We start from the raw sequence: 72,089 nt of genomic DNA, 5'->3' as shown, positions 1-72,089 counted from the left end.
ATGGCCGTGGAGATGGTCACGAGGAGAATGTTGAACTTCCTCCTCCTCCTTCTATGGTCAAACTTATGGCCATGTATGAAGCCAACCGTGCAGACAACATAAGGCTCCTTGAAAGGATTGAGCGGAACACATCTCAGCGTCATGAGGAACAAGTGGGGATCCGAAGCTTCATCCGCCTCACCCCACCAGTGTTCGGCTATTCCACCGAGCCACTTGATGCCGACTACCGGCTCCGCACCATCGAGCGCAAGCTTGAGGTTGCCCACGCCGCTCAGCGCATTGGGTGAACTTTGCCACCTACCATCTTGAAGGAGCTCGTCTGGTTCATGGTGGGAAAATTTCCGTTGATGCAGCCTGCCGGTCATGTCGTAACTTGGATAGAGTTCAAAGCTGCCTTCCGTGCATATCATATTCCAGAGGGTCTGATGGATGAGAAAAGAGAAGAGTTTCTGAAGCTGACGCAGGGCAGTGGTTCTATCTGTGACTACCAGGGTCACTTCTATCGTCTTGCATGCTATGCTCCTAAAGAAACTTCCACTGATGCCAAGAAGCAAGCCTTGTTCCGCAAGGGACTGGATCCTGAACTTCGTCGAGATCTTCATCTCTCGGACTTCCCAACCTCGCCAAGATCTTGTCAACAAGGCTATGAAGGCAGAAAGAGGAAAGGTGGACTATGAGGAAAGTCGCAAGCGCCCTCGAGATAATTCTCAGTCCTCTGGATTAGGCAATCAGCGCCGTCGTCTTTTCATTCCATACAGTGCTGTGCCTCGTGCTCCTTATGCACCAAAGTCTTCTGGTTATGCTCCTCGTCCACAAGCTCCAAGTGCTCCTCCACACAATGCTGGTGGAACCAACTATCGTCCCGCTATGGGTACTCCAGGCAGTGGTGCGTGCTTCACTTGTGGTCAACCTGGTCACTACATGAAAGAGTGCCCCCACAATACTTCTGTTCGTGGTGCTCCACCACCCAAGAAGTTTACCAAGCCTCAAGTTGCTGGTCAGGGTCGTCTGACCCATGTCACTGCTCGAAGAAGCCGAGCGGATCCAAGCGTCATAATGGGTACGCTTCGAATCAACTCCATTATAGCTACAGTTCTGTTTGATTCTGGAGCATCGCATTCATTCATATCCCAAGAGTTTGCTCAATTGCATGAGATTCCTTTTGAAGTTATGTCTACCCCTCTTATGGTTCATTCCCCTGGTTCTAGTTGGTATACCGCTATGGTCAGTCGAGGGAATAAAATCGAGATTGGATATCTTCTTTTTCCGATTCCCCTCATTTCCCTCAATTCAACCGACATCGATATCATCTTGGGCATGGATTGGCTAGCTAAATATCAAGCTGTCATTGATTGTGCAGCCAAGTCTCTTACTCTGACCGATCTTTCCGAAGCTCCATTCTCGTATTGGTCTCCGTCCGCAACACCTCCATCGACAGTACATATTCCCGATGCTGAGTTGTATGCCCTTGACGTCTTACCTCCGCTTGAAATTTCGATGTTCCGGTGGTTTGTGACTTCCCCGATGTCTTTCCGGAAGAATTACTCGGCATGCCACCTGATCGAAGCGTGGAGTTTGTCATCGAGCCGGTTCCCGGAATCGCTCCTCGTTTCTCGACGTCCTTATCGTATGCCTCGAGAAGAGTTGGTTGAACTCGAAGAAGCAGCTTGGAAGAGTTAGAAGGGAAAAGATACATCCAACCTAGTACTTCTTCTTGGGGATGTCCCGCACTCTTTGTCAAGAAGAGGGATACCAATGTTCCGCGTCCGGTTGTTGATTACCGGCCGCTTAACGCAAGTAACCATCAAGAACAAGTATCCTCTACCTCGAATCAATGATCTTTTTGATCAATTGAGTGGTGCCACGATCTTTTCCAAGATGGATTTGAGATCGAGGCTACCATCAAATCAAAATCCGAACGGAGGACATTCCAAAAACGGTGTTCATGACTCGTTATGGTCTTTACGAGTACACCGTCATGTCCTTTGGCCTCACTAATGCTCCAGCCACTTTTATGCGGCTCATGAACTCTGTGTTTCTGGAGTATCTTGACAAATTCGTCATTATCTACATTGATGATATTCTGGTCTACTCCAAAACCGAAGAAGAACACACTGAACACTTGCGTTTGGTGCGGACAAAGCTTCGTGAACATCGTCTCTGTAGCACCCTACCTTTTTAATAAAGGCAAGATACTCGTGTATAGTGCTATTCCTGGATCACTGATAGCACACACATTACAAAATATAGTAATCATTGCAATAGTATCAAATTACTACATCGTTGATCCAGAGGGTACAATAAAACCTTACAAATTGCATAGCCACATGGACTAGCTCAGAATAAACACAACGGAAATAAATCAGCAATGAGCCTTCATCATCTTCATGTGCCACGAGCAGATCATGTTGGAATGTAGACTCGAGATCCTACCACGTATTTCTCCTCAGAAAATCCTGCACGTTTGAATATGCAGCCCCACGAATGGAGGTCAGTACAATGATGTATTGGCAAATGACACTTATATGGTGGCAGTTTTGGGCATGACTATCTACATGATATTTGGCTAGTGGAGTTTAGGCAAATTTGCATAAAGCCAATTTTATCCTACATTTTATTTAAAACAAAACATTTTGAAAATCTTTGAATGACATTTTGAAATCACACCATGGTTAAATCCTCCATGGGTTTTAGAATAATCACATGGTTACATCTCCCATGAGTTTTTTCAAGGTTGATATAAATTTTAAATACATTCAGAAAACAATGATGAGATTCTTCCGTACATTCCCTGCCTAGAAGCTCAAATTGTCCATAACCGGGGACACGGCTAAGATCTTAGGTTTAACTCTCGAGAGGTTGTGCACTTTCACCTTATGACCCACCCTTCCCAAGAGAAGAATGAGACAAGATCTTTCGAAGAAGAATTCAACCATACAAACTAGACCCGTTCCCTTGGCCGTCGCCTCCACCCGCTGTCTAGCCACAAGTTGAACCTCCACAACTTACTTAATCCCGGCAGAGCCCATAATACCATAAGGCTGCACTGGAAGCTAACTAAAACATGGACGACATAGTAATCTCTTTAATCCTGGGTGGCCAACCACAAGTGGAACTCACAAGCTTAAAACCCCTCACAGGTAGTAAACCCCCACACGATCCCCTGGTGAAAATCAGGTGTGCAGTCAAAAGCGACCACTCTACAACATGCGCACTCTCAGGGATTCACCACTTTAGCCCACTCGGGCGTGGACCTGAGCAGCCGCCCACCAATCAACCAATCCACCCAGGTGTTTCATTAAGGGTTGTTAATTTTCACTTTTCAAACCATCACAATCGAAACAATGAAACAACATTTGGCATTTGATGTTGCAGAGCAGAAATAAAGTATCCTATCAAAAGGTTCAGGAGTAGCTACACACTACTAGGGTTTGCTAAGCATAGCATAATACTTTACTTTTGAAAACAAAATCCTACCATGCATACTAGTTTCAAAACACTAATGCATAATTAAAACAAGAGGATTTGAATGTCACTTGCCTTTTTGGTAGCTCGGAGCGCGTTCACTTCTCTTAATCAAAATACGTGCCTCTCCGTACAACTATAACATAGAATATAGCACAACATAAACACACCATTCAACAACAACATCATAATCAAACAAGACAACAATCGAAATTGCTCTATGGTACTAAGGTGTGGCATGAGGTCTGGCTTGCAAGATATGGCGATGAGAGTTTGGACGGAAAGTCACATTATTAGAAAGAATTGGATAATCTAAGATATAATTGAAGAATATTTATGTTTTACAAAAGCATGAAAAGAATTCGGACGGCTTATGTGAATTGAGTCACATAGGTGACAAATAGTGCAACACAAATACTATTGAATAAGTGTGACAACAATTACTCAAAACGGTATAAATTACACATAGGCTTGGGTATGGAGTTGTGACATATTGAATTACTCAATTAACTCATTTGAAAAATTGAATAGTTCGAACTAAGTGGAACAATTGAATGGCATGAGGTTGTATAGGCAAAAATGATATCGGGATTTGGTTTGCGGAACCTAATGGATAACAAAAGTTCATCACATGTGATATGGGGTAGAGTATCTCCACCCTACTAATGCAAGGTAAAAAATCTAAACTAGGACATGTCGCACTTTACTCAAATAACTCAATTGTTATTTAAATAACATGAACTAGACAATCAGGGGTAAGCTATGCATGATCTGTGAACATGATAAAGAATTACAACTGGTCCTGAAAGATGGGTATGAGCATAAGGATCAATTTGGCTAAAGGAACTATGTTGAAGCCAGTCATAGGACTACACTTTTCGCGAAAAGTTATTAGAAAAAGTTCTTCGGATGGAAGACTTTCTACACAGAAATTGTAGAGAATTCCATTACAAGCGTATCGCCAAAAGAATCTCTCGGAAAAAGTTTATAGGATTTATTTTATAGACGATGTTGCGGATCAAATGGATACCGTGAAAATAAAGTGGGCAAAACTGACATGCAAAAAGTCTAAAATGATCTACGGGTCTTGCTGATTCCAACGGTATAGAGTTTGTCGAAATCCGACGGATAGAACTTAAGATATGAATTTTACAAAACTAAACAGAATTGGGTGCAATTCTAATGGTGTCCGAAAAGTTCTCCGAACAAGTTGCTCGGATGTAAAAACTTCCTACATGAAAGTTGTAGAAGATCTAATTACAAACTTAACGGAAGAACCACTATTCTAAACGGAGGTATAGGTCTAAGGAAATAAAATTGCGAAGTTACTAAAGTCTACAAAAAAAGAGCGGAAATAGATTAATTACCAAACGAGGAATGCGTCGAGTCACGGCGTTTCCCAAATAGCGTTGCGTTGCAGATGTTGCGTCGCCAAGCTGCGTCGCGGGACAGCGCTGCGCGCTAGAAAGAGCAGCTGTCCGTGTGTGCTGCGCAGAGGGAGAGAGAGGAGGCGTCGGCTGGGTGTGTTTTTGGGATGCCTGTTGAAGTGTTTATATAGGCTAGGGGTTGGAGGGATTTTGCCTACGGGAACGATGTGGGACTAAAGACAAATAGAAGTAGAGGCGGTGCGAGCTGGGCGCTCGTGGCGGCGGCAGCGCGGGGCTAAGGCGAGGCGGGCGTTGGACCGGGGCGGCCTGGGCGCCGCTGGGCCGGAAAAAAAAGGGCAGGGAGGCGAGTTGGGCCGGAGTGGGCCGAGCTGGAGGCTGGGGCGTCGCGCGCGGCGGCAGCTAGGCTGCGCTGGGGCGAGCTGGGCCGTTTCGGCCTGGCCGCTCCTTTTGTTTTTTTTCTTTTTAAACAAAATTGGAAATACATATTTGGAGGCTTAAAAATAATCGGAAAAATACAAATGAGGTACCGTTGGATTCGTTATGAAAAATACTTCAATATGAGACTAAATTTGGAACAAAAATATAAACTTTATAAAATCAAAATTTGACATACATGTCTATGTGGCTATAGTGCCTTTTTAGGATTTAATGTTTTTCTCAAATAAAATATTTTTATAAGTTTCAAAACCTCCGAACAAGATAGAGTATTGTTAGAAAATCGTTTGAAACTAAGGTTTGTGAAAACTTCATTTTGGAAATTACTTTTAAATAACTTCGAAAGTTTTAAATTTTTTTGAATTTTCAATCAATTTCAAACAATCAAGCATTTAATTTATTTTTATTTTACATTCCAAAATTTAGAAAATTTCGGGATGTGACAGTCTCTATGCTAAATTTTCTAAATGTGAGTTCTGGCTACAAGAGCTCATCTTTCTTGGCCATGTGGTCTCTGTAAAAGATGTTGCAGTCATTCCAGATAAAGTTCAATCTGTTCTTGACTTGAAGACTCCTAAGTCAGCCAAAGAAATTCGGAGTTTTCTTGGATTGGCGGGTTATTACCGTCGATACATCGAGAATTTCTCCAAGATCGCCAAACCAATGACTGATCTTCTGAAGAAAGATAAGAAGTTTGAGTGGTCGAAAAGGTCGAAGAAAGTTTTCGGACAATCGAAAATAAAGCTGACTACCGCTCCGGTACTTGTCCTTCCGGACACAAGCAAAGACTTTGTCATCTTCTCGTGATGCATCTCTTCAAGGGCTTGGATGTGTGTTGATGCAAGATGGCCATGTAGTGGCTTATGCCTCTCGACAGCTTGAAGCCACATGAGCTCAATTATCCAACTCATGATCTAGAGCTTGCAACTGTGGTCCATGCTCTTAAGCAATGGCGACCTTACCTTTACGGTAATCGTTGTGAATTATACTCGGATCATCAAAGCCTCGAAGTATCTCTTTACCCAACCGGATCCGAATCTCGAGCAGACAAGATGGTTGGAACTCATCAAGGACTATGATTTGGGTCTTAACTATCAGCCCGGCAAAGCCTACGTCGTTGCCGACGCGCTAAGTCGAAGTCGTATTGCAACAATCGATGATCAAGCAATATCAACCTCGCCCTCCATGAGGAATTTGCACGAATTAATCTTGAGGTTGTTCCTCGTGGATTCCTTGCTAACTTAGAGGTGAAACCCTCTCTTGAAGACCAGATCAAAGCCGCTCAGAAGCGTGATTTGGGTATCACTAAGATCAAAGAGAACATTGCTAGCGGAGATGCTAAATGTTTCTCCGTCAACGATCAAGGTGGTGTCTACTTTGGTAACCGCTTGGTGGTGCCGAAGAAAAAGAACCTAAGAGAGCTTATCCTTCAAGAAGCTCATGAGTCTCCTCTATCTATTCATCCTGGAAGTACAAAAATGTATCAGGATCTTCGCCAAAGGTTGTGGTGGACCCGGATGAAAAGATAAATTGCTCGCTTCGTAGCTGAATGCGATGTTTGCCGTCGTGTAAAAGCTGAACATCAAAGACCAGCTGGTACTCTTCAACCTCTATCTACTCCTGAATGGAAATGGGATGAAATTGGCATGGATTTCATTACCGGACTTCCCAAAACTCCAAAGGGAAATGATTCCATATGGGTAGTGGTGGATCGTCTATCCAAGGTTGCTCACTTCCTTCCTGTTCGGGAAAGTATTCGTGCTAGTCAACTAGCGGATCTCTACATATCCCGGATAGTCTCTCTTCATGGTGTTCCGACGAAGATCATCTCTCATCGTGGAAGCTTGTTTACCTCAAAATTCTGGGAAAGTCTTCAAAACTCCATGGGAACAAATCTTTCCTTTAGCACAGCTTATCATCCTCAAACTGGTGGTCAAACCGAGAGGGTGAATCAAATCCTTGAAGACATGCTCAGAGCCTGTGTTATATCCTTCGGCAAGAATTGGGAAAAGTGCCTTCCATTTGCTGAATTCTCCTATAACAACAGCTTCCAGTCTAGCCTGGGCATGGCGCCTTTTGAAGCTCTTTATGGACGGAAATGTCGAACCCCTCTGAATTGGTCAGAAACCGGTGAAAGACAGTTCTTTGGACCGGACATGATCAAGGAAGCAGAAGATCAAGTTGGCATTATCCGAGAGCGTTTGAAAGCTGCTCAGCTCGTCAAAAGAGCAATTATGATCGTCATCATCAAGAAGTTCGCTATGAAGTTGGCGAGCAAGCTTATCTTCGAGTCACTCCTTTAAGAGGTGTCCATCGTTTCGGTATAAAAGGCAAACTAGCTCCTCGCTATGTTGGTCCTTTCCACATCCTTGCTAAACGAGGTACACTTGCCTACAAGTTGGAACTCCCTCCAACTTTTCCTGAAGTTCATGACGTCTTCCATGTCTCCCAACTTAAACGTTGCTTCAAAGATCCCATCCGTGGTGTTGATCACGAGACACTTGACCTCCAAGAGGATCCGACCTATCGAGAGTACCCTATCCGTATCCTTGATGAAGCCGAGCGTAAAACTCCGGCGTCAAACCATCAAATTCCTGAAAGTTCAATGGTCTCATCACTCCGAGTCGAAGCAACTCCGGGAACGAGAAGATCGTCTCCGATCCGAGTACCCCGCCTTGTTTTCTAAAACTTAGGAATCTCGGGACGAGATTCTTGTAAGGGGGTAGAGTTGTAACGATAACCACTTTGTTAATCAAATAAATGTTGTTAGTTGCTCATAAGCATGCATGCATTTGCATTTAAAATTTGAGAAATCTTGCACTCAAATGCTTTGAAACATTGTTCCAAATGTTGTATTTTGCTCTAACAAAATTTTGTGCAAAAATCCCCTCCAAATTTGGGTCAAAATACCCTAAAATCATCAAAATTTGGCCCTGTTTTTATTTTTCCAGAGAAAACCCCAAACCCTAGGGGGTTATGCGCTAAAGGCTCGTCTTCTTCGACAGGCAGAGGCACGACGTCCGGCGCCGGCGGCCAGGATGGCCTCGCCGCCCCTGAGCGCCTGTAAAGCGCCGCCGCCGCCGTGGAGAACCCCCATTTCGCCTCCTTCTTCCCCCTCTCCTCTTCTCTGCGTGGAGCGGGCCGAAACCCTAGCTCCGGCCTCCACCGCTCGCCGCCGTTCTGCGCCTCCCCGCGCGAAGCCGACGGCACCATCAGCTTCGCCGCGTCGCCCCCGTCCTCCTCAGCCAAGCCCCACCAGCGGAGGCGCCCGGAATCGGCCGATTTGGCCGGAGCCCGTGCCGCCGGACCTCGCCTCTCGCCGGCGTTCCCGGCCACCTCCGGCGAAGCCGTCAACCTCCACGTGCTCGCGGTGAGCTACTGATGCTCGTGGTGCCCTTCCCCTCCCCGATTCCTCCCTCCACTGGCCCCGCACCGTGCGCCTCCCCCTGGCCGCCGTGCTGCTCGCCGTGGTCGTCACTCCGGCGACCATCTCGGGGCGGCGCCGCCACCAACAGACTCCCCGCGACGAGCCGAGTCCGACGCCCGCGCACGCGCGCCCGATTGCGGCCCGAGCCGGCCGATTGCCGCTCGACCTGAGAGCTCAAGGTCGTGCTGACGTCAGCATGACGCATTAAATCTTTTTCTTTTTCTGTTTTCACTATTTAGCAATTTCAGAATTCTGTATAATTCATATCTTTTTCATATTAATTCAGAAAAAGATGTATAATATACCAAAATGTTCAGAAAAACATTCTCTACAAGTTTATAAGCAATTCATATATCATTGCAACAATTAAATTTGCAAATGTAGTGAAACCCTAAAAGAACCCCTTTCATATGGCGGTATCCGGTGCCGAACCCCTTTAATTTGACGATACACCTAGGGTTACTCGATTCCATTCACATGACATGTCATTCATATTGTATGCGCATTGCATTATGCCATGTCGTGAATGTTTGTTTCCTTTCCGGTGTTTGGTTCTTCGCGCTAGGATCCGAGCCGGAGTCCGACGTCAACACCACCGAAGAACAAGTACTCTTCCGCCGAGGGACAAGGCAAGCCCTAACCTCGGTTCATCTATGATTTTGAAATGCTTTTATCTGTGGTTCCTACATATCGCATACGATTCAACTATCTTTTATCGATAGATAGAGTTACCCTATCTGTTGCATGTCCGACCTTTGTAGGCTCGATACCCTGATCCACTGCTCCTAGCATAACTAGGTTTGGCATGTGTGCGTCGCGAGAGCCTTTATCTCTTATGCTTAGCCATGCTTAGTTTGTTACGCTACTACTCCGGTCTTCGGACTGGAGCCTTACAATGAAATGAATCTAGCATGACAGGTTGGCGTGGTAAGTGTAGAGATGATGATAAATATGATTAAAGGCTCAGACGAGAGGCCACATTGGGATGTGGTGGGTTGTTTCGTTTCTGCCGACCCTAGGAACCGAGTTCTCGCCTCTTGAACCAAGACCGAGCGTACAACCACACGAGGCCCTATTATGGTACCCTCTCGACTCACTAACTTGCCTAGTAGATTCCATGAGTCACATAGTTTGCGCTGTTACTCGGTCACATGCATTCCATTTTGCTTGGGGGTTAAAGGTACATAACAGGCAGGTAAGCGTGGTCGTGGTGGCTGGGGGTTGCGGCCTCTGGGGAAACCCACCTTGGTACACATCGTTAAGGTCCGACTTCGGGACTTGACCCGTTACGACGGAACAATCCTTAGCGCGTGACTCATGGTCTCGGCGACAGCAAGGTAAAGGTCGTGGTCGACCACCCTCTGCCGGCTCTCCAAGGAAGAGGGCTAATATATATTGGCATTAAGAGTCGGTTGGCGCGTGTGGGTAAAGTTGTGCACCCCTGCAGGGTTATGAATCTTTTCGAAAAGCCGTGTCCACGATTACGGACGACTTGGGAACGGACGTGGAGATCATAGAGAACATGAACCTAATCGTAAAACTTGGCAACCAATGTGTGTTTACGGACACCTTCTCCGGGTGTTGAGGGGGTGATCCGAGGATAGTGGTTCGAGATGATGAAGATTGGTGGATACAAGATGATGATCATTAGAGATGGAGATGTCTTTCTCTTATCCCCTTTTAAAGACTCTGAGTAGTCAAACTTCTCTCTCTCTTGTCTTACAAAGGAAAATCGGCTTTACGCAAAAGAAGATCTACGTAAAGCCCGCATACCGGCTTTGCTAAAAGGTTGTACTAAGTCTTGCTGAGTCCCTGTACTCAGCTTTGCATGCTTTTGTTTCAGATGAAGTCGCTACAGCTGAAGGTGGTTTCTACGTTAACATCGATGGTTAGTTTGGAGTTTCCAGGCAGCTGCACTGCGACTTATGGGTCGGGACGTCGCTTTATGTTATGGCTTCTTAAGCCCTTTGCTATCTTGTTATTTAGAATAACATAATTTGCTTCCGTTGCTTGTTGAATGTGTAATAATTTGGATTTTACTCTGTTAAGAGTTGTAATATATTCTTTTGAGTCGTAGAGTCACTGTTGTCTTATCGATTCCCTCACTGTAGTCTCTCGAGCTCTAGGTTAGGCTTATGTCAGACGAAGATCTGGTATTTGTCTAACCCTGATCCCGGGGTTGCCACATTTAAACATTTTGTTTATATTTTCGCATTTGAAAATATTTTGAACAGATTTCAAATTTGAACGGTTTGAACGGTTTTCAGATTTGAACGGTTTTCAAATTTGAACATTTTTGAATTTAAACATTTTCTCAATTTAAACAATTTTTAAAATTAAAATTTTCGAATCTGAAAAGATATAAACGAAACCGAAACAGAAAAAAGAAAAGAAAAACAGAAAAACAAACCAGAAAAAGAAAAAAGAAAAGAAAAAAACGAACTACTACAAGCTAAACAGACCCAAATGGGCCTAGCCCATACCCGACCAGGGGGTGTGCGCTGGCCGGTAGCCACCGACCTGGTCGGTGTATGGTTTTACCCCGAGTCAGAGCCCACCTCATTTCACGTATAACTTGGGTTTCTCCTTTGTGGGCTTGACCCTTTCTTCGTTGGGCTTCATAAACCGGCCCATGGCCCAACGTATGTCGCGTTGACGGGGAAGCAGAGTGGTTAGTGTCGTAGCATTTTAACTAAGTACATTTATGCGCCTTCTGGTTTGATTAAGACGGAAGATGTTGGTAAAAAAAAGAAAAAAAGACGTTATCGCTCATGCCTGACAACGTCTAAAGTAAGCACGATCGATGCAGAAGAATTTTCAGTCTAACACAAGTGGTTCGGGGGCCTACACAGCGAACAAGTGGGTCCCAAGTTGCAAGGAATTGCAAGTATACAGACATGGAATGCACCAGATTCTGTAACGTGAAGGAGCAAAGTCAGGTAACCTACATTCCTTCTTCGTATCCATATAATCTACATTAACATGCACAATATAATTAGGTGGTATCCATTTAAAATAATTACTTAATCAAAATTCTGACCTGCTATCTTTTTTTAGTGTAGAAGATCTATATAAACAGTAACTACTTAAAGTAATTTGCTAAGGTACGAGATATACAATGTTTGCTATAGTGTACTGAATTTGCTTCTTCATTTTATACTATTTTTCAAGGATATCGGTTTCATAGAAGAAGAGGCTAAGAGGCCAAAGTACAACATACCCCTGACATAGACGCCACAGGTACAACTCCACGCTAACCTGATGGGATAGCACACGCTAACCCGATGGGATAGCACACACGGCTAAAGCAACTACTCGCGACATCTCCACTTTTCTACCGGCGCAAGTGCACCTCTAAATAACCTAGCCGCTTGCCAGAGCTCCGTATCCTCATAGATCTTCTGGATCACTATGTCCTTTGAAGGAGTCACACCTTCAAAAACCACGTCATTTCGGTGACGCCAAAGACTCCAGCATATCAGCACCGTCGTCGTCCAAAGATCCCGGTCGCCTCCTAGGCCTCCCTTCTTTTGTTGCAGCCAACGGACGAGTGTGGTGTCTGGTTGCGGCATCCAGTGGAGCTTACCCAACAGGCGTAAGAAAACAGACCAGACCTCACGCCCCAGGGCGCAACCCATGAGAAGGTGATCCAGGGTCTCGCCCCCTTGGTCGCAGAAAGGACAGGATGCCGAGTGTGGGAGCCCACGCCGACTAAGCATGTCGGCTGTCCAGCATCTATTCCACACTGCAAGCCACATGAACACTCTGCAGTTCGGTGGGGCGCGCGACTTCCAAATCTGCAGCGCGCCGGCCATGTCCTCTCTGGCCCCAAACATCCCCTCATAGCAGATCTGGCGGAGTAGGAGTTGTTACTTTCCCACCTCCACCTGAAACTGTCCTCCACGCCCTCAACAAGGGTGACGTGTACTAGTCGATCCGCCACATCGAATGGCTCCAAAAGTGCAGGTGAACCTAGATCCGGGGACAGGTCCTCAAGCCACCCTCATGCCAGTCCCTCTCGGACTCGGTTGAAAGGATCGTATGCCGCACCTAGAGGGGGGGGGGGGTGAATAGGTGCTAACCAATTTTTATTTCTTTTTCAATTTAGGCTTGACACGAAAGGTAAATTCTCTAGATATGCAACTAAGTGAATTTACCTATATGACAAGGATATCAACTAAGCAAGGTATAGCTACGCAATAGTAGATAGAGTGGGATAGAGGTAACCGAGAGTGGAGCACGCGATGACACGGAGATGATTCCCGTAGTTCCCTTCCTTTGCAAGAAGGTACGTCTACGTTTGGAGGAGTGTGGTTGTTACGCAAGCCAAACCAACAGACCACGAAGGCTTCACTCGCATCTCCCGTGAGCAACGCCACGAAGGCCTAGCCCACTTCCACTAAGGGATTTCCTCGAGGCGGAAACCGGGCCTTTACAAAGTTCTTGGGGCACACATCCACAACCAAATTGGAGGCTCCCAAATCAGTAACAATACAACAATCAACAACAACACATCAACAACAAATCAACTAGGGAACCAAATAGGAACACTAGCATGAGATCCCTCAAACAAGAGAGGGGAAATGAAGAACGCTTCGGTGAGGATGTAGATCGGTGTCTTCTCCTTCGAATCTCCAAAGATCAAGAGCTTTGGTTGGGGGAGGAAGGAGATCTTGCAAATCTTGACTTTCTTGAGGTGGCTCTAATGGAGGTGGCTTGGCAGATTTCTTGTGTAATGATTGAGCAAGCAACCAAGGTAGAAGAAGGGGGGTATTTATACCCCCTCTCAAAAATGAGCCGTTGCTGCTTTCGGGGGGCCGGATAATCCGGCCTAAGTAAGGGCCGGATAATCCGCCCCCCCCGGATAATCCGGTCTTCGGAACAAAACTGTGACAAAATCCGGCCAAAAGTCCGGCCCTATGCCATAGAAGCTTTTCTTCCAGTCCTTAGCCAAAATCGGGGGGCCCGGATATTTCCAAAATATCCGGCCCGGATAATCCGGCCCTGGTACAATACCGGGACATTATCCGGCAAATGTCCGGCCCCCATACTGCGCAACAATTCCTCGTGAGACTTAGCCAAAATCGGGGGCCGGATATTTCAACAATATCCGGCCCGGATTATCCGGCCTGGCCAATCTTTTTTTGATGACTTTTGACAGACGATCAAATCCAACACACATGAATAATTATCTATGTAATCCCTGTACCACTTAATCAAACATTAGTGTATCACATATATTGACATCAAATACACAAAACATAATGTGAGAGATGTTCTTTCAATCTCCCCCTTTTTGGTGTTTGATGACAATATACTGATTTGCCAAGGAATCACAATAGAGACAAGCATGATGGCAAGACATAGAGGCACTCCCCCTACATGTGTGCATATAAGTAATTTGCATTTGAATACAAATACACAACACATAGGAGTATGGTGCCTCAACACAAGAGATATCCAACATGAGCTCTAACAAAAGACATTGACACATATGAAGTTGAGATAGGAAGCAAGAAATCATACCCATGTGTAGATATATAATGCGGAGATATAGCATCACACACAATGTAATATCCTTGATCTCAACAAATAGAAATCCGAAAACCATAACAATGTCTCACACCACATAGCACATAGTTTTGAACGGCACACAAACAAACCAAATAGTTCAACTAAAGAGGGAACACAAGCAATATAAGAATGATAAACGCATATGCTTGTGCCCAAACCATGCAAATCCCCGAGAATCCTAATAGAACACTTCTCCCCCTTTGGCATCGAGACGCCAAAAAGGGGACAAGCGCGATGCTACACGTCCCATGAGAATCACTCGGAGGCATCATCATCATCGGACTCGTATGCCACTTCCTCTTCTTCCTCATCAGTGTCAGGTGCATCCGGAGAGCGGCGAGAGGTGTTGGACCTTTGAAGGCTTGCTTCCTCATAGCCGGGACATCACGATGACGAGAAGGAGCATAACCACTAGAACGAGAATCACCCATGAAGGAGTCAGGAGCAGGAACAGCTGAAGAGACTGGCTTAACCTTGTAGGCCTTCTTGACATGGTGCTTCACCAAAGGGTACCCACTCAAGTCTTCACCAACCACCGCCACGTTGTTGTTGATGAGAAGCCGGATGTAGGGAGCATAGGGTATGGAGGTCCGGAGACCATGGCATCATGGATCTCATGGAAGATAAAGTCCATGATATCAAGAGTGAAGTTCCGTTCCTCATTCCCATCACGAGCACACTTATAGCTGAGGTGCATAAGGTTCACAAGGACTCCCCGGAGAGCATCATTGTTACCACCACTTGGGCAAATGGTTGCCCGAAAGAACCGAAGCAACTGACTGTATATGGGAAGCAGCCCCTTAGTATGACCATTTTTTCCCGCTGAGGTATAGAGATGCACAAGAGCATTCTTATCTGTCTGTTGTGGTCCATGAAGGCGACGACCCCCTCAACAGGAACTCCAAGAAAACCAGCAAATTGGCGTAGAGTGGCACTGCAGTGAGTGGAGCCAGACATCCATTCCATAGTGTGTTCCTCATCTTTCTTGATTGCCAAAGTGGCAAAAAATTGCTTCACCAAATCTGGGCTATAGTCACATTGAATCTTCATGATATCATGCAAACCCAACCTTCCAGCTACCCGCGATGGCATCTTCAAAGTGATTGTTTTCAGCCGAATGTCCACATCGATAGCTTGCATGGGTCTCGCATTCTTCATGGGCTCATAGATGTCCTTGTAGATGAATTCTCGCTCAATGCACCGTAATCTCCTGCCCTCAATCTCTTCATCCCTTGGAACATCTTCATACCAGTTCTTCATGCGAATAGCGGAATAAGAGACTGGGTCCATGGCCTTGTAGTTCTCCCTCACTTCCTTGTTCTTCCGCCTTGAAGTGAAAGATTTCGTTGAAATTGTTCGTTTGGAAATTTCCCGAAAAGCTAATTATAGGTTCTTCTCTCCATCGGAACAATAGGGCCGTTATGCTTATTACTAAACTTGTTGAAGAGATGAAATAGAACCAAGGTCTATCTTTTTGATCGGAGGTTGAATCGATCATCAGAAGAAGAATTAGGCCAAAAATTAGGATACATTCTGGGAAAATGAAACTTCCATTGAAGAGAAGCAAATGAAACGCTTTCATAAAAATTCTCGTAGAATCGAGAATGAAGTTTTCATTCCGTACATGCCAGATCATGAATTAGTAACCGCATCCAATCTCCGAAAAGTCCCGATTGTTTCGATTTTTGGAATGGGATATTTAGGGAATCCCCATGAATAGGATCAAACCTTATTCCATGCTATTTCCATAAGATTCTTCTTTCTTATTCTTAAGCAAGCCCTCGAGAGGGCTTAGTTGATCATGATTTCGTTTTCTCTTTCTTTTGCTTTTTGACGAACTTGCGAGGTGCATTGGTTGCAAACTCGTCACTAGATCGATCATCCCTTGAGCGTCTCCGACCACCCCGAGAAGCACCACCTGTGAGAAGCAAAGGCGGGTAGCAAAGGAAAGGTAATGCTCATAAGTCCTGTAAGATACGAGAATATACTCGAGAAGCATGCTATAAGTCGGTACAAATCTAGACATGATAGATTGAAGCAAAAACTGCAGCGGCAATGAAGCTCCAGGCCGGATAATCCGGTGTCCCCTGGGGCGGATAATCCGGCCTGGCCGGATAATCCGGCCGGCTCGGGGGCGGATAATCCGGCCCTGCGAGATAAGCAGTTTTCCAATCAAAAGCTTGTCTAAGACTAGATCGGCCTCATAGCATGCAAGAGGAGTACACTACAAACGATTTGGAACAACTAGACACCAATTCCACCAAGAAAATAGCACATATAAAACACAACATCTAGGGTTAGAGATTGTGAATCATACCCACATCCATTGTGGAAACCGCTTGGAGGAGAAGGTAGCTAGGGAGGAGATGCACCCGATCCACCCAAGAACTCCGAGAGGGGGCGGACGGAGCGTCTCCGGCGAGGAGGAGGAGATCCGGCGATCTTGAGAGGAGAAAGAGAGAGAGAGGCGCGCGGGGAGGAGGTGTGAACCGTTTCCCCCGTGGCCTCGACCTCAGCCCCTTTCAAGATTCGCCTGGGCCGGATAATCCGGCCCTAGCTTAGGGCGGATAATCCGCCGGGCCGGATTATCCGGTGTCTCCGGGGCCGGATTATCCGGGGTGCCGGAAAATTCCGAAACACCGGGAATCCGGCCCATCTTTCGTTGGTTATTTGCAGGACCCATATGTGATGCAATAATGTATCACGTCACATATAAGGTGCAAATTTACCAATAAGATGGAGCCACCTAGATCATCCGACCGAACCACCTCAAACTCCAAGTTTTTACCAAACATGACAAATGAGCAAGATGGAAATGGCTTATAGGGGAGAGTGGGCTTAGGTTTTAGAAGATACAAACTGTTGATGGTACATGTTCACTCAAGTTTGCAAGATATGAGCAAATAAGGCCAAACTAGAGTGATTTCCCATAAGAACATGGAGTTGTCAAATAAGAGGCGATAAGATCCAAATAACTCCAACTCTTCACAAAGAATAGTGTGGTGTCCTAGGCCACCATGTGTGAGTGTTGTGACATGGCACCGCGAAGATATATCTTGGGTCCAAGCCACTACTCATCATTGAAGCTCACATATCAACATATGATATAAAGAGAATGATTTATTAATGTTGGCATTATGGGGGGAGGGATAGCTCAATAATTTAAACCGCACTCCCCCTATTTCCATGCCCACATCTAAACCAAATAAAGTTTTGAGACGAAGGTGTGTTTGCAACATGGTCAAGCTATACTCCTTGAATCAATGATATTTAGCTCATTCCTCAAATAAGAGAACCTTGCTTCATCAAGAGGCTTCGTGAATATATCGGCAAGTTGATCTTTGGTAGGAACATAGATAAGCTCAATATCACCCCGGGCAACATGATCCCTAATGAAATGATTCCGGATCTCAATATGCTTCGTTCTTGAATGTTGCACCGGATTATAGGCAATCTTGATGGCACTTTCGTTGTCACATAATAGAGGCACTTTGTCACAAATGACACCGTATTCCTTTAAAGTTTGCCTCATCCATAACAATTGAGTGCATCCACTTTCGGCGGCAACATATTCGGCTTCGGCGGTGGAGAGAGATATACAATTTTGCTTCTTAGAAGACCAACACACCAAGGACCTACCAAGGAATTGGCAAGCCCCGGAAGTTGATTTCCTATCATCCTTGTCACCCGCCCAATCCGCATCGGTATAACCATTGAGAATAAAACTTGAGCCTTTGGGGTACCAAATACCATATCTTGGGGTATCAACCAAATATCGAAAGATTCTTTTGAGAGCCATCATGTGGCTCTCTTTAGGAGAAGCTTGATACCTTGCACACACACCAACACTCAACACTATGTCCGGTCTAGATGCACAAAGGTAAAGCAAGGATCCAATCATGGAGCGATATACCTTTTGATCCACCTCTTTACCATTGGGATCTAGTGCAAGAGATGACATTTGGTAACCATAGGAGTGGCCACACCCTTCATCTCGGTCATCTTGAACCTCTTGAGCATGTCTTGGAGATATTTTGCTTGGTTGATGAAGGTTCCTTCCCTCAATTGCTTGATCTCAAAACCAAGGAAGAACTTCATCTCTCCCATCATAGACATCTCAAACCTATCGGTCATAAGCTTTGAGAATTCATCATTGAAAGCTTTGTTAGTAGATCCAAATATAATATCATCAACATATAATTGGCAAACGAAAAGCTCCCCATTGACCCTCTTAGTAAAAAGAGTGGGGTCGATTAGCCCAACATCAAACCCACGGTCTACCAACAATTCCTTAAGGTGCTCGTACCAAGCTCTAGGAGCTTGTTTGAGACCATAAAGTGCTTTATCAAGCTTGTAGACATGGTAAGGAAAGTTGAGATCCTCGAACCCCGGGGTTGCTTAACATAAACCTCTTCATGCAAAGGACCATTAAGAAAAGCACTTTTCACATCCATTTGTTGTAACTTAAAGTTATGATGCGAAGCATAAGCAAGAAGGATACGGATGGACTCAAGGCGAGCCACGGGAGCATAGGTTTCTCCAAAGTCAATACCCTCAACTTGAGAGAACCCTTGAGCCACCAATCTTGCCTTGTTCCTCACAACATTTCCAAACTCATCTTGCTTGTTCTTGAAAATCCATTTAGTGCCTATAACATTGCGGCACTCCTTAGGCTTCTTTACTAAAGTCCACACTTTGTTGCGCTTGAAGTTATTGAGTTCTTCATGCATAGCTTCCAACCAATCCGAATCTGCAAGTGCTTCAAATACTTTCTTGGGTTCCACTAAGGAGATATAAGCATGATGATGGCTAAAGTTCGCCAATTGCCTTCTTGTGGAAACCTTTGCCCTTACATCACCAAGAACCTTGTCATGAGTGTGTCCACGAAGTTCGAGGTTCCTTTCTCTTCTTGCTAGACGACGGGCCTCGATCTCCTCCTTGGTCTTTCTAGGCCTTGGAGGTGTCACTTGATCAACTTGATCATTTGGGTCCCCGTCTTGACCTTCAACTTGAGCTTCCTCAATTACTTGGGGTTGCTCAACATCATGTGCTTGATCTTGGACATCATTTGGTGCGGAGCAAATATCAAATGGATACTCGTCGGAACCATCATGAATTCTTGGTTGATCTTGACCTTGATCTTGTCCTTGATCTTGCACACTAGAGGGAGGGTTTTGTTCTTGTTCTTGGGTTGGTGCATCATTTGCTTCACTTGATGGGGTTTGTTGATGTTGAGAAGATGAGGGCTCCACCGTGGTAGAGCATAGTTCTTCCCGAGACGCCACACCGTGTCCCTCAATGGGGCGGAAAAATCCCACACCCATTCTTACTATGGCATCTTGAGGTATTTCATCACTTGCACATACATCAACTTGCCCCACTTGGGAGCCATCATTTTCTTCGAACTTCACACTACAAGATTCAATGATAATCCCGGAGGATACATCAAAGATTCTATAAGTGTGAGATTCGGCACCGTAACCAACAAATATACCCTCCAAAGCTTTAGGAGCAAATTTAGATAAACGAACTCCTTTGATTTTGTAGAAACACTTACACCCGAACACCTTGAAGTATGAGATATTAGGCTTGTTGCCTGTGAGTATTTCATATGGAGTCTTGTTCAAGCCCTTGCGGAGATAGAGCCGGTTGGAGGAGTGACAAGCGGTGGAGATGGCTTCGGCCCAAAAGTTATAGCGGGATTTATACTCCGCCATCATAGACCTTGCCATATCCATAAGAGTCCGGTTCTTCCTCTCCGCAACACCATTTTGTTGAGGGGTGTAAGCAGCGGAATATTGATGACGAATCCCCTCATCACTAAGAAAATCATTGAGTGTGTAGTTCTTGAACTCGGAGTCGTTGTCACTTCTTATTGCCATAATGAGGAGGTTGTGTTGGCGTTGCACCTCGGTAGCAAAGTCAATGAATATTTGTTGAGTCTCATCTTTCGTCTTGAGAAAGTAGACCCAAGTGTATCTTGAGTAGTCATCGACAATCACCAAGCAATGTTTCTTCGCACCAAGACTTGCATGAGTAACGGGACCAAAGAGATCCACATGAAGGAGCTCCAAGATCCTCTTGGAAGAGATAATGGTCTTGCTTGGATGCGGAGAGTCATGCATTTTGCCTTCAACACAAGCCCTACAAACACGATCTTTGGCAAAAGACACATTTTCCATTAGTCCCACAATATGGTTCCCCTTGTGAAGACTTTGCAAAGTTCTCATGTTGACATGGGCTAGGTGGCGATGCCACAACCAACCCACGTCCGCCTTTCCGAATAGGCACATCGCACTTGTCGTGGTGGTCCCCGAAAAGTCCACCACATACAAGTTGTGTTCGCGATACCCAACGAATGCGACTTTTAGAGTCTTGCTCCACAAGAGGACCACAATATCATTATCAATAAAGACGGCGAAACCCATCTTGCCAAGGGCGGAAACGGAAAGCAAATTGTAACCAAGGGTTTTGACAAGCATGACATCCACAAGAGTAATGTTGTGTGCAACCACAACCTTGCCAAAACCCAATACCTCGGATGTAGAATTATCGCCAAAGGAGACGGTGATATCATTAATGTTAGGCCTCAACTCCTTGACGAGATTCTTGCCGCCGGTCATATGACTTGTACATCCACTATCAAGTACCCATTTTGAACCTCCGCGGCATAGTCCTACATGAGATCAATTCTTGGATTTAGGTACCCATTTCGCAATGGGTCCTCTTTTGTTAGCAACAAGGGTCTTTGGGACCCAAATAGACCAAGCAACATAACCATCATATGGGCCAACATATTTAGCATAAACATCACCATAATAATCTTTAAATAAAACATAGTGAGGGTTAGCAATTCCCGCATCATCATCATTCATGGTTTTGCCCTTGGAGGCTTCACCATTAGTGACGTCTTTCTTCTTTTCTTGTGCGGGCTTGGCCTTTTGCTTGTTTGCCTTCTTTGCCTTAGCATTAAAACCAAGGCCCTCCTTCCCATTGTTTGATCTTTGCTTACTCAAAAGATCATCCAAAGAAAGTTTACTTTGGGGAGAGGAGACCTTAGCAAGTTCATCCTTCAACCTAGCATTTTCCTCAACAATGTTTGCATGATCACATAGAGGAGTAGAGGAACTAGGCACATCATATGAAGCAAGCCTAATTTGAAGTTGCTCATAGGATTTGGATAGGAGAGTGAATTCACTCTTCAAAGCTTTGTGAGCTTTGTCTAGTTCATCTAGATCCTTCACAAGTTTCTCATGATCAACCTCAAATTGGGCCTTATCCTTTTTAAGCACTTTAGACTTAGCCCTAGCAAGATCTCTAGCTTTAGTGAGCTTGTTAATTTTATCTTGAGGTTCTTCAAGAGTTTCTAGCCTCTCCTCAAGAGAAGTTATAGTTTCTTGACATTCCTCAAGAGCATTTTTAAGAGCATGAATTTCGAGAGAGTCTTCTCTCTCTATTTGACCCTTTTTCTCAAGCATATCACTTTGTTGGGCTAAACGAATCATGAGGTTTGAAACATGCTTTTTAGTGTTACCTTGTAGGTTGAGAATGAAATCATCAAAATCTAGCATTTCTTGTTTCACTTTTAGACTAGCATCATCAACCCCTAGATCACTAGATATGTTAGGCATAGAGGGGCTAGGAGATGATACCTCTGAGGATTTAGCCATGAGGCAACTTTCTTCCTCCACATGAATGACCTCATTGGGGGATTCACTTGGTGATGAAGAGTTAGTGGAGAGGGAGGCAAGAGCGACCAATCCATTAGAGGTTGCATCTTCTTCATCATCAACATCATCATCTCCGGAGGTATACTCTTCTTGAGTTGATAGCACAATAGGTGTGTCCAAGGAGGACCTTGCCATGAAGCAATGTGCATTCTTGATAGGAGGGTTCTCATTGGGAGATTCAAAGAGAGATGAAGAGGGTATGTTGGTGGTGACGATGGCGGCCAATTCCTTTGAGCTTTCTTCATCTTCATCACCACTAGAACTTTCAACTTCATCGGATGAATATTCTTCCCTTGTTACAAGCACAACTCTTGAGGGCCTCTTGCCCTTCTTGGTCTTGTTGTTGTAGAACTTCTTGTTGGGGGCTTTTGAATACTTGCCCTTTGTGTCCTTGCTCTTGTCCTTGGGAATGAGCCTCCCATTATGAAGCTCTCTATTTTCATAGGGGCATTCGGCAATGAAGTGGCGCTTGTCATCACAATTGTAGCAAGATCTTGTCTTTGGACCAAAGCTAGTGAAACCACTTTTGTTGTTCCTCTTGATGTTGTCTTCCTTGGCCTTGGAGGGATCAACCCAAAAGGATTTTGCATGGAAGGCCATGTGATCATGGTAGTGGCATTGCAAATCTTCCGGATAGGACATACTCCACGATGCCCTATAAGATTCTTGAGGAATCACTTCTTCACCGGAGTTGACCACCAAGGCAAGGTTGGCACCTTTTGCCATCCCAAGAGCACGATTGCGAGAATCATGAGAGGTTTCCTCAAGCACCTTGAGAGCTTGCATCTCGTGCACGACTTGTTGAGAGGTGAGAGAGGAATAGCATTCCCTTCCCACAAGAGTCTTGACATCAATGGGAGAAAATGGCATCATGCATTCAATGTACTTCTCCTTGATCCAAGAGTCATTGATGTGGGTGGCACCAATAAGCCGAAGGCATCGGCAACCGTGACAAGTCTTCCATACATGAGTTCATGATCTTCATCCGGTAGCCTCATGAATCCTTCGGCTTTATTCTTAAGAGCATTATACTTGTTCCTCCTTGTGCTCTCACTTCCAATGCAACTAGCGGCCAAGCCGTCCCAAGCTTCCTTGGCGGTGGTGTAGTTCCGGACACGATGCAATTCCGGTGTCCCCACACTAGTTTGAATCATGTGTAGGGCGGTGTTGTTGAGTTGACTATCAATTGCTTCTCTTCTAGTCAACTTGTCGGGGTTGTATGGCTTGAAGCCCTCCAAGATGATTCTCCATAGTTCATTGGAGGCACTACAAACATGAGAGCGGAACTCAAATTGCCAAGTATCGAAATTATCAACGGAAAACTTAGGTGGGTCGCCCCGAATGTTCAAATGGGGATGGGGAACCGGTATATCGGGAGATAAGAAGGGTGGAGCTACTCGATTGTAGCTTTCACCTCCACTAGTTCCCCTAGGAGATGCACTCGGTAGATTTGATAGTGTTTAAGTTATCACCTTCCACGGGTTTGGTAGATGAGGGTAAGTCCGAAGCCTCTCCATCATCTAACGCACCCGTGTCTTTTACCTCTACACTAGGAGCCTTGGGAAGGGCCGGAGCCAAAAGCTCGGCAATCATCTTTTTCATGCTTTCCATTTGGGCTTCCATGGAGGACTTCAATGAATTGAAGTCTTCCACGGAGACCGACTTGGCGGCCCCTACCGAGGGCTCCTCGTCCGGCATACTCTTAGGCGGTTAAGCTCGAAATAAGAGCCGAGGCTCGATACCAATTTAAAGGATCGTATGCCGCACCTAAAGGAGGTGAATATGTGCTAACCAATTTTTAGTTCTTTTTCAATTTAGGCTTGACACGAAAGGTAAATTCTCTAGATATGCAACTAAGTGAATTTACCTATATGACAAGGATATCAACTAAGCAAGGTATAGCTACGCAATAGTAGATAGAGTGGGATAGAGGTAACCGAGAGTGGAGCACGCGATGACACGGAGATGATTCCCGTAGTTCCCTTCCTTTGCAAGAAGGTACGTCTACGTTTGGAGGAGTGTGGTTGCTACGCAAGCCAAACCAACAGACCACGAAGGCTTCACTCGCGATCTCCCGTGAGCAACGCCACGAAGGCCTAGCCCACTTCCACTAAGGGATTTCCTCGAGGCGGAAACCGGGCCTTTACAAAGTTCTTGGGGCACACATCCACAACCAAATTGGAGGCTCCCAAATCAGTAACAATACAACAATCAACAACAACACATCAACAACAAATCAACTAGGGAACCAAATAGGAACACTAGCATGAGATCCCTCAAACAAGAGAGGGGGAAATGAAGAACGCTTCGGTGAGGATGTAGATCGGTGTCTTCTCCTTCGAATCTCCAAAGATCAAGAGCTTTGGTTGGGGAGGAAGGAGATCTTGCAAATCTTAACTTTCTTGAGGTGGCTCTAATGGAGGTGGCTTGGCGCATTTCTTGTGTAATGATTGAGCAAGCAACCAAGGTAGAAGAAGGGGGTATTTATACCCCTCTCAAAAATGAGCCGTTGTCGCTTCCGGGGCCGGATAATCCGGCCTAAGTAAGGGCCGGATAATCCGCCCCCCCGGATAATCCGGTCTTCGGAACAAAACTATGACAAAATCCGGCCAAAAGTCCGGCCCTATATCAGAGAAGCTTTTCTTCCAGTCCTTAGCCAAAATCGGGGGGCCGGATATTTCCAAAATATCCGGCCCGGATAATCCGGCCCTGGTACAATACCGGGACATTATCCGGGCAAATGTCCGGCCCCCATACCGCGCAACAATTCCTCGTGAGACTTAGCCAAAATCGGGGGCCGGATATTTCAACAATATCCGGCCCGGATTATCCGGCTCGGCCAATCTTTTTCGATGACTTTTGACAGACGATCAAATCCAACACACATGAATAATTATCTATGTAATCCCTGTACCACTTAATCAAACATTAGTGTATCACATATATTGACATCAAACACACAAAACATAATGTGAGAGATGTTCTTTCATCGGTGTTGCTTGACCACGCGTTTTGGCATGGCAGCAAACAAATTTGGGGCTATATCGCTAATCCATCCACCGGGCAGCCAGCGATCCGACCAGAAGAGCGTGGATGCTCCGTCTCCTAAAACTGAGAAGGTAGCTCCTTCGAAAAGATGTCTCGCTAGCTTAGGAACTTGAATGTTTAGCTCTTTCCACGGATTGGATTCATCTAGCCGTTGGAGCCAAAGTCATCTGGTCCTCGGCGCTACATTCATCATCCTCAAATTTGGAATACCGAGTCCACCCCACTTCTTAGGGGTGCATACTTTGTCCCACGCCTCTAGACAGTGGCCCCCCTTCACATCTTTCCGGCCTATCCAGAGGAATCCCCTTATGATCTTCTCAATAGCAAGAATGGTCTTGGCCGGTATGTCGAGGGGCATCATGGAGGAGATAGGCATCGCAGATAGCGTCGACCGGACGAGTTCCAATGGCCCCCTTGTCGAGCAGCGACGCCTTCCATCCCGGCAGCTTATTGGCTATGTTGTCCACGAGGTATTGTAGCTGAGCCGCGGATGGCTTCCTCAAAGACAACGGAAGCCCCAGATACCGTTGAGGGAAAGGCTCCACATGACTCCGTAACTCCTGCTACACTAATAAGGCCACGTGGGCGTCCGTGCATCTGATAAGGTTCACCGAGCACTTGGCGATGTTAGTGTGGAGCCCCGAGGTGTCCCAAAATCCTCGATCACCACCATGAAAGTCAGAAAGTCCATGACTGAGGGCCGTAGGAAGGTGATGAAATCATCCGCATAAATGGATGTGCGGTGATGCAAGCCTGATGGCGCCAGCGGGCTCAGCAATCCCTCATCCGCGGCCTTCTGGGTCATCAGGTGTAGGACTTCCATGAGCAGAATTAAGAGCTGTGGGGATAACGGGTCGCCCTGTCTGAGTCCATGCCTATTTGCAATCCGTGAGCCCGGAGTGCCGTCGAGCAAGACACGTGTCGAGGCCGTGGAAAGAAGAGCACATAAGCACGTGATGAGCCTTTCCCCAAACCCTAGTTTCCGGAGCACATCCATGAGGAACGACCAATCCACTGTATCAAAGGCCTTGGTTATGTCCAACTTCATGAGGACAGCCGGGATGGAGCTGCTATGGAGTTTGCGCGCCGTCCCCTGGACCATCATGAAATTGTCATGCAAGCACCGTCCACGCACAAAGGCACACTGGTGAGCCCCCACCATCTGCGGGAGAACTGGGGCATTCCGGTTCGCCAAAACTTTCGCCACCCACTTGGCGATGCCGTGAATGAGACTGACGGCCTAAAATCTTGCACTTCTTCGGCCCCTGGCTTCTTGGGAAGAAGTGTTACCAGTGCTCCATTCACAGCCCCGAATCCATGGCAATCGAGCCGTGACAAGGAGCTGAAGGCATCCATGATGTCCTCCTTGATGATCCCCCAACAGACAACAAAGAAGCGGGCCGAGAAACCGTGAGGTCCTGGGCACTTGTCTAAAGGCATGTCTTTGATTGCTTTCCACACTTCCGCTTTAGTAAATTCTCCATCAATGTGTTGGAGGTCGAAGGATGGAAGCCCCAAGAAATCCAAATCAAGGGTGAAGGGTCGGTCTGCCACAGAACCCAAGAGGTCGTCAAAGAAGCTATCCACAGCCTCAGCCTTGTCCACGTGCTCCGCTACGCGCACATTGTCGATGATGAGATGTCCGATGAAATTTTTGTGTCTCTTGTGGCTCGCATGCAAGTGGAAGAAGCGTGTGCATGCGTCACCTTCCTGAAGCCAGAGAATGCGGGAGCGCTGTCTTGCGATCGTCCTTTCCAGGGATGCAAGACCCGTAAGCTTCTTTTGAGAAGTCTTCTCAAGGCCCTTTCCTCTGGTGAAAGGTCACGGGATTCCATGGCAACATCAAAACGTAGAATCAGCTCCGTTGTCATCAAGATTTGCATCTTCACACTCCCGATAAATTTGGAGCTCCAACTCGCCAGCCTCTTGGTCGTGGCCCTCAGTTTTTGGTCCAACCTCTTGAAAGGGCATGGCTCCCATGGTTGTGTTGTCCACGCCTCTTGGACCACGTCCAGGAAGCCGTCCATCTTCGGCCAGAAAGATTGGAACTGAAATCTACGCCCTCGAAGAAGATCTGGGGCCAAGCTCAGGATTAGCGGTAAGTGATCCGAAGGTCCACTAGAGATAGCAGTCAGGAGTGCGTCAGGTAACTGCTCCTCCCAGTCCACGGTCGAGAAGACCTGATCCAATCTCTCCAGGGTTGGATGTTGTCGCTCATTTGACCAAGTGAATCTGCGCCCATTGAGGTAGAGCTCTTTAAGTTCAAGGTCAGAAAAAGAGAGCCGAAATCTGCCCATCATGCGTCGGTGTAGGACACCCTGATTCTTATCAACTGCATCCACTATCATGTTGAAATCCCCTGCAACAATCCATGGTCCGGCATGCAAGTCACGGATATCTTGCAACTCTTGTAGGAAAGCCCGCTTATCCACCTCACTCTGTGGCCCGTACACACCGGTAAACCACCAGCCATCCCCGTCACCCGCTGTGACCCGAGCAGTGATTGTGTTCTCTGATAGATGTGGGTTGGATATCGATACCAAGGCAGATTGCCAGGCAAGAAGAATTCCCCCACGCGTGCCCATTGCAGGCAGATAGTAGAAACCATCGAAGGAGGGTCCAAGGGACTCCCTCACCACACGGTCAGATATGACCGCCATCTTCATCTCCTGGAGACACACAACAGCCGGCCTAGAGGACAAAATGGCCTGATATACAACAAGTCGTCTCGCAGCAGAGTTTGAACCACGCGCATTCCAGATGGCAACACAAATATCAGAGAAACCCATTATTACAATGAGAAGGGCCACCGGATGCAGACTAGGGAGTCAACAAAGCATAAAACAAGGGCTATGGGTACATCACATCGGGCAATCCACCGGTGCATCCACTGAAAGCTGGAGGTCCTCTGCAGTCCATCCAAAGAGGCGTAGAACCACGTCGAGATGCTGCGGACGGAAGGGCCTGGTGAAGAGGTCGATGTAGGCATTGAGGGCTTCGTCTCCGATGATCTCTCCCTCGCGTGCAATGCCCGACTCGAACCATCGAGCACGCCGCTGGCCGGCGGACGAGTGTTTTGTCCGTGTAGCGCCCCCGGATCCTGCTGCTACGCCTCACCGGCCCGGAGTATACCTGGGCATGTGTCGGGCCGGGCCGGCCCGAGGTAAGCCCGACGCAAAAAAATTCGGCCTAGGCCCGGCCCGGCCCGACCAAATACCCACCAAGCCTGTCGGGCCGTGGGCCGAGCCGTAGTGGTAAAGTGCGTTTTCGGGCTACCCAGGCCCAGCCCGGCCCGGCAATCGGGCCAACATTTCTCGGCCTAGGCCCGAGTTTTTCGGGCCGAGCTTCGGGCCGGGCCTCGGGCCGGGCTGCCCATGGCCAGGTATAGCCCAGAGTAACCCTCCTCTGGCGGCATCTCCTAGCTGGCCCGCTAAGCACCGGGGAGATGGGCTTCCTGCATGCTCCACGAAACTAGGCAAGGTCTGGGCCCACGTCCTTACAGCTAGAATCCACGGCCATACCCCACCGCCTTCATTTTATACTAGCACACCCTGACTTTTCTCTTTCACCCGTTAAAGGATCTCGTTCCGCTTAACTCAAAGTATGGATGCACATTTAACTAGATCCGTATGTATCCATAATAACCACTAAAAGGCGTATAGATATATGTGAATACAGATAAATATGTGACACTTATTTTCGAACGAAGGGAGTACATCACTAGAAGACAAGAACGAAGGAGCAAAAAGTAGGCAACATGCAAACCATGTAGATACAGATCTGACTCTACCATCAAAATGGGTAGAATAGGATTTGGTCCCTCTACTGTTCATGTACAATCTTCATAAAAAATTCTGATCTTCCAAGATATATCTGCACCACAACAATCAAAAGCTCGCATAGACTATAAATAATACCAACTCTATACCATCTAGCGCTCGTACAAAGAATCATAAGTTAATCAACAATTTCTCCAATTTTCGTTGGAGAGACTAACAATATGTAGCGATTGATACAAATAGCAGCTTTCAAACTAAACATATCAAACTCAGATAGCGAAGAGCAAGCATCACTGTACCAATAGAACCAACAGAGGAGATCACTTGATCCATATCTTCTAGCATTCACAGCCTGATGACGAGCGCTGTTGCCTTCCAGCACCCCCCATGTCAATTGTATCAGGAAGATATCTACAAAATTTAGCAAAGCATCAATCTACCTGCCTAAAATATTGTTAGTGCATTTCTGTATTAAGCAAAAATTATTTTTGTGCCTAAACAATGCATCTACTTCAAGAAGTAAACGTACACATCTTCTTCAGGTTCATTCTTGATAGCATTCCTTGCTATACACTCGAAAGCAGCTTCCACATTGAAGCCTTCTTTAGCAGACGTCTCGAAGTAAGGCATGTTTCCCTTGGAGGCACACCATGCTTTAGCCTTCTTCTCAGAGACCTGAGAAAACAAATTATCTCAAAATCAGTATACAATATTAAGTAAACCAAGAGTAAATACTACTCCCTCCGTCCCATGAAATATGTCCGAGATTTATCTAAATTCGGACGTATCTAGTCTAGATACTAAATAACATCTAGATACATTCAAATTTTGACAATCTCAGACAAGTATCATGAGACGGAGGAAGTAGTGAATAGCACAATATCATGACAAATACTTACAGTCCTGCTATTACCACCATCAACGTCAATCTTATTTCCAAGTAAGACAAAAGGGAAATTCTCTGGATCTGATGGGCTAGCCTGTAACAAGAACAGTCAAGCTTTCAATACAACATGATGCAGTACACTTCAATATTATTTCGAACTAAGCAAGTGGCTTACTTGGATTAGGAATTCCTCGCGCCAATTGTTGAGTTTTTCAAATGACTTGGTTACATTGACATCATATACAAGAACACAACAGTCAGCTCCACGATAAAATGCCACGCCAAGACTCTGAAAACGTTCCTGTCCTGCTGTGTCCCATATCTGAGTTTCAGGGAAATGCAAGTGTGGGTGAGTGGAAACTATTTTTCAGAAGGAACCAAGTTGATAGCCATACATTCTAGTGCTATAATTGCAAGATATGAAATTTTAACGTGCTACAGACATAAAGTAATGATTAGTTAACTAGAGCAGAAATATCTGGAGTTGCTTCACTGAATCATGTGAATAACAAAAAATAAGTTGTAACATCGCTGGACAAATATTAACAAAACCTACAGCACAATATAGACTGTCTTCCCCATCTTTACTTAAAGATGAGAAAGGTACAAATGTTTTCATTTGTACTAAAGATTATTCTACATACTCTGGTTCAGCTCATCTCAGAAATGCATATTCTAGAATTATCATGACTGAACAGTTATCCATAATCATCAAGTATGTGGTCCATAAATTCAGCCAGCTGCAATGGAATAAGGCAGCAAACTAAGTATAAAAAAACTTACAAGTAGACCATAACACACATTGCACTTGTTTGTTTATTTATTGAACTAGCAGGCAAAGCTCAAAAAACAGATGTATGATAAAAATAGATTGGAAAGTCCTAAATTAGACCAATTCAATTCCGTCTTCTAGAATAAGAAAACAGGTATATGTAATAAAATAATAGTTCGACTATCCCATATGGCCACATCCTTGATTTGAATATGATGAATAAGCGATGAATGTCACTAACAATGCACACGAACAGGCTCATACATTCCCTGTTTTGGTCAATAAAAAAGGATGCCATGGCCTGAATATTTCAATATCAATATTTAGTTCGGATTTAAAGGAATGTTGATTACCAGCAGATAACAGCTCTACATAATGATTCATGCCAGGTCATAAAAATCTCAAATCTCAGTCTTAACTAAAGATTAAGTAAATGGTCCATAAACTTAGGTAACAGTACCTATGTGTTTTCCTTGGTCAATGCAAAGAGTTAGCTTAGTCATGTTTCATATGGGCTTGCACAGTTTTAATTTTGTTCCATCAAACGTGCTGGTGTTGCGCTGTTTTCAGCATTCGCCAGCTTTCTTTTCTATCTAAATCTGTTGACTTGCAATTCTCATGCAAGGTCTCTATTTTGTTCCCTGTGGGCAATTAAGTCCTAGTCCTCATCTTTTATGAAGTTGCGCCATAATAGGCAGTGCAGAACTGCAGACTAGAGCTGACTTGATGTGATTTATTACGCATCGTGCTTAATGCTCCACGTAGTGTATCAACAGGACTTATCATGACATGTGCCCCTCAAATTAGCTAGGCAAAGTAATAACGAACCTTCTACAAGCTTCTTTCTTAAACGAAGAAAACCAATTATTAAATTATGATATGATGATAGGTGAGATCCATATTGAATTCGGACGAGTTTACAATTGGCACCCGCTAAATGCAAAACACCCCACGGGATAGACCCCAGCATGCTAATACCTGGCAACATGTTTCAGTGCCCAATGGAGCGAGCGTAGAAATCAGCTCCCCTCTTTTCATATTTGTTTTTTTCTAGTCAATGATCATTGCATTGACTTCCCCAGTAAGCAAGCCAATAGGGTGTTTTCTGAAGTAGCAATCTTCAGAATAAAAAACAAACTAAAATAGTCACTAATATGATCAAAGTAACTCACTCATGTGGCAGCCTACTTAGCCTGTCATAAACAAAACCGGGGTAACTCACTCCTGGTTTGGCAATCTAACTCCATTGACAGGAGGGAAGTGCAACACATCTCAAACAGCCTAAAATCCATTACTGCCTTCAGAATTCGAAGAACACACAGCAACTGCCCAACAGAAGAAAAGAAACTAGTAGAAGGCAATGATTGAGCTAGGAAGTTTATGCCTCACCAACCTGCAAGGTGAAGAGCCGGTCGTCGATCTGCACCTCCTTGGTGAGGAAATCCGCGCCGATCGTCGCCTTGTACTGGTTGCTGAACTTGTTGTTCACGTACCTGCGCGCACAATCGTTCAGAGCCGCGAAACCCTCCGATAGAAACAACCTAAATTAGACGGAATAGACGAGGCGGGATTGCGGGTTTGGCCTTACTGGTTCATCAGCGACGTCTTCCCGACCCTAACAACGGAAGAAGAAAAAAAAGCGCCGGAGGGATCAGAAAACCAGTGGGAAAATCACCCCGGAAAACACAAAAGATAAAGGCGGGGAAAAGGTGTGATCGAGGGGCGCACCCGCTGTCGCCGAGGATGATGACCTTGAGGAGCATTCTCCGGCGCGACCCCATGGACGCGGATCTGGGGAGAGAGAGGGTTGAGGTCCGAGCGAGGAGGATCTCGGGAGATTTTGCGCTTCGGTTTCTGATTTGCTTTGGGATTGGAGTGGCAGCCGTGTGTCCGTTGTCACGGAAAAGCCAGAGGGCGTTTTGATGGAAGGCTGTTCCACCTGTTTGTTTGGATGGATGCGCTGCCGGGAAGAGTTATTGATTATTCCGTCAACTAGTTTCCAGGTCTGAAAACTACAACAGCCGTACTGTTAAGAGGAGATACTGTTTTTGTGTGATATAAAAAAGAAAGAAGATACTCAGGTCAAAAAGAAAAGAGGAGATACTCTTTTTGTTATCTGTCATGAATACATAAACTATACGGAGATGTAGAATTAGTCCAGTTGATGGACATGTTCTACCTACAGTTACTATTGCGACGCGGATCATCCACGTCTAAGTAACGACATAATTGACGCAAAAATTGAGCACTTGTAGTGCCGACTGTCTTTTTCTTTGATTTGAGGAGTGAGTGACGAACTGCCGACTCATCGCAATATATCTCTAAATAACGCGACTTACAAATGTCATCAACGAAGTTGAGCTAAGATGTAGTACACTAGTAGCTGTGTTTTGTTTTGGGGCTACGCTAAGCATGTGGCACCTAATGTCAGTTCAGTAAAATAATAATTGGCATAATACAACGGGAAACACAACACCGTACAAGTATTCAGCAACCGGCCAGCACCTTTCGTCAACCAAATGCTAAATATTACGCGAGTACTAGTACCTGGTTTTGTCTTGGAGTGTATCATATCCCAACTAACTAACTGGAGCTGCATGATTGCGGCGATACAGACCAGAAACATAGGGATACTTCAGCCAGCAAGAAACAAAATGAGGGAGAACAGAGCAGCATACAGGCTGGTCCAACGAAATCCATGCGTGTATCTCTCTGGCTCCTTCTCTGAAGCCAACGGCATCTCTTTCGGCATTAGCTATCTTCTTGATAGGGTCGAGCTCGGATTCAGAATAAGAACAGCTAATGTTCAGAAAAGTTCAGAGCAGCACCAATCTTGCATGGAGGTTAACTAATTCAGCGATTACAGAGAGGCATGTCTCGCCAGCCAGAACACGGCGACTAGGGTTTCAACCCAAGGAGAAGACATAACCATTACACGCTCAGATCCGAGCTATATATCAGATAGAATCGCGATAAGCAAGAGAGCGGGTAGGGAAAATCTGGAGGTGTAAAGGTGGTCTTGTCGGAATTCAAATAGCGACCGATAGGTCCATCCAGGCCGTTCGTTTGATTATCTACGGCGTCAGATGCTTGCCCTTGTTGCGAAGCGGTAAGTAGCGGTGACCAACCTATGATTGTCGACAATGGATTCTTAACACTCAACATGTATAGATAGTTCACTTCAAAAAAAAATGTATAGATAGTTTGAGAGCAGCATCATGCTTAGGGAGGGCAGCTTCTTCATCTGTCTCCTCGTCATATTCAGTAACATACACAACTTGAATTTGTGTTTTTGTGCTAAACGTAGACGGATTTCTTATGGTCACGAAACCGAGTTCTTTGCACTTGTAACAAATATTTTTTAATCTAGCTTCATGTATTATATTTGCAAGGCCTTGTTGAGGACCAGTTTGCTTAGTAGGCTCGCAATATACTTGGTTTCGAGCAAGTTGATGCTCCTTTTGTTTCATATTACTCCGCATATAAGGTGTGGTTGAAGTCAAACTTTGCCAAGTTTAACCAATTATACAAATATATTATTATTTAAAAATCAAAATAATATCATTAGTACTTTAATGCAATATACTATTACATCATTTATATCAATTTTACAGAAATTGATATCGTATTATTAATAACTGGTCAAAGATTACAAAGCTTGATTTTGACCAAACCTTATCTACGAAGTAATAAGGAACAAAGGGAGTAGACTGGTTTACTAACAAACATGCTAAGACTGTTTGATCCTTCATGCATATCAAGTTGCATCTTGCATATCTTTAGGCTTATGATATTGTAAGGCATAACCATGGTCATAGGCTTTGATTGATCCCTGATCTTTGCCATTTCCACTAGGTTACTCTTGGTCTATGACCAAGTGATGATCAATACTGGTTTATTCCACCCTTTTGTGTGTCTGTGTATTCATGGTTGTGCAAATAGTGAACAAAACCATCTGGTTTGCTCATGATAATGGTATACCTCACTCCAACTCCTAGAAAATGGTGTTGGTGTAGAGGTTTTACTTTTGGATGGTTTCTGTGCTTGCCCTGCTCCTCCTGGCTAGCTGGTGCTTGATCTACTCTATGATTTGTTGCTCAACAGTCAGCAATTCTTGGTGGAACTGTTTCTGGATGGTTTTGTTGGCTATGTGTTCTTCTTGTTCTTGTATTCTTACCCTGGTGATGATCCTGTCGATGAGAATCCAGGGTTTGATGGTGAAAAGGTTTTATACTGTCTCCCTCATCACTTCCTTGATCGACAGCAGTGCTCTTCCTGGGTTCCTCTCCCCTGAACTGAGTGTGCTGTGAGACATGCAGTTGACCTTGAGCTGCCTGTGTGTGTGTGGCTTGGAACTTGGGCTTTGGCATGCTCAGCTCGGCAGAGTTGAGATTATCCCTCTCCATTTTCTCATTTCTACACTAACCTGCCAAGTGGCTTTGCCACTTGGCCTAACTCTTATTTATCTTTGTTGTTTTTCTTTCCAGGGATAGATGAGATGCTCAAGGATCTCTCCTTCAAGAGATTGATCAAGAACTACAAGATGAAGATTTAGTGTAGTGAAGCAAGTTTCCATTCTTTGTATTTTTCCTTTTCTATTTTTCCATTTATTCAATTTCTGTAATGTATTGTAATATTCATAATCCAATTGGAATATTGTAAATGACAATGTATATTGTGTGGTAATCAATAAAGCTCAAGGTTTTCTCTAGTGAGCTTTACTTATAATTTCTATTGTTTCAAATTCTTATTTATTCAATTGTTTATTGCATTATCCAAATTTGGATTATAATATTCTTGTTTAATGTTTGAATTTTGAAATTCAAACACAACATGTTACAATTCAATCATACAACTTAAGTTGAAATGGAATTTGTTCCCCTCTCTTCTCGAAAACCCTAATTGAGTTAATTGAGGTCCAAGTTTATCGCACTCTCGAAACCCTAACCCTATATGGTGTCGAGAGAGAAACTTGTCCCCCTTCGATGCAGTTTTTCTTTTAAAAGCGCGAAATCTCCCCAGATTTTACGATACAATGCACATCCCTTTCTAAGTTCTACCCCTCGATCGTCTCTAAACCTGGGATATTACAGAAGTGCACCGCCACCATGAGAATGCTTGCATACGGAGTACCTGCTGATACACATGACGACTACCTTCGCATGAGTGAGTCTACTGCCATTGAGTGCATGTACAAGTTTTGCCGAGCTGTGGTGGGAAAGTTTGGCAAATACTACTTGAGAGGGCCAACTGAAGAAGAGACTGCAAGGATCATGGCACAAAATACTGCCAGAGGATTTCCTGGAATGCTTGAAAGCATCGATTACATGCACTGGTCATGGAAGAACTGCCCGTTTGCCTAGCAAGGTATATACAAAGGACATCATGGATATTGCAGTGTGGTGCTTGAAGTTGTGATAGATTATGACATGTGGATTTGACATTTTTTCTTTGGCAAGGCGGGATCACACAATAACATCAACGTGTTGCGACGGACTCCGATGTTCAGCGAAACTAGTGGAAGGTCATGCTCCACCATGCAACCAGACCCAGCCCATAGGGCGGGGCAACGAGGCGGTCGCCCTAGGCCCCCGGGAGGAAGGGGCCCCGACCTAGGCCTGTTAGTCCGCCATCTTCCTACAGTTCTCCCAATCGGTCTCATCCGGAACTCCAATGCACTTCTCTTTACCTTTATCACTAAGTAGATCAAGTGCAAAGTAAGGATCTTCGTTCGGTGTACCTTACAAAAACTTTCTCATAGCTCACAGCAGCCTTCAACATAAAATATGTGGAGTTCCACCTAGTGCTGACATCAAGATTCAAGAACGCCTTTGTTACGGTCTTGCCCCAGGGCCCCCAATATCTATGGACCGGCCCTGCATGCAACTATGAGATCAATGACCACCAATATACCAAAGTCTATTATTTAGCCGATGGTATATATCTAAAATGGCCCACTTTTATCAAAACAATCTCGGCTCCATCGAGTCGGAAGAATTGCCACTTTGCTTCACGATAGGAGGCTTGCGGGAATGATGTCGAGCGGGCTTTTGGTGTGCTTTAAACTCAATTTGCAATTGTCCTGCACCTGCTCTAAGCTGGTCTCACGACCAAATGTGGGAGGTGATGCAGACTTGTGTGATCATGCACAACATGATCATCGAGGATGACCACAAGAATCATGTCAGGAGACATGTTGGTCCCTATGAGTGTCAGGGCCCTCTTGCGGAGGTTGATCATGAGTTGCCTGCAGATTTTGCTGATTTTCTCGCCATGCACGCAGAGATCTGTGACAGCAATGTTCACGAGTAACTTCAAAATGATCTTGTTGATCATATGTGGAGGATCAAAGGATTACCAGCAAATGCCGCGACACCTTGATCTAGCCCCATTTATTACATTTGTTTAGTTGTTTTATTGTTTGTTGTATTTTCGTTTAAAAACAATCTCGGCAAACATATTTATTTGTATGCTATATTTAATAAATGGTTGTGTTTTCGAAAACTCTATAAAAAAAGTTTGGAGCGGCGTTTGGGAGACGCGACTGGGGAGCAACGTCCCCTAAACACGGCACGAACAAAACACGTCCCCCAAACGCTCTATCCGGCGCCGTTTGGTGGACGTTTTGAGGGGCGCAGCTGGAGATGCTCGTAGATTCGTCCCCACAAGGAGTTTTCAAGTGGTTGTTGGCGTTCAGTCCGCCGTCCAAGCCTGTCAACCGGCCCCTGGAGAGTTTTTGGGAGTATTCGGTTGGGCTTGGAAACGACGATTTTTCAGCTAGTTTTTTTTTACAATCAATACCACATTATTCATAGTAATAAATAGTACATGGTAGAGATACACGAGCTGGCTCCAACTATTACAAAATAAAGACTAAAAGAAATCTTCGAGGTTTTTAAATTTTTTCTTCTTCCAGAACATAATCGTGTACTCTTCTGAAGGCGGCTAAAAATAGATAATGAACCATAGACCTGTAAAGTTCTTCTATAATTTTAATTTGAGCCGCAATACCAAAGTTGCGTGCACGCGCGCAACCATTAAAGCAGTCATTCAACATCGGCAAGAGTAACAACACCAGTATGTCAGGGAATAACAATCGACTAGCCTTGTAGATGAGTTTGCAGCTAGTTGCTGGTGTTAAGCCCGTCCAAGCCTGGCCTGCCAAACAACCCTGTAGAGTTTTCAGGAGTATTCGGTAGTGCTGGGAAAATACAATGCAAACACAGGAAAAGCTCTTGTGCCAAATGTGGCCTTGAGGGACAGTCAACCTTCCACACGTCATGCTAAAATTATTTTTCTTTCCATTTCGCTAGGAATTTTCCTCCAAGCATAACACTATGCCAGACGACAGCCAATGTAAGACCTCCGTCCCATGAATGTTGTCTGAGATTTATCAAAATTTAAATCTAGATGCATCCAAATTTTGATAAATCTCAGACAATCTTCAGGAGATGGAGGGTAGACCAAAAAAAAAAAACAATGCCAATGACACTGCATGAATCGGTGACGATATAAAAGAACATAGGCGCGGCTACAAAAAAACTATATATCTCAACAACATATGTTCTCTTTGTTCGGTGCAAGCAAGTCAGCTAGCAGCTTATGTCAACTCGGCTAAGATGGGGATTTACACATTTCCTGTCAATGAAACTTTCCAGCAAAAGAAAGGGGTCATGTAACTGAAGCTTCAGGTTCGCCGCCGTCTCTCTTTTTAGTCCCCATCTCCATCTCCTGCGTGTGATGATGGCTATCGCTGCCTGCGGTGGACGGGTCCTGGTGGCCGTGCTCGCTGCTGGACGGTGTTTGTTGGCTGCTCTGGAAGCTGCTGGTACCAAGTGCCATCTTCCTGAACTTCTTCAGGTCCTCGTTGTACTGGTTGGTGTCGTACTCGGAGCTTGCGTGTGATCCCATAAACCGACTGTGGCCAGGACGAACGCCTTCGTTCAGATCATCAAGTGATACATCGCCTTCCAAGGCCCGAACAACCTGTTTGTTACATCGAGGTTAGCTTCACTCCAGAACACAACAGAAATGAGGTCGAAGTAGAGAGATGAATTGTGTTGACGAGACTAGGATACAAAAGAAGAAACCGGCATAGAATGTACCTGGCTCATTCGTGGACGTCGCCGACCAGAATGGCGTACACATGCAGCTGCACAGGCTATCATCCTTGCCATCTCGTTATCATTGAACTCCGTCCCCAGCTGGGGATCAACTAAAGCATCGTGATTACCGTCTTGGAGTGCTTGCGTCATTAAAGGCCTTGCCTGCAGGGAGAAAGGGACATCATCAAATACAAATTGAACAAGAAATACTCCTTCTCCAAATAGACCCTTCTGTGAAAATAAAATGAGTAAAACTACAACAAGAAATAAGTTGACCCTGCAGTAACAGCACGGCGGACAACAAATTTCACTTACCCAGTCAACCAAGCTGTCATCCATATGCGCTTGTTTTGAACTTACAGGACGGCGCCCAGTTATTAGCTCAAGAAGCATTACTCCGAAAGAGAAGACATCTGATTTCTCAGTGAGCTTGCCAGAAGAAGCATACTCTGGTGCAAGGTACCTAAAGGCAAGGTCAAGATTATCAGGGCAGTAATTTTCATGCATCAGATCTTGCATGTTAGTTGCTACAACCTATCGACTGCTTACTAAATATACCATCTTTATTGAGCCTATATTTTCAAGCATTTGAGATAATATTTCACTACCCACAACACCACCACGCCAAAAAAAAAAGATAAGGTTTCACTGGAAGGTTGAACTTACCCAAAGGTGCCCATTACTCTGGTGGAAACATGGGTGTCATTATCAGGAGTTAACTTTGCAAGTCCAAAATCTGCCACCTGTAAAATGAAGGTATACTTTGTGAATTACGCAACCAACAGTCTGTATCAGTATGCTGATATTGACTCTATTTATAATGATTGGTTAGACATCAGTTTATCGCAACTGTAATCAGTTTCTGAATTTACCTATATCAACTAGTTTGACATTCAGGGTTACACTCCTGTACCAGCTACTTAGTTGGGGCCGGGGGAAAAGGAAGGCACGGCATTTTACATAGAAATGGAACAAAAAGAAATGCATATAGTACCTTAGCTTCAAATCTGTGATCCATAAGAATATTTGCTGCCTTTATGTCGCGATGAATGATCTTAGGATGGCCTGTGAAATAAAAATAGTAAAATCATGAGACAAACAGCTACATACCTTTTTGGTGAAAGAAAACTAAAAAGCATAACAACTAGGTATGGGTGTGAGCTCACAGTCTTCATGAAGATATGCCAATCCCTTCGCAGAACCCAAAGCAATACGTAGTCTTGCAGGCCAATCCATGGTTGGTCCACGCCTACCTGAAAAGAAAGTGAAAATAATCCTTAAGGCCTGAAAAAAATGTTCAAGAGAATATAGACCAAATGAGTATAGCAGATGTTTTGCATGAAAGGAGTTATGTGCACAGGTAATGCAGATTGTTTCGACATGAGCTTCAGAGCTATGCTTTCTGAATCTACATGAAAAGATAAGAAAGTATTGTCCTTTTTGAGAAAATCTGAGAAAAGGTAAAGGTTGAAGAAACGTGGGGCTAACCCTGATATCTACTGGAATGGGTATAGCTGTGCTTATTGTTACCATTAATGAAACTCTCTAACAGTTCAGGGAGTGGCCGGCAGCCTGCTATTTTATTCTCTGAACAATCAATTGCGAATTTAGTCGAACAAGGTTTCTTTTTCATAGCCAAAAAGTAAATAAAATTGTCTAATATCATAGGTCTAACTTTGTAACTCACCTGGATATTTACTAGCTCACAACTCATATGGCAGCTGATAATCATAAAAAGGAAATAACCAGGATATTTACGAAAAAAAGAACAAAACTTACAAAAGATGTCCTAATTTACTTCTATCGATAGAACTAAAAGGCATTTTAAAAGAGAAGACATGGTAATGATTAAAACACAGAAAGAAATCATACCATGTAAGTGGAATTCTAATGTGTTGTTGGGAACAAACTCATAGACAAGCAATCTCTTTTCTTCAGAAATGCAATAACCAACCAGTGTCACGAGATGTTTATGATGCACTCGGCTGATAATCTCAACCTCTGCCTGGAACTCACGCTCTCCCTGACCACTCCCATCTCTTAATTGCTTCACAGCAACTTCCGTGCCATCCGGAAGTACCCCTTTGTGAACAAATCCAAAACCACCTTGTCCGAGAAGATTAGCGTCAGAGAACTGGTCGGTCGCCACGGCCAAGTCTTCATAAGTAAAAGTGGACCTTGAGAAGCTGAGGGCGTTTCCAAGTGGCGATTGCGGGTTTCGGTTCTCACCGCCAGCTGAGTAATTTGAACCAGAACCGCTGCTGTTTACATTGACAGGAGGAGGAGCCGGCTTGGGGGGAGGATGTGAATGCATCTTCACCACATGGTCAGGTGGTGGTGGTGGAGGGGCATTGTGCTGCCAATTCTGGTACGCCCCACCGTATTGATCCCCTGCAGCAGAACAAGGATTGTCCTTAAAGATGTGAGCAACTCGTGTTGACAATAGCTATTGGTACAGAGGAATTCCCCTGTTGCAGAATCTAATCAAGAAGAAATGATTGCAGAAAGTTTGAGATTGAAGTAAACGCATTTACAATAGTACTACTCATAGATTAGGCTTACATAAAAGAGATTCCATGAACCCCAGAAAACAATGGCACAAATGCAGACCTAGTGCGTATTGTGTTCTTATTTTTTTTTTTATCAAATACCATTTGGAGTATCTCAAACACGGATGAGAATCCACATGATCACTGCTGTATTCTAAAATCAGCCATATTTAGGACTCGCAAATTAAGACACACATATTCTGCCGAATTTGTTGATGTTTTTTTATCTCCATAGAGTCATTATTACAAGATGATTAAATGATTCTCAGGAAGAAAAAAAAACAGGAACGTAAGTCACACTTGTACGTCAGAAGTCACGGCAAGAAGAGCAAACAATTGCAAGCGACAGCGATGTGACTTGGTAGTGAGACAAAGAGAGAGATCTGTATCCGCTGCGAGAGAAAGTCAAGGGTGGCCGTTTCACCTTTCAAGTGCGGCGGTGGTGGCGGCGGTGGCTGGTGGCCGTAGTAGTGCAGGTGGTGGGGCGGCGGCGGAGGCGGCGGGTGGTGCGGGTGGTGCCGCCTTTTCTTCTTGAGCAGGCAGAAGCAGAGCAGGCTGGCGAGCAGCAGCGCGATGAGGCCGCCCACCGCGATCCCCACCACCACGGGCGTCGTGAGCCCCGAGCTCGACGAGGACGGCGGCGAGGCCGCCGGGGGTGGCGGCGGGGACCTGTCGGAGGGCGGAGACGGCGTGGTCGACGGGGGAGAGGGCGTCGCCGGAGGAGGGGTCGATGGGGACGTGGGAGTGTTGCCGGAAGACGGCGCCGGCGCGGAGGGCGTGGGCGTCGCCGGCGGCGGCGGTGGCAGGGGAGAAGGTGGCGGGGAGGAGGCCGGAGGCGCCGGCGGGGGAGGTGAGGAGGAGTTGGCAGGGGGTGGAGCCGATGCCGCCGGTGGAGGCGCCGTGCGATTAGTCGGCGGCGAAGCCGGCGCAGGCGCGGCGGGCGGCGACGACATCGCCGCGCGCGCGCATGCGGCGTCAGAAACCCCGCCGCCTTCTTGGCTCGCTTTGCTTCCTTGCTAGTACTACTGTGCCGCAGCACTGCTCCTAGTGCCTGCACCAACTTGGGCAAGAAACCACCGGGGAGGGAAAGATAAGCTGGAAAGGAAGGGGACGCTTTTCACTCGCGGCGGTGGTGGTGGGGAATTCCGGAGATTGCGACTCGCTGGAGAAGAAGTGCTACTAGCACGTAGCAGCACTAGGTAGCTACGCGATCGAGGTGGGGAGTGGAGTCTAATGGTGACGCGACGGCGGAATAAAAGCGGGAGGAGAGGAGAGGATTGCAGACACGGCGAGCGACAGCGCGGCAGTGGCCGGTAAACGTGCGGCGCTACCTTCACGCGGCCCGGACTACCCGCGCTTTCAGCTCCCGCGAACCCCATTTCCCTGTACCCCGTGTCTCTCCGCCACCCGCCGTCGACCCACCTCCCGCCCCTGGCCGGCGGGCCACAGACTAGGTGATCCCGCGTGTCAGTGAAAGAGGTGGTACATTCACAATGGTGGCGAGGCGGTTGGTGGTGGGACTAGCTCAAATGTGGGGCCACTTTGTCATAAGACTGATCCCGCATAATCAGGTGCTTTCCGCTCAAGACTTCGCGTTTGCACCGCGCCGGCTACGCGACTGGTGAAGGCTGTTTGCTTCCATATGGACCCACTTTGTCATAAGAGTGATGCCACATGGAGAGCAGTTTTGGAAACGACAGGTGTCAGGCGGCATGTATGTCACGGGAGTCCAAAGATGCATGTGAGGAGAATGACTTGTCAGGCGTACACTCATAATTTTTTTTTGAAACAAAGTAAATAGTCGCAAACGCTTACAAATACGTACATACACTCACCACTATGAATACACATAGTACACCCTATCTCCGTGAGCACCTTCAAAGATTGAGTTTAACAAATCTAACTGTTCTTCAGATTAATGGAGTAACCACATCCACATCTCGTTGTCGATGGGAACGTTGTCTCCCGTTGAAAAAATATTTCGGTGGCGGTGGCGGCTGTTAGACAACATGTATACCGTATAATGTACGCCATGGTAGAGGCTTTTTCTACCCTATATAAACACGTAACACGAGCCAGGGAGAGGCATCGTTTCCGCCCATATGGTATCAGAGCCACCTCTTCCCAAACCCTAGCCGCCGAACGATCCCAAAAAATCACCGCCGCCACGCCGCCGCCCATCTGGCTACCGCCGCCGCTACACGACCCGCCGCCGCGGTGCTCTGCACTGCCACCGCCAAGACTACGACCTAAAACCCAACACACTGACGCCGTCCTAGCCCTCTGCTCCGGCCGCCGCCACAATACGACCCAAAAACTCCAAGACCTACGACCTAAAACACTCGCTGCCGCCTTGCCTTGTGCTTCCCGGCCGCCACGACACGACCAGCCGCTGCCCTAGACCTTCTCTTCGGCCGCCGCCACGACAACAACAACAACACGATCTGATGGCTTCTTCCTCGACGGTTCCCCTCGGCGTCATGCTCGGCGCTCCGCCGGCAACGAAGCTCACACGCTCCAACTTCCTCTTCTGGAAGACATTGGTGTTCCCCGCCATCCGTGGTGCCATGGTTATGGGTCTCCTTGAAGGTACTGACCGTGCACCTGCAAAACTCCTTCCTTCCAAGGACGCCGACGGCAAGGACATCACCATCGCCAACCCTGCTTATGTAGCATGGATGGCGCGCGACCAAGCAGTTGTGAGCTACCTGCTGCAGTCGCTCTCGCCTGAGCTCCTCCCCCACGTCTTCGGCCTTGAGACCACCGAAGCCGTCTGGAACACCATCACGCGCATGTTCTCCACTGCGTCTCCTGCCAAGGTGAACGCGCTGCGGGGAGCTCTCAACAACACCAAGAAGGCCTCCATGACTATGGCGCAGTTTTTCGCCAAGACGAAGGGCTATGCATCCGAGCTGGTCGCCCTCGGCAAAACCCTCGATGAGAGTGAACTCATCACATACCTTCTCAATGGCCTTGACGGGACATACAATGACACCGCCGCATCCGCTAATGGACAACCTGGTATCTCTGTTGATGAACTTTACGATCAGTTAACTGCTCATGATCTTCGTCATTCCATGCTCCAGGACACAGGCGACAGCTTCACTTCCTCTGTCAACCTGGTTCGTCGCGGCCAGGGTGACACACGCTCTCGTTGACACGCTGATGATGATGATCGCGGCCCCCGTAGCTGTGGCGACGGTGGCTACCGCCGCGATGCTGACTGTGGCTATCGCCTGATGACGATCGCGGTTTCCGCCGTGACGATGACCGTGCACCACGCCGTGATGATGACCGTGGCAATGGCAACCGCCGCGATCGCGATGATGATCGTGGTCCCCGTGGCCGTGGCGATCGTCGTGATGATGGTGGCTCCGTACGCCGCCGTGATGACTCCACTTGGCGCCGCCGTGATGATGGTCCCCGGCGTGATGGTGGTCGCCGTCGTCAGTCTCGTGCACCCACTCCGTTTGTGGATGTTACCTGTCAAATTTGTACTATTCATGGACATCCCGCAAACGAGTGTTGGTGGCGCTATCAAGACTGCAACAAGGAGGACTCCGATGATGAAGTGGAGCGCCAGGACAAATCTGCCAATGTCACCTCTTATGGAGTTGACACGAACTGGTATCCCGACACCGGTGCCACAGACCACATCACCAGTGAGCTGAGCAAACTCACCACCCATGAGAAGTACATGGGCCGCGACAATGTTCACACGGCCAACGGTCATGGTATGCAAATATCCCATGTTGGTCATTCAGTTTTGCATACCCCATATAGTTCTTTGCATCTAAACAACATCTTACATGTTCCGAGTGCCTCTAAAAACTTGCTTTCAATTCATAAACTTACACTTGACAACCGCGTTTTCATTGAGTTTCATCTTTTTTTCTTTTTGATTAAGGACCAGGCCACAAGGGAGGTTCTGTTTAAGGGTCCATGTCTTGGTGATCTTTACCCTCTACTTCCAGTCTATAGTGGGGGGCGCAAGGAAGCTTTCACCACAATAAAGCCATATTCATCCACACGGCATCGTCGTCTAGGCCATCCATCCTCCTTTGTGGTGCATCAAATAATTATAAAAAATGAACTCTCTTATTCGCCAGAAATAAATCCCTATGTCTGTGATGCTTGTTAGTTAGCTAAGAGTCACCAATTGACATACCCTGTATCTACTAGTGTCTCTACAGTTCCTCTTGAACAAGTGTTTTCTGATGTATGGGGCCCAACACCTGCTTCTGCTGGTAAACATGAGTATTATGTCAGTTTTATTGATGATTTTAGCAAGTTCACCTGGATTTACTTGCTTAAGAAACGTTCTGAAGTGTATCAAGTTTTTCTAAACTTTCAACAGTATGTTGAACGAAAGTTTGAAAGAAAAATTAAAACTATGCAAACTGATTGGGGTGGTGAATATGAAAAACTCAACAGTTTCTTTCAAAAGGTTAGCATAGTTCATCATGTCTCATGTCCACATGCTCATCAACAAAATGGTTCCGCTGAACGCAAATATAGCCATATATTTGAAGTTGGTTTGTCTCTTTTAGCCAATGCCTCTATGCCACTAAAGTTTTGGGATGAAACTTTTCTCAGCCACCTTCTTGATAAACCTTCTCCCTAGCAAAGTCATCAATTTTGAGACACCAGTTGAGCGTCTCATGAATACCAAACCCAACTACGAGTCTCTTCGTGTTTTTGGCTGTGCTTGTTGGCCAAATCTTAGGCCCTACAACAAACAAAAAGTTGCCTTTTGATCTACACGTTGTGTTTTCCTTGGGTATAGCCCTCTTCACAAAGGTGTCAAATGTCTCGATGTTAAGACTGGCCGTGTCTATATCTCTCGTGATGTTGTGTTTGATGAGCAAGTTTTTCCCTTTGCTGAACTTCATCCTAATGCTGGTCGTCGCCTTCGCAACGACATTCCTTTACTTCCCACTGATGCATCTTCATATAGTTCCACTATTGGGGATGCACAAACTCATGACTACATGCCTTCGCCTATTGTGCCTGTTGTTGCTAACCATGATCAGGTACATCACGAAGATGCAGTTTACGATGATAGTGCTTCTGATTTTGATCAGTCTGATGAAAATTTCGCTGAAAATGACCAAGAAATGGCTCCGGTAGAGCAAGAGCAAGACCCTGCCCCGTCTACACCGCCATGGGGCAACGCCGGCGCGTGATCCCAGGCGGATTCGCCATCCTCCTCGGATCGGCTGCCGCCAGATTCTCCTAGCCCCGCTAATGATTGGTTGCCAGCCCGAGACAGTGACGCCGCGCCGTGTCTGCTGCTGCCACGCGTCCGCGCTAGCTCGGCTCCCGCGTCGCCTCTTCCGCTCCGCGCCGAGCCGTCGCAGGAGGCACGTGCTCCAGCCTCCTCTCCAGCGACCACGCCCCCGACATGCGACACTGCAGAGCTCCAATCCGCGCCCGCCCCGCCTGCACCTGCTGCTGCTTCGGCAGCTACTGCTACGGGATCTTCTACAGCACCAGCGCCTGTGGCTTCCTCTGCGCCGGGTATGCGTACACGCCTACAGCAAGGTATCCGTCAGCCCAAAATTTATAAGGATGGTACCGTGCGCTACGGATTACTCACATCTGCAGGAGAACCTCAACATTTATCTGAAGCTCTTTCACATCCTCAATGGCGTGTTGCAATGGAGGAAGAATACAATGCTCTTTTGAATAATAATACATGGCACCTTGTTCCTCCTGTTAAGCATAAGAACTTGATTGACTGCAAATGGGTATATCGCATCAAAAGACATTCCGATGGCACTATTGACAGGTACAAGGCTCGTCTCGTTGCAAAGGGATTCAAGCAAAGGTTTGGCTTTGATTATGAAGATACCTTTAGCCCTGTTGTTAAAATAGCTACCATTCGCACTGTTCTGGCCCTTTCTGTTTCCAGAGGCTGGAGTCTTCGGCAGCTAGATGTCAAGAACGCGTTCTTACATGGTGTTCTGGAAGAGGAACTTTAAATGCGACAACCCCCTGGCTTTGAACATCCTGATGCTCCAACTTACATATGCAGGCTTGATAAAGTGCTATATGGTCTGAAGCAGGCTCCTCGTGCTTGGTTCTCAAGGCTGAGTTCCAAGCTTCATGATCTTGGTTTTATTCCCTCCAAGACTGATACATCTCTCTTTATATATCACAAGTCTACCATTATGATCTATGTTCTGGTATATGTTGATGATATTATTGTGACCAGTTCCTCTGATGCAGCCATGGATATCCTTCTCAAGGAACTCAATGTTCATTTTGCCATAAAGGATCTTGGTGAGCTGCATTTCTTCCTTGGTATTGAGGTGACACGCTCTTCCCATGGACTGGTTCTCACACAACACAAATATGCTACTGATCTTCTTGAAAAAAAGTTGGTATGAAAGACTGCAAGGCCTCGCCCACCCCCCGCTCCTCCACAGATAAGCTATCTCTCACTGAGGGGGAGCCACTGGGCACTGAAGGTAGCACAAAATATCGCAGCATTGTGGGAGCTCTTCAGTATCTCACATTGACTCGTCCAGATATATCATATTCAGTCAACAAAGTGTGTCAGTATTTACATACTCCTATGACATCTCATTGGACTGCAGTTAAGAGGATTCTTCGCTATGTGTCCATTCTTGCCCATTTTGGTATTACATTTCAGAGATCATGATCTATGTTGTTGAGTGCTTTCACAGATGCAGACTGGGGAGGAGATTTAGATGATAGAAGATCCACTGGAGGTTTCGCCATTTTCGTTGGACCAAATCTGGTCTCATGGAGTTCTCGAAAACAACCAAAAGTGTCTAGATCAAGTACAGGAGAAGAATACAAGGCTCTAGCCAATGCTACAACTGAGCTCATTTGGGTTGAGTCCCTTCTCCGTGAGCTTGGTGTACCTTGTTTATGGTGTGACAACTTAGGTGCTACGTTTCTGTCTGCAAATCCAGTCTTCCATGCACGCACCAAGCATATTGAAATAGACTTTCATTTTGTTCGTGAACGAGTGGCAAGGAGACAACCGGACATCAAGTTCATATCAAGCAAAGATCAAGTAGCAGATGGGTTTATCAAAGCTCTTCCTGTTGTACGCTTACATGAATTTAGACGTAATCTAAATCTTCATAGAAGTTTAGATTAAGGGGGGCTGTTAGACAACATGTATACCGTATAATGTACACCATGGTAGAGGCTTTTTCTACCCTATATAAACATGTAACACGAGCCAGGGAGAGGTATCGTTTCCGCCCATAGCGGCGGCCCTCCCATCGAAGGACGGAGGGATGGAGAGGGCTTCGTGATGATGCTTCATGGGAGGCGGTAGGGCGCATGCTGAGGACGCCGGGTGACACGGCCACGGTGGTCATGGCCTGATGCACTTCACCGATCATCCTGGAGGAGTGGGTGGAGGTTGGTGGCCTTCGCCTCCAACGGCGGTTCAGCGGTGGCGGTGATCAGGGCCAGATTTTGGCCATCTTGACCCCAATCGGCGCAAGAACCATGGCTTCGGCAAAGCCATCTTCGGTGCTCCGTGCCGCCTTATTCTTCTCTGGTGATCCAGCAAGATTGACTGACGGCGTTGGGGCTGCTGGTCTCACAAATAATGGTGGTGGTCCTAGGATTCCTCTCGCGCCAAGACGAAGATCCACCTGATGCATGTCCTTCTGGATTTGGCTAGAGTGTGGAGTTCCGGAAGGCTCCGCCGGTGAATGTAACAGTGCGCCTTATGCCCGGAGTTTGCTAGATCGGGTGGTATTTAATCGTGCGCACCCATACTTTTATTTCAAATGTTTGGTTCTGGAGGGAGCGGCTTGAAGCTCTGTTCTGTGTTGCCATTAGATGACTTTCTAGTCCATAGTGAAATCAGAGGCGAAGAATATCATGAGGCCGGATTGGAGGAATAGCAATGGAGGTTCGAGTCTCTGCGATGTTGCGGGACTTGCTCGGTATTCTGGATTTGGCAGCAGCAGCATGCAAGTGGGGGAGGCATGAGAGGTGAAGTTCATAGTCTTACCTTTCAAGGTGAAAATCCAAGGTCTAGCCTTATTCGTGTATTTTACATAATCAATATAGCGACTCATATGATTAGTTTTGAATGATATTTGCCACGATCCATCATTATTTATGCTTTTTCCGTTGTTTTAAGGGACTTTCCTACAAAGTTCTTTCATTGGTATTTACGTTCTGGGAGGCAGAAAACCTCATTTTTCTTATTTTTCTGTTTCAAGGACCTTCTGGACACCTAAAAAAGGAAAAATACCCGATCAGTTTTTCATAAAGAGAAGGACTGTGGCCCAAAGAAGCACGCGAGGGGAGCCATGAGGGCCAAATGATCCTAGGTGGCGCGCCTTACTTAGTTGTGCGCGCCACCCTGGCCCGTTTGGGCCTCGAGCATCGCCTCGGCCCCCCTTTTTATAGACATCTCCGTCTCGCCAGAAACCTAAGCAATATTTTTTCCAAGATTTATTGAGGCGGCGGCGGAGGTGAAAGTCCTCTCCTACTCCAGGAGAGGGTTGATCCTGCCGCACTAGAGCCTCCGGTGAAGGGGAAATCGACGCCATCATCATCACAACTCCTCCTTGACGTAGGGGGAGGCATCTCCATCAACATCTTCATCAGCACCATATCACCACCATCACCATCTCCGAGATCAACTTCATTCCACTCATACTTTGTGATAGATAGAACCCCAGATACTGTGTTAAGTGTTATTGCATGATTGTGATTGGCATCTTGTCTTTATTTGGTGGAGAGATTATATTTTCATATCGTGTTGTAATCATTATGCCTCTGATCCACACCATGTTTGGCACTTGTGAGTACTGAGTAGTTCCCCATGTTCCTGATGGCATATGATGATCTGATCTGGCTATGATTCTGTATGATGTGCAATGAGTATTTCGTCAAATTTTTATCATTTATGTTGTTCTATGATGGTTTTATGCGAACGCGAATGCATATTATTTCACCTATATGGGATCATAGGGCTGCACTTTAATGTAATGATGAGAGTTTGAAGGGACGGAATGATAGAAACCGTTTTCCAATACTCTGAGTGTTGCATTAGAGAGGTTCATGTCGGGGACCAATAAACTAACTGCTCTGATGAGATATTTATGTCTTAATGATTCCTATACTTGCTCATGAAAATGGCTCTAGGACCCATCATAAGGGGTGTACTTGCTCATATCTATGGCTATGGCTAATTTAGGCTCCATCCCTAAGGAAATAAAACTTGACATGATATTCACCATGTTGTGTACAAATCTAAATGCTAGGAAATCAATTCCGCCCTCGGGAACACTTGTCACATATAAGTTCACACACACACACTTGAGCTTGTCCTCTTGCTGCATAGAGGATTGGGCTTTCTCTCAATGAGAGTATTTACATATTGCTATTTACTTTCAGTACTTTATTTTATTGCAAACTATACACCCAAAACACCAAAACTATTGCATCATTTTTATTGTTTACTTGTCAAACGTGCTAACCAATACCTTCAGCTCCTCATGGGTTCGACAACATTTTTATTGAAAAATACTACAATTGATCTCATGCAGGGAGCCATCATAGCCTTAATTGGTTGTGCATGGCAATGGTCTTGTTGTGCATGGCAATGGTCTTGTTGAAGCGATTGTTTTGAGAGCGGAGACTCAGGGTGAAAACCTAAGATCTTTTGATCGGGCGACGACGACGCTTGTGCACTGTTCCCTTCTTGGCGGCGTCACTTTTGGAGAGGCTGGAGTTCAGGTGTTGTTTTGGTGGTGGTTGTATTGTTGCTGGTAAGGGCTGGAGTACCGTAACATGACTTTTTTTCTTAGTTTTTTTTGTTTTTTTTGTTGTGTGCATTCGTACTTCCATTAGGGTATTGCATTGTTGCATATGCTGGGTGTAATTGGTATCTTTTTATATTAATATATTCCCTTTATCGAAAAATTGTCATTGGCTTGTCAACGATAGTGCCATGAGTGGGGTCCTCAAGGATAGGGTTAGTAGTGGTACTATAGGATGGGATGCTCGGGATGTAGAGAGTTGGCGAGTTTCCCAGGTTCATGTCTCCTGGATGGAGGATCGCTACGTCCTGCTAGAAATTTAGTATACTCTCTCCATTCTGATTTGCTCTACATTCTAGGAAGAATAAGGTAAATAAGTGTTGCATTTATTAGTACTACTTAGATATGTGAACAACCAATCTAAGATAAATTGAAAATAAAAACATCCAATAAAGAAAGCTGAACGGACAGTAGCGGACAAGAGGGGGTGAATGGACGCTACTCAAATTTTGGATTAGCAAAACCACTTCGTTTTCAATGTTATTGTTGACAAAAAGCTATAATGCAAAAGTACATGTTGCAAGGATGCGTTATGTGCTTGCCCTCATGGATGTTCACTACCCTGCTATAAAGGTGTCATACCTAGGGTTCGATGAAGGTAAGCACCTAACCAATTACATAGTCCGGCATAATCTATCCCGTCAAGTACGCAATGTCTTTTACTTTAAGTCTCCGTCTTGCTCAACCTTCTGGAATCCGGCTTGGACATCCTTAGTCGGCGGGGCCTCCATCTATTAGCAATTGGGCTGCCTTGATAGGTGTATGCCTTAGCCACCCAAATGGGCCACCAGAGCTTGCTAATCCAAGTGTCATGACTCATGTCGTGGTATACCCTATTCGGCATAACCTCGATGATCCTAATGAGCCTCAAAAGTTGAGTCCAACTAGGAACCCTATATAAGTGAGATGGATATATAGGTCCCAATCCTAGCTGTAGCTTTGACATCACTCCCAAATTGGGCAAGATCGGATCTAGCAGTCCTCTACCATGTGGTCCACTCCTCATAAAGGCGTTGCACGTGTGGCGCTCAAGGTGAAGTTGTGCGTGTACCAGGACGAGTTGTTCGTGTGATTGGACTTCACTGCCCCGATGCACTACAACAAGTTATGCATTTGCGCGTCTAGTGGTAATCATCGTGGCCTGTCTCCTCGGCTTGATCGATATTGTATTTACCACGTAGGAAAAGGTTTTTGTAGCAAGTGTTGTATCTCTACATAGCCCAACATTAAATTGCATTGGGTGTTTTATGTTGTTTGTGATGTACTTTCAACATTTTCAGTTACGGTTTCTGGGGATTTGTTGTACAACTGAAACATTTTATTTTGTTTGAGTATCTGAAATGTAGCAACATTTTGTAACGACCTTAGGTCACGGGAAAATATCATAACAATGCTACATAAGCACAAAACGTGTTGATTTGAGAGAGATCAATGTAGCAATAATATGACCCGAGTGCTGCCTAGTTTGACCCTTTTCTATTATTATAAGGGGCAAACTCCACTTCTTACTCTCAAGACATCATAAATTATTGAAGAAAAACATACACATTCGAAGAGATGTTGTTATTTATACTTATTCATTATTCCATAGTATTCCATACGAGGGCGTTTGGACATTGTCAATAATATTGAAAAAATAGAGGGCAATAATCGGAAATTCAATTCGGCTCCAGGGTGCATATGCTCCCTCTATCAAAAAATTATATTTCGAAATATCGAAAAAATTTGACAAAAAATTCTACATGTACATCTCCACAATATACATACGTTCGTCAAGTTTCGCGAGGAACCAATATGTTTTGTGGTCTGTGTAAAAAAGAGAAAATTTATCTCCTGAAAAGCCTTATTTTCAGCATTGGATTTTGTCTTTTTTATACACGTCACACGACAAGTCGGATTTTTATGAAACGACTTTGTGAGCGTGTAGCACATGAAGATGTACGTTCAAATTTTTTGATTCAATTTTTTGAAATTTCAAAATGTATGTAACATGCATTTCAAAATAAAGGGAGCATATGCTCCCATGTGCCAAAACATCATTCTCGGGCAATAATATTGAAAATTGATTAAATGAAATATGTCATGCCATGGAAATCATAACTCATTTTTAACTCCGAATTGAGTGGGCTTTGTTCCATTGATACTCCACATTGTGGTAATTTTTTTAATGCAAATTGGATTAAAACCGTAGTTCAATACTTGAGATTCCTAAATAAGATTGACTTTTGGCATTACTCTTACGAGGAGCCTGACTATTAATGAATTGTCTCTCCTCCACATTCCCAGTTATCCTATGTGACGAGACTAAGAGTGGTCTTTGTAGACGCACTAATTATCCGTCCAGTAAAGAGAAAAACTTAAATGAGATTGCACTTAGCATGTTTTGCTATCTTACATTTTCTTAATATCTATTGGCTTAATTCGGGCCAGGTTGAGCCATTTTCTGCAATATTGCTTGATGTCGACAAAATTTATGTGGACATGACTGGTACGTATGATCGATCAAATGATGTGGATGGAGCTAGACTTTTAACGTTTCGAGTTTATAGCATGATTACTTGATGTTTCGTTCATTGATATCTTTGATCAATACTTGCGATGTCGATCAAGCAGATATGGGTACGGAAGCATGGCCATCCATCCACTGGCTTTTCATCACCGATCATGGATATGTTGCATGACGTGCAAGATTGAAGAAACTAAAAAGAATGGCTACATAGAGCGGGCGGTCAATCAACAGCCAGTACAGGTCTGATCGTTATCTTTCAAAAATCCTTACATAAAGTTAGGCTGTGGTCACACTTTTGTATTCCGTACAAAAATACTTTGGGTAGCTATGGTATTATGTGTGATAACTAACTCATGATCTGCCAAAAAGAATCATAATAAACGCCATGATTTTAGTTCAAAAATGTTTTAATCTATGGATCAGAGGGAGTAGTAGAGAATTAGAGATATGGTCGGTGTAATTTGCGTATATATGTTTCAGACTGCAGAGGCACATATTATATCCGCCATCACGAAAAGGTAGTGTCAAGGTAGTAGCATGGACTGCACATCTCAGATAAGTTTCTAGGCACTGATTAAGCTTTTCTATTTGTCCATCTGTTTGAGGATGGTTGGCTGTGCTCATGTTCATCTTGGTGTCAAAGAGCTTGAACAGTGCTTGCCATATCTTGCTCACGAAGACTGGATCTCGATCAGAGATAATAATGGAGGGAAGGCCATGGAGCTTATATATTGTGTCCAAGAACTTTTGTGCCACTGTCATGGCAGAATAGGGTGTGTGAGAGGTATGAAATGACCATACTTAGTGAATTTGTCGATGACAACCAGAATACAGTTGTAGGAGCCTGACTTAGGCAATCCATCAATAAAGTCCATGCTAATGGCGCACTAAGCTTCTGTGGGGATGGGTAATGGATCCAAAAGGCTAGGTAAACGGACATGCTCTGACTTCTCTTGCTGGCAAATTTCACACTGTTGGACATATGTCTTGATGTGTTGCTTCATCTTAGGCCACGCAAACAATGCTTTGATGCGTTGATAGGTTCCCAGAAAACCAGAATGCCCCCCAACACCACTGGAATGCAAAGAGAGAAGTATCGCCTGGTGTGCTTCACTGTTGTTACCAATCCATACACGATCCTTGTACCTAATGAGGCCATTGCACAATGCATATCCTTTTGAATTAGGGTTGTCGAGGCTCAACTCCTGTAGAAGCAGTTGAGCTTGTGCATCTTTGAGATATCCTTCGACAATGATTTCTAGCCATCTGGGACGAGCCAGCAAAATGTTGCAGAGCTCATGAGCAGCAGGGTTGCGAGAGAGAGAGCGTCAGCCGCGGTATTGTCCATTCCTTTTCTGTATACCGGCCTGTACTGTAAACCCATAAGCTTCACAAAAGCTTTCTGTTGCATCTCCGTTGTGATCTTCTGATCGGCCAAATGCACTAGGCTGCGGTGATCTGTAATAATGGTGAATGGTGCCTGTTGCAAGTACTGGCGCCATTTTTACAGCCAACAATATGGCCAGACTGTAGGATAACGTTGCATAGAAAACAAAAATTTTCCTACCGCGAACACGCAATCCAAGCCAAGATGCAATCTAGAAGACGGTAGCAACGAGGGGATGATCAAGACTAACCCTTGAAGAGATTCCAAAGCCTATAAGAGTAGGCTCTTATTGCTGCGGTAGACGATCACTTGCCGCTTGCAAAAGCGCGTAGAAGATCTTGATCACGATCGGTTCCGGCGCCACGAACGGGCAGCACCTCCGTACTCGGTCACACGTTCGGTTGTTGATGAAGACGACGTCCACCTCCCCGTTCCAGGCGGGCAGCGGAAGTAGTAGCTCCTCTTGAATCCGACAGCACGACGGCGTGGTGTCGGTGGTGGTGGAGAAGTCCGGCGGAGCTTCGCTAAGCGTGCGGGAACTATAGAGGAGAGAGGGGCGGCTAGGGTTTGGGAGGGGCGCCGGCCATCTAGTGGTGCGGCCACCTTGTGGTGCTTTGGTGTAGCCGGCCCCCTCCCCTATGCCCCTCATTATATAGGTGGAACCCCAAGAGGTGGTGTCCAAGTCTTCGAATAAGACCCGAACCAAAAACCTTCCATAGGGAGGGAAACCTAGCCAAGCTAGGACTCCCACCAAGGTGGGAGTTCCACCTCCCATATGGGGGTGGCCGGCCCCTAAGGGGAGTCCACTTGGGACTCCTCCCCCACTAGGGTTGGCCGGCCATGGAGGTGGAGTCCCATGTGGACTCCACCTTCCTTGGTGGTTTCTTCCGGACTTTTCTAGAACCTTCTAGAACCTTCCATAGAACCTTCCGCGACATTTTATTTCACATAAAATGACATCCTATATATGAATCTTATTCTCCGGACCATTCCGGAACTCCTCGTGATGTCCGGGATCTCATCCGGGACTCCGAACAAATATTCGAACTCCATTCCTTATTCAAGTTCTACCATTTCAACATCCAACTTTAAGTGTGTCACCCTACGGTTCGAGAACTATGCGGACATGGTTGAGTACTCACTCCGACCAATAACCAATAGCGGGATCCGGAGATCCATAATGGCTCCCACATATTCAACGATGACTTTAGTGATCGAATGAACCATTCACATACATTACCAATTCCCTTTGTCTCGCGATATTTTACTTGTCCGAGGTTTGATCTTCGGTATCACTCTATACCTTGTTCAACCTCGTCTCCCGACAAGTACTCTTTACTCGTACCGTGGTATGTGGTCTCTTATGAACTCATTCATATGCTTGCAAGACATTAGACGACATTCCACCGAGAGGGCCCGAGAGTATATCTATCCGTCATCGGGATGGACAAATCCCACTCGTTGATCCATATGCCTCAACTCATACTTTCCGGATACTTAATCCCACCTTTATAACCACCCATTTACGCAGTGGCGTTTGATGTAATCAAAGTACCTTTCCGGTATAAGTGATTTACATGATCTCATGGTCATAAGGACTAGGTAACCATGTATCGAAAGCTTATAGCAAATAACTTAATGACGAGATCTTATGCTACGCTTAATTGGGTGTGTCCATTACATCATTCATACAATGATATAACCTTGTTATTAATAACATCCAATGTTCATGATTATGAAACTAATCATCCATTAATCAACAAGCTAGTTAAGAGGCATACTAGGGACTTCTTTGTTTGTCTACATATCACACATGTACAAATGTTTCGGTTAATACAATTATAGCATGATATATAAACATTTATCATAAACATAAAGATATATAATAATAACCACTTTATTATTGCCTCTAGGGCATATCTCCTTCGAGTCTCCCACTTGCACTAGAGTCAATAATCTAGTTTACATTTGTAAAGATATAACACCTTGGCCTTATGGTGCTTTATCATGTATTGCTCACGGGAGAGGTTTTTAGTCAACGGATCCGACACGCTCAGAAACGTATGTATTTTGTAATTCATTTGCGTCTCAACGCATCACTCATTTCCAAATGAGTCGACATTAAATATGTTTGGTCTTTTGGTGGAACCTTAATTCCGCGGTCTGAAATATGTCACTAATATTGTCACACACAATATAGCTTCAAAGTTCCGACTCCGTCGGAAATACACCAAGTTCTCAAAGAACCTCATGACTTAACATCCTTTGTTATTGTCAAAACAATGACATACTCGCCTTCTTTTGTAGAATCCGTCACAATATTTAGAACTCTTCTAAATCTAGCATAGACAACTTCTAGCTTATTGTGCTACTTTTAAACAACACTTAATCTAATTTGAGATTGAAATTATATTTTATATGTGACAAAACCAATATCGGTGTAACACCTTACAGCGATTTGTTTGTCATTTCTTCATACAAAAATATATATATATATATATCCTTAGTTCTTCTAAAGTACTCAAGGATATTCTTATTGTCGTCCAATGATCATCATATGAATCATTCTGGTATATGCTCATAACACTTTATAGCACATGATATCTGATTGTGTACATATTATTCGTGATCTATAATCACTCATGTGTTTTTACTCATTGAGTGTCAGATACACTCAAGTCTTGTTAAAACTTCACATGACAAGAACATTTTCTTAATATTTCTATATTGAACTACTTCAATATCCATCATATGTACTTTGACTTAAACTTATTTATGTGTTTCAATCTATCTTCATAGATCTTGACACTAAATTCGTTTCAGATCCATATCCTTTCATTGAAGTTAATTCTCAATGAAACCTTTTTAATCAAGTATATAATTACATCATTTATAACCAACTATATGTCACCTACATAAAGTATTATAAATGTGTCTTAGCGCTCCCACTTAATTTCTTGCAAATGCAAGTCTCTTCATCGTCTCCGATGAAATCAAAAACTCTTTGACTATTTCATCTAGTGAAGATTCCAACTCCGTGATACTTACTTCATCCAATTGAAGCTTGTATACCTATCTAGTATTCCATGGACCAGCAAAACTCTTGGTTGTATCTTGTATACACCTTTAATACATACTTCGATAAGTAATGTATTTTGCCATCCTACTAGCATATCTCATAAAAGAAATATGTAGTGATTACTAGAATAATCCACATAGACTATAAGCATTGCTACGGAAGATCTAATCTTATCGTATTCAACTCTTTGAACATTGTCGTAAACAATTTTTCGATAAATCAAGCTTTCTTCAAGGATATTTCATCCAAGTCTATTAATTTCATAGATCCATTTACTTTCATAAAGTATTCATCTATCTTGGATTTCATGGCGCATGGCCATTTTAACGGAGTCAGGGCCCATCATAACTTCTTTGTTTTGTAGTTGGTTTATCATTGTTCAAAATCAATCCTTTGTCCACAAATCATTTATTTGATCACAAAGTAAACCATACCTACAAGGTTCAATATGTACTTCGATCTCCATGGCTAAAACACTTTGTAGTCATGAGAGCCATGATCGTCGTGGCCGCTTCCGAAACTAATTCCGATGCTTGCGCTACTCGATCATTATGCTCGAGTTCATAAACCTTATCAAATTATATTGTCCTCCCACTCAAATACTTCACTCGAAACAATTTCTCGGAAATAAGAAACATTGACAAACACTTTTGTCTTTATCTTGTGGGAAGAATTCCCAATTAAATCTCCGGGATAACCAACAAAGACATTCATCCGATTTTGGTTGACTATTAGGATTTATACCCATGCCATAACTTGTATGGTGTCATTTCAACGGATCATGATGATGCTCTATTCGATGTAAAAGCGGTAGTCACTAAAGCATAATCCACAAAAATATAATGGCATCAATATTTTATCTCATCATTGATCCAACAAAGTTTGGATATATCTCTTGGATACTTCATCATCACTATGATACTCCAAGAAACGTAAGTTGTAGAACAATTTCATAACTCTCTTAGATGTTCGCTAAAACTCGTAATTCAAATATTTTCCACCATGATCCAATCATAGATATTTGACTTTTCTATTACGATGATTTCCACTTCATGCTGAATTTTATTTGAATCCAATCAAATGTTTCAAACTTCTTCCTTATCGAATATATCCTCATTTATATACTCAATTTGGAAGTTTTCATGAAGTAGAAGAATCTCCCGCACACAACTATGCCCAATGAACCACATACATCAGCATGTATGTTTCCACTAAGTTAGTTGCCCGTTCAACTTTTGGCCTATGAACGGTATTTTAGTCATTCTTTTTAGAAAAGATTTGCAAGCGCCAAATGATTCAAAAATCAAATGACTCCAAAAAAAAACATTTGCATGGAGTTCCTTCATGCATTCCTTTCTAACATGACCTAAATGGCGGTTCCACAAATAAGTGGAATTCAAATCATTTGCCTTATGGCATTTTAGCGTCGATTTTATGTATGTGTGTTTCACCATTAAGATTTATAATAACTTATCCATCGTACATGGAGTAATGTCATAATTTGAACAACTCATTGTTTTCATTTGACCGAGCAAAATAACAATTATTAAGTTCTTTATTATAAATTCTAAGGGCTAGATAGAATGCCAACGACGAACATAATAACACTTTATTTTGTTCCAGACGTGCATTTCTATCATATTCCTTGTCAGTCACTTAGGCCATTGTATTCTTGTATTGCGTTGTTTTGTATGACACTTCATACCAACCAATATAGTACTAATACCCAAGAATTTCATAGTGTGACCTAACTAGGAATACAACCATAACATGTATATCATTTATATACACCTGAGCTAGACTTTCTAGTCTTTTCTTTCTTTCTGCCAAAATATCTTTTGCAGTTTCTCTTTTAGCTTTCCTCATTATTCAGAAAAACACTTCAACATTAAAAACTTCTAGGTTTGTTGGTCTAATACCAATAACCTTGAGGTTCTTATTTTGAAGTTGATCATCACATGACAAGTGTTCTAGATTTCACTATTAGTAACTTTGTAATATGATGAACAATTTCACTCATAATTTTATCCATCAATTCATGACAACTTTCCGAGACCATGTCTGTACATGCTAGGCTCATAAAGTTTAACCTTAGTATTTGCATGTGCAAATCTGGCTTGCACCCGTTGTAAGCACACGTAGAATCTATAACACCCGATCATCACGTGATGCTTCGAAGCGACGAGTCTTAGCAACGGTGCATACTAAGGATGATAACTTCATGGATATGCGAATATCATTAGTGCCCCAATAGTTGGAGGATTGTGACGTCCGGCGTCTTCAACCTTCATACATTCCCATAAAACTTATGAGTTTATGTAGTCTCACCAAATTTTTATTCTATCATCTTGCAATAAGGTCTTAGATATCACATATATCTCGTATCTTGATTATTTCGAAAACTAAATTTTCAGCTCCTTACTTTTCAAACAGATTTGAACTTCAAGTTTCACGGAGACAAGATAACTTTAGGTACTAATTGAAACCATAGCTCTCCGAATCAACAAAGTGAGTTTCACTAAAAGTTTGCAATAGGACTTAATCATTTCTTGATTCATTAACAATACGGTACCAATCCGTAAAGTTTCTAGTCAGATTTTAACGAGTATTTCTATCTCAATTATAAGACTAGCGCATAGTAGTAAACGGATGCCAATACTACAAAATTAATTCAAAATACTACTCGGACTATGTTTATGATAATTAGTTCATGTTTTAATCTAATTACTAATGAACTCCCACTTAATACAACATCCCTCATAGTTGTTAAGTGGTACACGATCCAAATTCACTACACCAAAAACCGATCATCACGTGAGATGATGTAGCTTCAATGGTGAACATCAACATGTTGATCATATCATCCATATGACTCGTGTTCAACCTTTCGGTTTCCGTTGTCCCGAGGCCATGTCCGTACATGCTAGGCTCGTCAAGCAAACCCAAGTATTCCGCGTGTGCAACATGGCTTACACCCGTTGTATGTGAATCGTTGAATCTATCACATCCGATCATCACGAGATGCTTCGAAACGACGAACTGTTACAACGGTGCATACAAGGGGAGAACACTTTATTATCTTGATATTAATGTGAGGGATCATCTTATAATGCTACCGTCGCGATCTAAGCAAAATAAGATGCATAAAGGATTAACATCACATGCAGTTCATATGTGATATGATATGGCCCTTTTGTCTTTGCGCCTTTGATCTTCATCTCCAAAGCACGGACATGATCTCCATCATCTTCGGGCATGATCTCCATCATCGTCGGCGTAGCGTCAAGGTTCATGGCGCCGGCTTCATGGTTGTTCACCTCATGTAGCAACTATTACAACTACTTTGAAATACTACTCAACATGAAAATTAAAGACAACCATAAGGCTCCTGCCGGTTGCCACAATACAATAATGATCATCTCATACATATTCATCATCACATTATGGCCATATCACATCACCAAACCCTGCAAAAACAAGTTAGACGCTCTCTAATTTGGTTTGCATATTTTACGTGGTTTAGGGTTTTCGATATAGATCTAATCTACCTACGAACATGAACCACAACGTTGATACTAATGTTGTCAATAGAAGAGTAAATTGAATCTTTACTATAGTAGGAGAGACGAGACACCCGCAAAGCCTCTTATGCAATACAAGTTGCATGTCGAACGAGGAACAAGTCTCATGAACGCGGTCATGTAAAGTTAGTCCGAGCCGCTTCATCCCACTATACCGCAAAGATGCAAAGTACTCAAACTAAAGATAACAAGAGCATCAACGCCCACAAAACCATTGTGTTCTACTCGTGCAACCATCTATGCATAGACACGGCTCGATACCACTCGTAGGATAACGTTGCATAGAAAACAAAAATTTTCCTACCGCGAACACGCAATCCAAGCCAAGATGCAATCTAGAAGACGGTAGCAACGAGGGGATGATCAAGACTAACCCTTGAAGAGATTCCAAAGCCTATAAGAGTAGGCTCTTATTGCTGCGGTAGACGATCACTTGCCGCTTGCAAAAGCGCGTAGAAGATCTTGATCACGATCGGTTCCGGCGCCACGAACGGGCAGCACCTCCGTACTCGGTCACACGTTCGGTTGTTGATGAAGACGACGTCCACCTCCCCGTTCCGGCGGGCAGCGGAAGTAGTAGCTCCTCTTGAATCCGACAAGCACGACGGCGTGGTGTCGGTGGTGGTGGAGAAGTCCGGCGGAGCTTCGCTAAGCGTGCGGGAACTATAGAGGAGAGAGGGGCGGCTAGGGTTTGGGAGGGGGGCGCCGGCCATCTAGTGGTGCGGCCACCTTGTGGTGCTTTGGTGTAGCCGGCCCCCTCCCCTATGCCCCTCATTATATAGGTGGAACCCCAAGAGGTGGTGTCCAAGTCTTCGAATAAGACCCGAACCAAAAACCTTCCATAGGGAGGGGAAACCTAGCCAAGCTAGGACTCCCACCAAGGTGGGAGTTCCACCTCCCATATGGGGGGTGGCCGGCCCCCTAAGGGGGAGTCCACTTGGGACTCCTCCCCCACTAGGGTTGGCCGGCCATGGAGGTGGAGTCCCATGTGGACTCCACCTTCCTTGGTGGTTTCTTCCGGACTTTTCTAGAACCTTCTAGAACCTTCCATAGAACCTTCCGCGACATTTTATTTCACATAAAATGACATCCTATATATGAATCTTATTCTCCGGACCATTCCGGAACTCCTCGTGATGTCCGGGATCTCATCCGGGACTCCGAACAAATATTCGAACTCCATTCCTTATTCAAGTTCTACCATTTCAACATCCAACTTTAAGTGTGTCACCCTACGGTTCGAGAACTATGCGGACATGGTTGAGTACTCACTCCGACCAATAACCAATAGCGGGATCCGGAGATCCATAATGGCTCCCACATATTCAACGATGACTTTAGTGATCGAATGAACCATTCACATACATTACCAATTCCCTTTGTCTCGCGATATTTTACTTGTCCGAGGTTTGATCTTCGGTATCACTCTATACCTTGTTCAACCTCGTCTCCCGACAAGTACTCTTTACTCGTACCGTGGTATGTGGTCTCTTATGAACTCATTCATATGCTTGCAAGACATTAGACGACATTCCACCGAGAGGGCCCGAGTATATCTATCCGTCATCGGGATGGACAAATCCCACTTGTTGATCCATATGCCTCAACTCATACTTTCCGGATACTTAATCCCACCTTTATAACCACCCATTTACGCAGTGGCGTTTGATGTAATCAAAGTACCTTTCCGGTATAAGTGATTTACATGATCTCATGGTCATAAGGACTAGGTAACCATGTATCGAAAGCTTATAGCAAATAACTTAATGACGAGATCTTATGCTACGCTTAATTGGGTGTGTCCATTACATCATTCATACAATGATATAACCTTGTTATTAATAACATCCAATGTTCATGATTATGAAACTAATCATCCATTAATCAACAAGCTAGTTAAGAGGCATACTAGGGACTTCTTTGTTTGTCTACATATCACACATGTACAAATGTTTCGGTTAATACAATTATAGCATGATATATAAACATTTATCATAAACATAAAGATATATAATAATAACCACTTTATTATTGCCTCTAGGGCATATCTCCTTCACAGACACTCCTTCTCATAGGTGGAGAGCGTTTGAGCTACCTAGCCAAGTGCTTTGCTCAGATAAGCAACAGGGTGGCCTGCCTGCATGAGGACTGCCCAACTCCTCGTTTGGACACGTCTGTTTCCACCGTGAAGGGCACACCAAAGTTAGGCAAAGCCAACACTGGTGCCTCTAGCATTTTCTGTTTTAGGTGATCAAATGCTTGTTGCTCTGTGAAATTCCATTGAAACACCTTGTCTTTCTTTAACAGATCAGACAGTGTTCGGCTGATCAAACTGTAATGCTGAATAAATTTGCGGTAATATCCCGTGAGTCCAAGGAAGCCACACACTTGTTTTGTGTTAGTTGGGACTGACCAATCCTGAACCGCATGTACTTTTTTAGGATCAGTGGCAACTCCATCCTTGCTTATGATATGACCTAGGTATTCCAGCTGCTGCTATGTAAACATGCACTTGCTCTGTTTGATGGAGAGTTGATTCTGCTGAATGATGTCAAGTACTTGTTGCAAGTGTACTAGGTGTGCAGATAAGGATGGATTGTATATGAGTATATCATCCATGAAGATGAGCACATTCTTCCGGATAGTGTCAGCAAACATGGTATTCATTGCAGCTTGAAATGTTGCCGGTGCGTTGGTAAGGCCGAATGGCATCACCTTGAACTCAAACAGGCCTTGATGTGTTTTGAAGGCTGTTTTATGTTCATCAGCTGGTACCAAACGAATCTGGTGGTAGCCTGATCGCAAATCGAGCTTTGTGAACCACTGAGTACCTGCTAGTTCATCTAGGAGCTCATCAACCACATGCATGGGATATTTGTTTTTGAGTGTAATACTGTTGAGCGCTCTGTAATCTATGCAGAAACGCCATGTACCATCTTTCTTGCGCACAAGTAAGACTGGCGAGGCAAATGGGCTGGTACTCTCCTGAATCACACCTCTTTTCAACATGTCAGCCACTTGCTTTTCTATTTCAGAATTCTGATGAGGGGCACAGCGGTATGGCTTCACGTTGACTGGTTTCGCACCTGGAAGCAGGGGAATGTGATGATCGAACTTACGGTGTGGTGGTAATGTTTGGGGTTCTTCAAAAAGTGCTTGATACCGTTGATGCACTGTTTGAACTTCAGTTGGTACTTGTTGTTCTGAATCAGTTGGATCTTCAGTTATGTGGTGCAGTTCTAGGATTTAGCACACCTCGCCACTTTGTATCATCCCTTGTAGACTAGAAGCTGATATCAGAGTACAAGAGTTGATGTTACTTTGAACCTCTCGGAGAGTGATCCTTTTGCCCTCATGTTTGAACCGCATTGTCTTTTGCTTCCAATTAATCAACATTTTGCCATTGTTTTGATTCTCCAACCAGTCCATGCCCAAGATGACATCATATGATGTCAGTGGTAACACCTTTAGGTCAGTGACAAAGTGATGCCCCTGTGTGTGCCAAGTCACTGCCGGCAACATCTTTGTACAAGCCAGTTTACCTCCTCCGGCGACATGGACCTTAACTGGTGGAATGTCTGCCGTTTTGTAGCCCAAACGATCAGCCAACTGTTGGCTGATAAAGGTGCTACTGCTTCCTGAGTCAATAAGTACCATAACTGTGTACTAGCCAATCTAACCTTGAAGGCGCATACTTCGTTTGCTTGTGGTGCCTGCCATTGCCTGCACGGAGATTTTCATTGACTCTTCAGTATCAGAATCTCCATCCTCGAAATCTGATGTGTCAGAATCAGTGTCAATAGGAGTTGGTGACAAGGGATTAACTTGTCAATGCCTACAGATTGCAGACTAGGGTTTAGTTGGAAGTAGAGGGCAAGTAGATCTCGAGGGTTTCAGTCGGAAAAGTATTCGACTGTTAAGAAACTAGGGTTGTGTTGACAATGAATCGATCCTCTCTTCGTCCCTTGACTCCCCCTTATATAGGAGGTGGAGCCGAGGGTTTCGTGATACACAAGTTACAGAGTTCGGGATACAATCTGAGTCCGTCCCATAGTAGTTACAAGTCAAGATTCCTAATACAATTCTATCTTTCCAAACTCTCTCCTAACTGGGCTTCCGAGCTTTATAATCTTCGGGTCGTGGGCCTTCAGTAAAACCCCGGGTACCATCTTCGGCAGGCCCATTGGGGATGCCTATGTCAGTAGCCCCTGAGATTTTGCTTGAATTGAAGAATCAGGGAAAATCTCCAACTTTACAATTACCATACAACTTTCTCGGGTAAACACATATCAATCATATATTGCACATGGATAACGGTAATTGGGGCTAGTTCATCTGACGGATCAGGTACTAGTTAACTGCTCTTGCGGCAATCCTCCAAAACCTACTTCAAGATCACGTCCCTGGACATGATCTCGGGATACTGGTGTAATTCGACATGTGCTGCTTAAGGTCTTACCAAATGTCGAATTCCAGTTATGATTTATCGGGTACCTAACGCGTCCGTTAGGATTTTTCTTCGCATCTGCTGACACGGAAAAAAGTAGCGAAACGCCGTCAGAGGGGGTGCCACGCCGCACAGGATGGATCCCGGGGACTTACCTTCGCAAAGTATTGCGGCATTCAGAGATTAATCTGCGACTGAGGCACTCTGAGAATATATTGTCGAGTACTTTTTCGGCTGTTGGAATAGCACATTTATTCGAGTCATCGGATGACTTGTATATTTTTATCTTGTCCTCTGATACGTCTCCAACGTATCGATAATTTCTTGTGTTCCATGCCACATTATTGATGTTATCTACATGTTTTATGCACACTTTATATCATATTCGTGCATTTTCTGGAACTAACCTATTAATAAGATGCCGAAGTGCCGCTTGTCGTTTTCTCGCTGTTTTTGGTTTCAGAAATCCTAGTAAAGAAATATTCTCGGAATTGGACGAAATAAAAGCCCAGAGGCCTATTTTCTCACGAAGCTTCCGGAAGACCGAAGACGAGACGAAGAGGGGCCACGGGGAGCCAAACCCTAGGGCGGCGCGGCCCCCTTGGCCGCGCGGCCCCGTGGTGTGGGCCCCCGTGCCGCCTCTTGACTTGCCCTTCCGCCTACAAATAGCCTCCGTGACGAAACCCCCAGCACCGAGAGCCACGATACGGAAAACATTACCGAGACGCCGTCGCCGCCGATCCCATCTCGGGGATCCTCGGAGATCGCCTCCCGCACCCCGCCGGGAGAGGGGATTCATCTCCCGGAGGACTCTACGCCGCCATGGTCGCCTCCGGTGTGATGTGTGAGTAGTCTACCCCCGGACTATGGGTCCATAGCAGTAGCTAGATGGTTGTCTTCTCCCCATTGTGCTATCATTGTCGGATCTTGTGAGCTGCCTATCATGATCAAGATCATCTATATGTAATTCTATATGTTGCGTTTGTTGGGATCCGATGAATAGAGAATACTTGTTATGTTGATTATCAAAGTTATACATGTGTTGTTTATGATCTTGCATGCTCTCCGTTACTAGTAGATGCTCCGGCCAAGTAGATGCTTTTAACTCCAAGAGGGAGTACTTATGCTCGATAGTGGGTTCATGCCTGCATTGACACCTGGGACAGTGACAGAAAGTTCTAAGGTTGTGTTGTGCTGTTGCCACTAGGGATAAAACATTGATGCGGATAAATACCATGTAGTAGGTAGGTATGGTGGACACAAATGGCATAGTGGTTGGCTCAAGTATTTTGGATGCATGAGAAGTATTCCCTCTCGATACAAGGTTTAGGCTAGCAAGGTTATTTGAAACAAACACAAGGATGAACGGTGCAGCAAAGCTCACATAAAATACATATTGTAAACATTATAAGACTCTACACCGTCTTCCTTGTTGTTCAAAACTCAATACTAGATGTTATCTAGACTCTAGAGAAACCAAATATGCAAACCAAATTAGCAAGCTCTAAGTGTTTCTTCATTAATGGGTGCAAAGTATATGATGCAAGAGCTTAAAAATGAGCACAACAATTGCCAAGTATCAAATTATCCAAGACATTTTAGAATTACTACATGTAGCATTTTCCAATTCCAACCATATAACAATTTAACGAAGAAGAAACTTCGCCATGAATACTATGAGTAGAGCCTAAGGACATACTTGTCCATATGCTACAGCGGAGCGTGTCTCTCTCCCACAAAGTGAATGCTAGGATCCATTTTATTCAAACAAAACAAAAACAAAAACAAACCGACGCTCCAAGCAAAGCACATAAGATGTGACGGAATAAAAATATAGTTTCAGGGGAGGAACCTGATAATGTTGTCGATGAAGAAGGGGATGCCTTGGGCATCCCCAAGCTTAGACACTTGAGTCTTCTTTAATATGCAGGGGTGAACCACCGGGGCATCCCCAAGCTTAGAGCTTTCACTCTCCTTGATCATATTGCATCATACTCCTCTCTTGATCCTTGAAAACTTCCTCCACACCAAACTCGAAACAACTCATTAGAGGGTTAGTGCATAATAAAAATTCACATGTTCAGAGGTGACACAATCATTCTTAACACTTCTGGACATTGCATAAAGCTACTGGACATTAATGGATCAAAGGAATTCATCCAACATAGCAAAAGAGGCAATGCAAAATAAAAGGCAGAATCTGTCAAAACAGAACAGTCCGTAAAGATGGATTTTATTAGGCCACCAGACTTGCTCAAATGAAAATGCTCAAATTGAATGAAAGTTGCGTACATATCTGAGGATCATGCACGTAAATTGGCTTAATTTTCTGAGCTACCTACAGGGAGGTAGACCCAGATTCGTGACAGCAAAGAAATCTGGAACTGCGCAGTAATCCAAATCTAGTACTTACTTTACTATCAAAGACTTTACTTGGCACAACAAAACTCAAAACTAAGATAAGGAGAGGTTGCTACAGTAGTAAACAACTTCCAAGACTCAAATATAAAACAAAGTACTGTAGCAAAATAACACATGGGTTATCTCCCAAGAAGTTCTTTCTTTATAGCCGTTAAGATGGGCTCAGCAGTTTTAATGATGCTCACATGAAAAATAGAGTATGAAGCAAAAGAGAGCATCAAGAAGCAAATTCAAAACAAATTTAAGTCTAACATGCTTCCTATGCATAGGAATCTTGTAAATAAACAAGTTCATGGAGAGCAAAGTAACAAGCATAGGAAGATAAAACAAGTGTAGCTTCAAAAATTTCAGCACATAGAGAGGCATTTTAGTAACATGAAAAATTCTACAACCATATTTTCCTCTCTCATAATAACTTTCAGTAGCATCATGAGCAAACTCAAAAATATAACTATCACATAAAGCATTCTTATCATGAGTCTCATGCATAAAATTAGTACTACTCCCAGCATAAGCATAGTTATTCTTATTAATTGTAGTAGGAGCAAATTCAACAAAGCAGCTATCATTATTATTCTCATCATCAAATATAGGAGGCATATTGTAATCATAATCAAATTTACTCTCCATAGTAGGTGGCACCAAAAGACCACTATCATTATAATCATCATATATGGGAGGCAAAGTATCATCAAAGTAAATTTTCTCCTCAATGATTGGGGGACTAAAAAGATCATGAAAACCAGCTTCCCCAAGCTTAGAACTTTCTATATCATTATCAACAATGGTGTTCAAAGCGTTCATACTAATATTACTACCAGCATGCAAATAAGATTTCATAGGTTTTTTAATTTTCGCATCAAACAATCCATGTTTTAAATCAGGAAATAGAATAAGAAGCTCACTCTTGTACATTATGCCAAACTAGTGTAAACAAGAAACAAAAAGATGCAATTGCAGGATCTAAAGGAAATAGCTTCGAGCACAAACACAATGGCGCCAGAAAAGTACTGTTACCTGGAACCGGAGTATGAGTGCCTTTTTACCTTTCCTCCTCGGCAACGGCGCCAGAAAAGTGCTTGATGTCTACGGGTGCTTCTATTCTTGTAGGCAGTGTTGGGCCTCCAAGAGCAGAGGTTTGTAGAACAGCAGCAAGTTTCCCTTAAGTGGATCACCCAAGGTTTATCGAACTCAGGGAGGAAGAGGTCAAAGATATCCCTCTCATGCAACCCTGCAACAACAAAGCAAGAAGTCTCTTGTGTCCCCAACACACCTAATAGGTGCACTAGTTCGGCGAAGAGATAGTGAAATACCGGTGGTATGAATAAGTAGTAGCAACGGCACCGTAAAAGTGCTTTGCCCAGGACAAGTAAACAAGCAGTAGTAACGCAGCAAGTAGTAACGCAGTAGAAACAAGAAACAAGCAGCGATAGCGATATTTAGGAACAAGGCCTAGGGAATAGACTTTCACTAGTGGACACTCTCAACTTTGATCACATAACGGAATAGATAAATGCATACTCTACACTCTTGTTGGATGATGAACACATTGCGTAGGATTACACGAACCCTCAATGCCGGAGTTAACAAGCTCCACAATTCAATGTTCATATTTAAGTAACCTTAGAGTGCAAGAAAGATCGACACGACTAAACCAAGTACTAACATAGCATGCACACTTTCACCTTCACGCCACGTAGGAGGAATAGATCACATCAATACTATCATAATGATAATTAACTCCACAATCTACAAGAGATCGTGATCATAGCATATGCCAAGTACTAACACGGATGCACACACTGTCACCATTACACCGTGCAGGAGGAATAAACTACTTTAATAACATCACTAGAGTAGCACATAGATAAATTGTGATACAAAACACATTGCAATCATAAAGAGATATAAATAAGCACTTCACTACGCCATTCATAACAGTGAGTAAGTATTCTCGTGAAATATAGCCTAAGAGACCCACATGGTGCACACACTCGTCACCTTTACACACGTGGGACAAGGAGTCTCCGGAGATCACATAAGTAAAACTCACTTGACTAGCATAGTGACATCTAGATTACAAGCATCATCATATGAATCTCAATCATGTAAGGCAGCTCATGAGATTATTGTATTGAAGTACATAGGAGAGAGATGAACCACATAGCTACCAAGTACAGCCCCGAGCCTCGATGGAGAACTACTCCCTCCTCATGGGAGCAAGCAGCGGTGATGAAGATGGCGGTGGAGATGGCAGCGGTGTCGATGGAGAAGCCTTCCGGGGCACTTCCCCGCTCCGGCGAGGGTGCCGGACACGAGACACCTATCCCCTGGATCTTGGCTTCGCGATGGCGGCGGCTCCGGAAGGTTTTCCGTATCGTGGTTCTTCCCATCGTGGGTTTCGCGACGGAGGCTTTAAATAGGCGGAAGGGCAGCCTCGGAGGGGGCTCGGGGGCCCACACCATAGGGCGGCGCGCCCCCTCCGGCCGCGCCGCGGTGTGGTGTGGGGCCCCCGTGGCTTCCCTCCGGCGGCTCTCGGGTGTTCCGGAAGGCTCCGGGAAAAATAGGACCCCGGGTCTTCGTTTCGTCCAATTCCGAGAATATTTCGTTACTAGGATTTCTGAAACCAAAAACAGCAGAAAACAGAACCGGCACTTCGGCATCTTGTTAATAGGTTAGTTCCAGAAAATGCACGAATATGACATAAAGTATGCATAAAACATGTAGGTATCATCAATAATATGGCATAGAACATAAGAAATTATCGATACGTCGGAGACGTATCAGGGCGCCCCCCCTTGGCCGCGCCGCCAGGTGGGGTGGGGCCCCAGGGCTCCCCTCTGGTCCCTCTCTGGCTCTCTGGAAGCTTCCGTGGAAATTAGGACCCTGGGCGTTGATTTCGTCCAATTCCGAGAATATTTCCTTTGTAGGATTTCTGGAACCAAAAACAGCAGAAAACAGGAACTGGCACTTCGGCATCTCGTTAATAGGTTAGTTCCGGAAAATGCATCAAAACGATATAAAGTGTGAACAAAACATGTAGGTATTGTCATAAAACTAGCATGGAACATCAGAAATTATAGATACGTTGGAGACGTATCAATCTCCGGGAGGTGGCCTGGATGCCAAGATGTAAGCTTGTGTCGCGATGTATCCTGCTTCTAGTGTTTTGGGAATTATATTCCCCCTCGTGTCAATCGACATAAAGGACATGTCGAGGTTTTGAACTAAATTCTCCCTTTCAGCCTCAGGTATATTTTGCAACCGAGATCTTGCCCTATTTCGAGCTGCCCTATGACTGTCTCCCGAAGTACCTGATTGTCGGCTCAACTCCGCTCTTCGCCTGCTTGACACAGAAGTCGCGGCTTGCCTCCTATCCAGCTCAATTTTCTGTTTTTCGAGCTCCGTCTGGCACGGGCGAGTCTATATTGATATGCTTGTAACTCTTCAGCTGTCGCAGTTACAGTCATTGGCTCTGTGCCGTCAATATCTCTTGCAACTCTATCCCACACTGCCTGCGGAAATTGCACCATCTCTCGTGTTCCAGGTCCGACATATTTGGTTCCCAAACCTCGCGTAAGATCAGCGGGATCGACGTACGGATTTCCCGCGTTATCGAAGTTCTCTGATGTCTCCTCCTGTGGTCGGCTTGTATCTCCGATTGCATAGATTTGATG

General features: G+C 44.7%; 2 protein-coding genes across 2 annotated transcripts; both read right to left on the bottom strand.

Moving 5' to 3' along the window:
* Positions 1 to 28,836: 28,836 nt before the first annotated feature.
* LOC124660625 (ras-related protein Rab7-like) lies at positions 28,837 to 32,440 on the bottom strand. The gene is made up of 7 exons (XM_047198457.1): positions 32,233 to 32,440; positions 32,093 to 32,119; positions 31,898 to 31,997; positions 29,908 to 30,054; positions 29,746 to 29,826; positions 29,376 to 29,521; positions 28,837 to 29,257 (listed from the first exon to the last, which is right to left on the bottom strand). Exons 1-7 carry the CDS (start codon positions 32,283 to 32,285, stop codon positions 29,185 to 29,187), a joined length of 627 nt encoding a protein of 208 aa, XP_047054413.1. The 5' UTR covers positions 32,286 to 32,440; the 3' UTR covers positions 28,837 to 29,184.
* A 5,599-nt stretch (positions 32,441 to 38,039) lies between these two features.
* Positions 38,040 to 42,111, bottom strand: LOC124660774 (proline-rich receptor-like protein kinase PERK1). Its single transcript, XM_047198603.1, has 8 exons — positions 41,583 to 42,111; positions 40,482 to 41,000; positions 39,776 to 39,862; positions 39,604 to 39,674; positions 39,276 to 39,352; positions 38,925 to 39,072; positions 38,610 to 38,771; positions 38,040 to 38,490 (listed from the first exon to the last, which is right to left on the bottom strand). Exons 1-8 carry the CDS (start codon positions 42,109 to 42,111, stop codon positions 38,176 to 38,178), a joined length of 1,908 nt encoding a protein of 635 aa, XP_047054559.1. The 3' UTR covers positions 38,040 to 38,175.
* Between the last annotated feature and the right edge of the window lie 29,978 nt (positions 42,112 to 72,089).

The sequence above is a fragment of the Lolium rigidum genome, chromosome 6 (genome assembly GCF_022539505.1).
Source record: "Lolium rigidum isolate FL_2022 chromosome 6, APGP_CSIRO_Lrig_0.1, whole genome shotgun sequence".
NCBI lineage: Eukaryota > Viridiplantae > Streptophyta > Magnoliopsida > Poales > Poaceae > Lolium > Lolium rigidum.
Note: the sequence above shows the minus strand (reverse complement) of the source record. Positions and strands in the feature narration are given on the sequence as shown.

Bases quoted from the DNA above. Each gene is read 5' to 3' on its own strand.
- LOC124660625 (XM_047198457.1), bottom strand. From the start codon at position 32,285: ATGGGGTCGCGCCGGAGAATGCTCCTCAAGGTCATCATCCTCGGCGAC. The intron at 32,120-32,232 runs GTGCGCCCCTCG...TTCCGTTGTTAG, and splicing joins ATCATCCTCGGCGACAGCGG to GGTCGGGAAGACGTCGCTGA. The intron at 29,827-29,907 runs GTAAGCCACTTG...TTCTTGTTACAG, and splicing joins GCGAGGAATTCCTAATCCAA to GCTAGCCCATCAGATCCAGA.
- LOC124660774 (XM_047198603.1), bottom strand. From the start codon at position 42,111: ATGTCGTCGCCGCCCGCCGCGCCTGCGCCGGCTTCGCCGCCGACTAAT. The intron at 39,675-39,775 runs GTGAGCTCACAC...TTTATTTCACAG, and splicing joins GGCATATCTTCATGAAGACT to GCCATCCTAAGATCATTCAT. The intron at 38,491-38,609 runs GTACATTCTATG...TGTAACAAACAG, and splicing joins GACGTCCACGAATGAGCCAG to GTTGTTCGGGCCTTGGAAGG.